General features: G+C 32.9%; 2 protein-coding genes across 2 annotated transcripts; one reads left to right on the top strand and one right to left on the bottom strand.

Moving 5' to 3' along the window:
- The first annotated feature begins 25,520 nt into the window (after positions 1-25,520).
- Positions 25,521-28,055, top strand: LOC135949062 (uncharacterized). Its single transcript, XM_065498524.1, has one exon. The coding sequence runs from the start codon at positions 25,521-25,523 to the stop codon at positions 28,053-28,055; it is 2,535 nt and encodes an 844-aa protein (XP_065354596.1).
- Positions 28,056-40,969: 12,914 nt separating this feature from the next.
- LOC135963060 (ubiquitin-conjugating enzyme E2 G1-like) lies at positions 40,970-57,911 on the bottom strand. Its single transcript, XM_065514840.1, has 3 exons — positions 57,632-57,911; positions 41,743-41,845; positions 40,970-41,679 (listed from the first exon to the last, which is right to left on the bottom strand). Exons 1-3 carry the CDS (start codon positions 57,675-57,677, stop codon positions 41,322-41,324), a joined length of 507 nt encoding a protein of 168 aa, XP_065370912.1. The 5' UTR covers positions 57,678-57,911; the 3' UTR covers positions 40,970-41,321.
- Between the last annotated feature and the right edge of the window lie 3,037 nt (positions 57,912-60,948).

Here is a 60,948-nt window from a genome sequence, read left to right on the forward strand (position 1 = left end):
GCTTGATGAATTATCCTTGATTATGGGATATACACCTTTAGATATTATTTGCGTTACAGAGACATGGTTGGATAATACTGTTCATGACTGTGCTGTATTAATTCCGGAATATACAGTTTGTAGAAGCGATCGTCCTTATGGTTGTAGAGGTGGTGGCGTGCCTATGTATATTAAGAATAATATAAAGTTCAAACCTGTTTATAGATGCGATGAGTATTTCATATGTGAGGGTTTATTTGTTGAGATTTATCTTGGAGCGGTCAATATATTGATTGGTGTTACTTACCTTCCTAGAGGGAATTTGGACTTATTTGATCAATATTGTGAAGATATTTTTGTTCGTCATGATAACATTATTTTAGTAGGTGACTTTAACAATGATCTTTTTAATTTATCTAAGTCTTAAGATATTCACATACTTTGCTCAAGATATGGTCTTAAATGTTGGCATAATTCAATTCCCACCCATTATGACTCTTATCATCAATCAACTTCTCTTATTGATTACTTTCTTGTTAGTCAAAATATGTCTGTTGGTACCTCAGCTCAATTTCAGCTACCCTTCATTTCTCATCACTCATTGATATGTGCTTCATTTCACACTCCTGTAATATATATGTTTGATACTACCTATTTTAGGGACTATAAGCACGCTGACATTGCTTCTATTGAAGAACATTTACTTCATGTGGATTTTACCGAGTTATATCATACTAATGATATTAATGAACAGCTTGATTTCTTTAATTCCCTTCTTAATGATCTATTAAGTCATGTGCCTTTAAGGAAAAATTCGCATATTATGAGATGCAAAGAGTTTAAATTTTCTAATGAAATTAATTACTTAAGATCGTTAAGGGATATGGCTGTAAAAAACTATTTTAATGACAAGAGTGATTTAAGATGGGAAACTTATAAAAGACTTCGTAATCGGACTAAGGCAGAAATTAGGAAATTTAAAGTAAATTATGGCAAACGAATTTTTAATTTGAGTAATACCAAGCAGATGTGGAATGTTTTGCGTAATGCTGGTGCGTTAAATGAACGCTCTGTGAATTCAACAGTATCAATGAACATTTTATTGGTAATCAATTGAATATGATTGATAATGAACCTGATTTTACACAGTTTACTAATAATTCTCATGACTTTAGTTTTTCCAATGCTACTGAAACTGACTTATATAATGTTTTTTTTAGAATAAAATCAGCTTCAGTTGGATCTGATGGTTTGTCCATTAAATTTTTGAAAATTATTTTCCCATACATAAGTAAGCATCTTCTATATTTTATTAACCATATTTTTACTTCATCAAAATATCCTAATGTTTGGAAAACATCAAAAATCCTTCCTATTCCCAAAAATAATGGTGAACTGACAATTGAGAACATGAGGCCAATTAGTATTTTATCTACACTATCTAAGGTTGTTGAGAATTTAATTAAGGAACAAATCACGAGATTGATTGAATCTTGGAATGAGGGAAAGGTCAGTGTTTTAGTATCTGTTGATCTGACTAAAGCATTTGATCAAGTGAGGCACTCTTTATTGGTTAATAAACTTGGTAGTAGATATAATTTTTGAAGATCGGCTTGTAGACTAATTTGGTCTTATCTATGTGACCGTAAGCAATTTGTATCTGTCAATGGCTTATCTTCTGACTTAAAATGTGTAAGGTCTGGTGTTCCACAGGGTTCTGTAATTGGCCCTATTTTATTTACATTATTTCTGAATGATTTATTTGAATCGCTAGGTTATAGTAATTGTAAACTTAGACAGACCAGTCGGGAGAGTAGCTAAGGCACCTATTGCCACCGATTCCCTCATTATTTATATAGGGAGGGGCCAAATTATGATTGGAGCCACCACTCCATGCCCAAATCCCAGTGGATTTCAAATATTTATATTTTATTTATATAGGGAGGGGCTAAATTGTAATTGGAGCCACCACTCTATGCCCAAGTCCCAGTGGATTTATTCAAATTCAATTACCTGAAAGAAAAAGAGAAAAATTGATTTATAAATATGAAAAAAACATGTAAAGGAACGATACTTACATATACCTGGAGAGTCTTCATCCAAAATTTGGGTTCCAAAAGCTCCTAAAAATAAAGAAAAAGAATAAAATAATTAATGTTATCATACTTACCAGCGACTAATAATACTACAACGTGTAGTGGAAAGCTGATGTTTGTTTATGTGAGTACCAAAGCTATGTTCAATAAGCATAAGAAAGTAGTACGAAAAAACAACAGAGTCGTATTTTCATTCAATATCTATATATATAAAAGAGTAACGTTACTGACTGACTGACTGACTGACTGACTGAATGACTGACTGACTGACTGACTGATTCATCATCGCACAGCCCAAACGGCTGAAGCTAGAATCACGAAATTTTAACTGTGGATTCCTCCCTCCCCAAAACGATCCGATAAGAAGGGATTTTTGGAAATTCGAACGTTTAGGGGGTAAAAAAGGGTAAAAACGGGTAAATTCGGTAACCTTATATCTTCAAAACTAATAAAGATACAAAAAAACTTAAAGTTGCATGTTACTCCATTTAAAAAATAAGCTGACAGGTGTTTCGTACTTTTTCGAAATTCGAAACATATAGGGGAGAAAACGGGTAAAAACTGTATTTTGGTACTTTTTTTGCACCCTATGTATCTTTTAAACCAATAAACATATAAACAAATTTTAAATCGCATTCTTTACTTATCAAAAAATAAAAAATATAAGTTTGGTACTTTTTGGAAATTCGAACCCTTAAGGGATAAAAATTGTGTTTATTTTTGGTACTTTTTCATAAAATATGTTTTTCTATAATTTGACATAGGCATACGAATATTTTATTATGAGATCCCACCACGATACAGAAATTTATTTGAATTAAATTTTACCAAAGCAATGGGGATAAAAAAGGTACCAAAAAGGGGATAAAATCGGAAAAATACATTTTATTGAAATTATTAAGCCAATTTTGATAATTTTTTTTAACACTGGTTCCTGGATTCATACAAAAATTAACTAACAGGGTGTTATTTGGAACTCGAGTGCCAAGGTGTATATTGGGCCAAATCCGGGTAAACAGTTTGGTACTTTTTTAAAACATATTTTTTCTTGGGCACATTAACACAGATTTTAATATTTTGAGACATGTCTGCAGCATAAACAATTTTGGCAAAATGGAATATTTTTAAAGGTCGAACTTGAGGGGTGTTCGAGGAAGAAAAGGGAAATTGGTACTTTTCTCCTAATGGTACTTTTTTAATATTTTAAATTATTGCACTTATCGACATTAAAGTTAGCTGATTTGTATCTGAGTGAAGTTTGTGTTAGGCATAGGGTATAATATTTAGGTACCAAAATGTGTGAACAGAACTATAGGTACTTTTTTGTTCTTCTAATGGTACTTTTTTGAAATTTCTATAACAATGGACTTAGAAACATGAAATTAAACATATATGGTCCTAAGTGAGTGAGAATTCTAGGGGGAGACTTTTTGGTACTTTTTCTTTATTGGAATGGTACTTTTTGTAATTTCTTCACCAATGAACCTAGAAACATAAAATTAAGCTTATATATAAACCGAGTGAGTAGGAAACCACAAGTGTGGGTTTTTTGGTACTTTTTCTATATTCTAATGGTACTTTTCTGAATTTTCTATAACTATGGACTTAGAAACATGAAATTAAGCATATATGGTCCTAAGTAAGTGAGAATTCTAGGGGGAGACTTTTTGGTACTTTTTCTTTATTTGATTGGTACTTTTTGTAATTTTTTCACCAATGAACCTAGAAACATGAAATAAAGCTTATATGGAACCGAGTGAGTGGGAAACCACAATTGTGGGGTTTTTGGTACTTTTTCTATATTCTAATGGTACTTTTTTGAATTTTCTATAACAATGGACTTAGAGACATGAAATTAAGCATATATGGTCCTAAGTAAGTGAGAATTCTAGGGGGAGACTTTTTGGTACTTTTTCTTTAATCGAATGGTACTTTTTGTAATTTCTTCACCAATGAACCTAGAAACATGAAATAAAGCTTACATGGGCCCGAGTGGGTGGGAATCCACACGTGGTTGCTTTTTGGTACTTTTTCTATATTATAATGGTACTTTTTGAATTTTCTACAATAAAGGACCTAGAAACATGAAATTAAGCGTATATGGTCCTATGTGAGTGAAAATTCAAGCGGATACTTCATATAAAGGTACTTTTTTTTAATTTTCTATAACAGTGGACTTAGAAACATGAAATTAAGCATACACGGTCCTAAGTCAGTGAGAATTCTAGGGAGAGATTTTTGGTACTTTTTTTTAATCGAATGGTACTTTTTGTAATTTCTTCACCAATGAAACTAGAAACATGAAATAAAGCTTACATGAGCCAGAGTGGGTGGGCATCTACAAGTGACTGCTTTTTGGTACTTTTTCTATATTATAATGGTACTTGGACCTAGAAATATGTAATTAAGCGTATATGGTCCTATGTGATTGAAAATTTAGCGGATACTTCATGGTACTTTTTCTTTATTATAATGGTACTTTTTTAATTTTGTATAACAATGGACTTAGAAACATGAAATTAAGCATACACGGTCCTAAGTCAGTGAGAATTCTAGGGGGAGACTTTTTGGTACCTTTTCCCTATTCGAATGGTACTTTTTGTAATTTCTTCACCAATGAACTTAGAAACATGAAGTAAAGCTTATATGGACCGGAGTGAGTGGGAAGTGCCTGATTTTTGGTACTTTTTGTATATTGTAGCGGTACTTTGTGAATTTTCTGTAATAATGGCCATAAAAATATGAAATTAATCGAATATGTTCTAAAGTGAGTGAGAATTCCAGGAGGAGACTTTTTGGTACTTTTTCTTTATTCTAATGGTACTTTTTTCAATTTTTTATAACAATGAACTTAGAAACATGATATTAATCGTATATGTTCTAAAGTGAGTGAAAATTCTAGGGATAGACTTTTTGGTACTTTTTCTTTATTCGAATGGTACTTTTTGTAATTTCTTCACCAATTAACCTAAAACCATGAAATTAAGCTTATATGGGAGTGAGTGGGAAACCACAAGGGGGGGCTTTTTGGTACTTTTTATATATTCTAATGGTACTTTATGAATTTTCTGTAATAATGGACATAGAAATATGAAATTAGGCGTCTATGGTCCCAAGTGAGTGGAAATTCAAGGCGCTTGGTACTTTTTCTTTGTTCTCATACGTACTTTTGTGAATTTACTATAATAATAGACCAAGCGTTTCCAAAAAACCAAAGAATTTCAAAACCGCGGTTTCGTTTTTTTTTGGGTTTTGTGATAATTTTTAAATATTAATTGTTATAGAAACAAAATTAGTTGATAATATAGGAAAGGCTATACAAATTTAAAATTCAAAATTGACGGGTTATGGTTTAGTGAATGCGAATTCAGAAGTGATAATCAATGGTACTATTTGTTTATTGCAATGGTACTTTTTGAATATTTTATAATAATTTTAGGCACACATGATTTTAAATGAATTTGAATTCACAAAAGGTGACTAATGGACCCAGAAATATGAAATTAGACATTTACAATTAGATTCACAAAGGGAGACTTAATAGTACTATTTCATTCTTCTAATTGGGGTGGCGAAGCGCACCGGGTCTGCTAGTTAGTTATATTTAAAATTTAAATTTATGCAAATTTGAATAATGAATGAAACCATATTTACTATCTAAAATTTCTGATAGCCTGTTATTAGAGAGGTTTGGATATATGAATCATAGGGAAAAGGCTGGAGGATGAAAAGTATGGTTAGGAAGGAATTAACCGCGAAAATTCGGCTGGAAAATTGGATAGCGGAGAAAATAAATTTGAAATACATATGTAGATATAATAGAAAAAAAGGTATAAAAGAAGGAAAAATTAAGTTTTGAGGTCAGAAGAAAATTGAAAAGTGTCAGTATCTATTGTGTTATTAACGATCAAAAGAAGAAAACCGCAGGAGCAAAAGAAAAGTTAAAATAAATTAATTTTATGAAATAATAAAGTTAATAAATAAAAAAAAAAAACTGAAAGCTATAAATTTAAAATAACTCTAAAATTTACACGCAAAAGAGAACAAAAATAAAACGTAAGTTAATAGAAAAGTTAATTAAATAGTTGATTCAAATCAATATTTGGAATTTATTTCTATTTTGTAAATCAAAATCTTGAAAGATAATTTGTGTTACAAAATAGATAGAATTTAAAATGTTAATTTTGAATAAAGAATATTAGTTATATCTATGTATATTAATAAGTTATGATTTTGTGTTTATTTGTGTGTTTAAAATAATAGCTGGCTATTACCTTATTAATTTGAAGAAAGGCTCAAAGCGGTGCCCAACACATTAATCCAAGGGAACAAAATTTGAGAGGAGTAGCCAGGTAATTTGTACAAGTTTAAATTTAAATTCATCGAAGAATTGAATAATTTGGTGGTGTTTAAAATAACAAAAAAAAACTGGGCATGATTATAAAGAAGCATCTATTACATATATACAGTAAGGTCTTTTAAGACGAGCGTTGATAATATAAATAAAAATAAGCCCTACAGAAAAAAAGTGGAAAAAGAAAAGATTTAAAAAAAAAAAATATTATAAGAAAATATCATAGATTAATTAATTTTTAAGAATAAGTGTGTGTTATTGTTAAAAACCTGTGTGCTTTCCGAGAGTGTTAACTATGTGTATTTAAGTGTTTAGTTATAGAATATAATTAGGTCAAGAAAAAAAAGAAATTAAAAAAAAAATTTAGTATAGGTATATCTATAACGATTGTTTAAATAAAAAGAAAGTTGAAAGATAATTTAGGGCTCAAATTAAAATAATAAAAAGTTAAAAATTTAAAACGTTTAGGCATGAACGACTTCAGGGAGCTCCTTTAAGTGTAGGTTTTATGCAAAGAAAATAATCAAGAAAATAAAGGAAATTTCTAATTTGAGTTTTAAATAGTTAAAGAAAGAAAAAAAAGTAAATAAAACAGTTCAAAATATAGTTATAGATCTACTTATATTAGAAACAACTAAATAGAAAAAAATAGATATATAAGAATTAAAACTAAGATTTGATATTGGTGTAGTTTAAGAACTTTATTTGAATTTTTTTAGTATGTTAGTTGTAAGATTATATTTAGGTAAAATTAATAAAATAAATTATAAATTAGATTAATCATATATAATCAAAAATGATTGGCTAATTATTTAAAATCTTGGCAATGATGAACAGGTGAGTGTGTGAGTTCGGTGGTGCGGGAATAGGGTCATAGAAAAGAAAAAAAGTTAGAGGAATAGATATTATGACATGGTTGGGTGGGCGATTAAAAGGACTAACATCTGTCCTAAGATTATAAGGTGGCATGTGTAAAATGTTTGTAGTTTTGTTTGTTTTCATTTTTGTATTTTTTTTTTGTGTTGCTGTCAAGAAACTGACGAGAGGGTTGGGACCTCCTGGGAACAACTGAGTTAGCTGGTAGACTCGTCAGGCACAAAACAGACCGTAACATAAATGGCGCCCAATCTAAAATGACACTCTTGATGCATCTTAAATACAATAAGAGTTAATTAATTAGAACATGTATTGACACCTAAACATGTAGCAATATACCACTAAAAACGTAAAATAGCCCAAATGGAAAACCGGTAAACATATGTGAATTTTTTTGTAGCCTCTATATTGGAAAGAAAGAAAGAGTAGTATAAAATTGAATTATATTATATATTTTTTTTTATAGCAATTATTATTTTTACCCTTTATATATTTTATTTAAGTAATATAGTGTGTTCATTTTAAAATATAATAGTTTTGAGAGTTAGAGCGTATTTAGAAAATTCATTATTATATTTTTTTTTGCATTGAATCGTTCTTTTTTTTAACTTACGTTTTGTTTTTGAGGATTAATTGTAATCGAATATAAAAAGTTATCAGTGTGAGACTATGAATATTGAGACTCGTTCACAGGCGATTAATAGAAAAAGAAACAGACAGCCTTATTTCGATTTAAATAGAACTATTCCGCACGAATTACCTAAAGTCAGGAGAACGGATATTAAGGGAAAGAAAATGTCTAACCCACCCCAACCGAATCAAAATCAATTCGTTGATTTGTCCAACTCTATAAATACAGGTACTCAAGCGCCTAATATGAATACAAGTAGACCTAGTATATCTGCAAATAATATAGTAGTAGAGAACATTACTCCGGAAGTCAGGGAGATGGTAGTAGATGAGGCATTAGTTGTACAAAAATCACTTGAAGATAAAGTAAGGAAAATGGTCCAGGATGAGATGATCGAGGTCAGAAAAAGTATAACAAATCTTACGAAATGCATAAATGAACTGGCTAAGGTTACTCCACATAATCAAAATGCTATGGTGCCTGATCGAAATGTACCAGATCCTACAGTGAGTGAGAACACTTCTCAACCAGATGGAAGATGTAATATAAGAATAGCATCTGACAGTGAGGGAACTAATACAGCATATAATGCAAGAAATATGGCATTACCTATATCCAGAGCTTTTGAACCAGGTATTACTTTTCAAAATCCGGAACAAGTTAGAGTTCGAGTTGACTAATTAGGAATCAATTTTAACGGTAACACGGCACAACTTAGTATAGATGATTTCATTTTTCGTCTTGAACACCTTCAAATGCAGTACCAGATTCCATGGTCTGAGGTGTTGAGAGATTTCCATCTTTTAGTGAGTGGAACAGCAAGAGAATGGTATTGGCTTTATGTCAGGACTCATAGGGTATTGGATTGGCCAGGACTACGTTACGCTTTATTAGCCCAGTATCAAACTTCTCGCTCCAACTTCGAAATCATGACTGAGTTAGTAGAGCGAAAACAACAAATTGGCGAAACAATCGACAGCTATTTCCAAGCAATGTGTCACTTAAGATCGAAGCTAGTACAGCCGATACCCGAATATGATGTAATCAAAATTATAAAACGGAATATAAGAGAAAGTATTGGGAGAATAGTTTATCCAATAGCCATTTCATCTGTTGAACAATTGAGGGTCGAATGTAACGAGGCTGAAAGGAATTTTCCGAGGCGTGAAGTTCGTAATATACAACCTGTTATGCGATCGACTAAACATGTTAATGAAGTTTGTTTTGAAAATAATGATCCAATAATACAAGGAGATACATGTCCGAGCGATTTTGAACAAATCGATGCTATAAACATAAATCCACAGCAAAGGAGACAGCCTGTAATATGTTGGAATTGCAAACAGGGTCATGTTTTTATGGATTGCACTGTGTTGGAAAGGTCACTGTTCTGTTATAAATGCGGTAGACCAAATGTAATCACCCCGAGATGCCCCAATTGTCAATCGGGAAACCAACCCAAGAGCCAGGGATTGAAGGGGAACCCTTGCTCAGCCGGAAATCAATCTCCTTCAAAAATATAGATAAAAACATTGATAATTATGCTAATTGTATGCCACAAATGAGACACTATCTACCAATAGGCGTGAGACAGGAAAATTATGAGATCGTGAGAGCTAATATCTTTGGACCCGAGAAAAATAGGAGACGTATTTCTAATAGAATTCTTAAGATTCGAGAAAAATTTAGGCAACGACGTAGAACAAGGGGAATGATAGTAGATTCAATCAATAGGATAAGTCAGGTTAGTTTAGATAATAGGTGTTTTGCAGATGTGACCATAGAGGGAAAGGAAATTAAGGGACTGTTAGATACCGGGGCCTCTGTTACAGTATTAGGAAAAGGATGTAGGGAATTAGTACAAGATTTAGATCTTATTATTCAACCTATATTGACTAATGTGAAAACTGCCAGTGGTCAATATCATCGAGTAATAGGCAAAGTAAACGTATCCATAAGGTATAAGAATCAGGAAAGCAAAATGCTACTGTTTCTTTGTCCCGACTTGGAACAATCATTATACCTAGGAATAGATTTTTGGAAAATGTTTAGGCTAGCTCCCGATGTTATAGGAGTAAATGAAATCGATATAGAGAAAGTTAGGAAAGATTTTGAAGTAGCCGAGGATGAATATAAGATGCGACCGCATGATTTAAATAAGGAACAAAGAGAAATATTAGATAATGTTATTAAGGAATTTGCCACATTTGAGGAAAGAGGATTAGGTATAACGAAATTGGAAAAACACACTATTAAATTAGTAGATGGTGCAGAACCTATAAAGGATAGATACTATCCAATTTCTCCTGCAGTCCAGGAAATTACGTATAAGGAGATAGATACGATGTTAGAATTAAATGTTATAGAGTTAAGTGAGAGTCCCTGGTCAAATCGAACGACAGTTGTAAGGAAACCGTTTTTGTTTAGATGCGCGAAAATTAAACAAGTTGACTATCAAAGACGCCTATCCACTTCAGAATATTGATGGAATTTTGAGTCGGATAGATGAAACAGTTTTTATAAGCAGTGTAGATTTAAAATATGCCTTCTGGCAAATCGAGCTTGATAGTGAAAGTAAAGCGTATACAGCATTTACAGTGGCGGGAAGACCCTTGTACCAATTTCGTGTAATGCCCTTCGGGCTCTGTAATGCCGCTCAGAGACTTTGTCGTCTGATGGACAAGGTCATACCAAACCACTTAAGAGAGAATGTATTCATCTATTTGGATGATTTGCTGATAATATCAAGTACGTTTGAAGAGCATATGAAGTTGTTAAGCGAAGTTGCGAAATGTTTGAGAGATGCCAATTTAACAATCGGCCTTAAAAAGTCTCAATTCTGTTTCCAAGAGCTAAAATATCTCGGTTTTATTATAGGAGGGGGTTCACTTAAAACGGACCCAGATAAGGTACGAGCCATACGAAATATAAAACTGCCTAAATCTGTGAGGGAAGTCAGGAGCTTTCTAGGAACTGGTATAGGCGATTTATTAAAGATTTTGCTACTATATCAGCTCCTTTGACCGATACTTTAAAAAAGTCTGCCAAATTTAATATTACACCTGAGGCGATAGAATCTTTTGAAAGGCTTAAAAGGGCTTTAACATCAGCCCCAGTTTTGCGTCATGCTGATTTTTCAAAGCGTTTTTACATCCAATGTGATGCTTCTGATTATGGGATAGGTGCTGTATTGTATCAATTAAGCGATGGAAATGAAGAGCATCCAATAGCATTCTATTCACAGAAATTGAATCCGTGTCAGAAGAATTATACTGTGACAGAAAAAGAATGTTTAGCGGCAGTAATGGCGGTCAAAAAGTTTAGACCTTATATAGAAATGATGCCGTTTACAATAATAACTGACCACGCTAGCCTTAAGTGGCTGATGACTCTCAAAGATTTAAACGGACGTCTCGCTAGATGGTCATTGCAATTGCAAGTTTTTGACTTTCAGATAGAGCATCGAAAAGGATCCGAAAATATAGTTGCAGACATGTTATCTCGAATACCACAACAATACATAGAAGAAATACAAGCCGAAGATTTGCTGGACTTTGAAACTACGGAATTCGAATCGGAAGAATATCAAGATTTAATTAAACATATTACAGAAAATAGTTCACAGCTTCCAGACTTAAAAATAGTGGATAACCGAATTTTTAAACGTACCAATTGTGGCCGAAATATGGAAGATCCATTCCAATGGAAATTGTGGATACCTCCGAACTTAACATATGCGGTAATAGAAAAAGCACATAACTCAAATACATCGGCTCATGGCGGAACAGCTAAAACAATCGAGCGTATTAAAAGATTTTTCTATTGGCCTCGAATGATTGTACAGATTAAAGAGTATGTAAAAAAGTGCATAATATGCAAAGAAACCAAACCCTCAAATAGAAACCTAATGCCTGAAATAGGACAAGAAGTGGTTACCGAAAGACCCTTCCAGAAACTGTACATCGATTTTTTGGGGAAATACCCCAGATCCAAAAGTGGTAATTGTTATATTTTTGTAGTGATGGATCACTTTACAAAGTTTATTTTTTTGAAGGCCATGAAAGAGGCAACAACAGCAAATGTAGTGAAATTTTTAACACAAGAAGTCTTTTACAAATTCGGAGTACCTGAAATTATCCATAGTGATAATGGTTCCCAATTCATTGCTAAAGGATTTCAAACTCTAGTAGAGACATTTGGTATCAAGCATATGAAAACAGCAGTTTACTCTCCGCAATCAAATGCCTCTGAAAGAGTTAACCAATCAGTTTTGTCAGCAATTAGAGCATTTTTAAGTAAAGACCATAGAGACTGGGACCTATACTTATCAGAAATAGAATGTGCCCTTAGAAACTCTGTTCATTCAGCCACAGGATTTACACCTTTTTTTGCTTTATTTGGCTCTCACATGTTCTTAAATGGTAGTGATTACAGACTTGCTAGAAAACTGATGTCCCTAACAGATCATGAAATAGAAACCAATAACAATTATGAGAAATTAGAAATAGTTAGGAATAGAATTAGGGAAAACATGCATGAGGCATATGAAAAGAGCGCATTAAGGTACAACAAAAGAGCTCGAAATGTGAAATTACTACCAGGACAAGAAGTTTTTCGCAGAAATACCATTTTAAGTAATTTTGGAAAAAATATTAATGCCAAATTTTGTCGAAAATTTCTAAAATGTAGGATCGTGAAACCGGTGGGGAATAATATGTACGAATTAAAAGATCTGCAAGGCAAATCAATAGGTATATATCACTTAAAAGATATTAAAGTGTAATAATATAATACATCTAATTACAAACGGATACGTTTTTAAACCTGTGATAATATCATGAACTAGTGCAATATTAGGATAATGACACAAATTATTATTAAATTTTTATTATAGTAATTATTAAACATATATGTTAGTGTTGTCCTATACTGCCCTCGTACCTGATTTTATTTTTAGATTTAAAAACTGTCTGTGATAAAATGATAATAAGTGCAATATTAGGATTAAGAACAACAATTATAACTAAAAATATAGTATGTATTGAATGTTTGTATAGTCCTAATAAGTCACTTGTACTTATTTGTTGTAGACTTTAAAATCGATCTGTGATATATATTCAAACCTATGAACCATGATGCCTGACGTGAATTCTAATTATATATAGTTTGTCTCTAAAAAGTTTTTCTTTAAAGAGAAATAATGTTTAATGAACTTACGGTGCAATGTCATCTGTAACGTTGTTTTTCACTCCAGTATATTATTGTAGATATATCCGTATAAAACATCTTCAGGTACTTTTCAATAGATCCTCGTTGCAGTCTTCATAATGTTCAATTTGTTCTGGAAAATAGAGAAGTAACAAAGTAATAATTTTTATAAATAATAGTTACATTAATACTTCCCGTGATTATTCAAGGTGATGACAAATGCAAATATCGCTAATGTATTTCATCAGTAATATTATTGCCCGGCTATAATCACTGAGACTCGTTTCAGGGTGTGGGAGTTCCCCACGTTGAATATTTTTGTATATACCCGCACACCGTCCCCTCAGCCTTCATCTGCGAGACCGGAGTTTTGTTGCGGGGGGTAGGGAAACGAACCACAAACCCCTACATTTGTCTGGCAACAGGAAAAAAATTTTTCGTGGGGGGACCTTAGACAGACCAGTCGGGAGAGTAGCTAAGGCACCTATTGCCACCGATTCCCTCATTATTTATATAGGGAGGGGCCAAATTATTTTTGTATATACCCGCACACCGTCCCCTCAGCCTTCATCTGCGAGACCGGAGTTTTGTTGCGGGGGGTAGGGAAACGAACCACAAACCCCTACATTTGTCTGGCAACAGGAAAAAAATTTTTCGTGGGGGGACCTTAGACAGACCAGTCGGGAGAGTAGCTAAGGCACCTATTGCCACCGATTCCCTCATTATTTATATAGGGAGGGGCCAAATTATGATTGGAGCCACCACTCCATGCCCAAATCCCAGTGGATTTCAAATATTTATATTTTATTTATATAGGGAGGGGCTAAATTGTAATTGGAGCCACCACTTTATGCCCAAGTCCCAGTGGATTTATTCAAATTCAATTACCTGAAAGAAAAAGAGAAAAATTGATTTATAAATATGAAAAAAACATGTAAAGGAACGATACTTACATATACCTGGAGAGTCTTCATCCAAAATTTGGGTTCCAAAAGCTCCTAAAAATAAAGAAAAAGAATAAAATAATTAATGTTATCATACTTACCAGCGACTAATAATACTACAACGTGTAGTGGACAGCTGATGTTTGTTTATGTGAGTACCAAAGCTATGTTCAATAAGCATAAGAAAGTAGTACGAAAAAACAACAGAGTCGTATTTTCATTCAATATTAGTTATATTTATTAAAATTTAAATTTATGCAAATTTGAATAATGAATGAAACCATATTTACTATCTAAAATTTCTGATAGCCTGTTATTAGAGAGGTTTGGATATATGAATCATAGGGAAAAGCCTGGAGGATGAAAAGTATGGTTAGGAAGGAATTAACCGCGAAAATTATTCCTTAAATAAGTGAAGAATATAAATCTATAAGTGCGGGAAGATATTTAATTTTATATTATTTATAATTTTTGAGAAACAGAGCGGGAAAATTTTATATGAATATATATACGATAGGAGAAAAAAATGTACATAATATGGTTTTAATATTACCTAAGGATCGGCGGGAAAATTGGATAGCGGAGAAAATAAATTTGAAATACATATGTAGATATAATAGAAAAAAAGGTATAAAAGAAGGAAAAATTAAGTTTTGAGGTCAGAAGAAAATTGAAAAGTGTCAGTATCTATTGTGTTATTAACGATCAAAAGAAGAAAACCGCAGGAGCAAAAGAAAAGTTAAAATAAATTAATTTTATGAAATAATAAAGTTAATAAATAAAAAAAAAAACTGAAAGCTATAAATTTAAAATAACTCTAAAATTTACACGCAAAAGAGAACAAAAATAAAACGTAAGTTAATAGAAAAGTTAATTAAATAGTTGATTCAAATCAATATTTGGAATTTATTTCTATTTTGTAAATCAAAATCTTGAAAGATAATTTGTGTTACAAAATAGATAGAATTTAAAATGTTAATTTTGAATAAAGAATATTAGTTATATCTATGTATATTAATAAGTTATGATTTTGTGTTTATTTGTGTGTTTAAAATAATAGCTGGCTATTACCTTATTAATTTGAAGAAAGGCTCAAAGCGGTGCCCAACACATTAATCCAAGGGAACAAAATTTGAGAGGAGTAGCCAGGTAATTTGTACAAGTTTAAATTTAAATTCATCGAAGAATTGAATAATTTGGTGGTGTTTAAAATAACAAAAAAAAACAGGGCATGATTATAAAGAAGCATCTATTACATATATACAGTAAGGTCTTTTAAGACGAGCGTTGATAATATAAATAAAAATAAGCCCTACAGAAAAAAAGTGGAAAAAGAAAAGATTTAAAAAAAAAAAAATATTATAAGAAAATATCATAGATTAATTAATTTTTAAGAATAAGTGTGTGTTATTGTTAAAAACCTGTGTGCTTTCCGAGAGTGTTAACTATGTGTATTTAAGTGTTTAGTTATAGAATATAATTAGGTCAAGAAAAAAAAGAAATTAAAAAAAAAATTTAGTATAGGTATATCTATAACGATTGTTTAAATAAAAAGAAAGTTGAAAGATAATTTAGGGCTCAAATTAAAATAATAAAAAGTTAAAAATTTAAAACGTTTAGGCATGAACGACTTCAGGGAGCTCCTTTAAGTGTAGGTTTTATGCAAAGAAAATAATCAAGAAAATAAAGGAAATTTCTAATTTGAGTTTTAAATAGTTAAAGAAAGAAAAAAAAGTAAATAAAACAGTTCAAAATATAGTTATAGATCTACTTATATTAGAAACAACTAAATAGAAAAAAATAGATATATAAGAATTAAAACTAAGATTTGATATTGGTGTAGTTTAAGAACTTTATTTGAATTTTTTTAGTATGTTAGTTGTAAGATTATATTTAGGTAAAATTAATAAAATAAATTATAAATTAGATTAATCATATATAATCAAAAATGATTGGCTAATTATTTAAAATCTTGGCAATGATGAACAGGTGAGTGTGTGAGTTCGGTGGTGCGGGAATAGGGTCATAGAAAAGAAAAAAAGTTAGAGGAATAGATATTATGACATGGTTGGGTGGGCGATTAAAAGGACTAACATCTGTCCTAAGATTATAAGGTGGCATGTGTAAAATGTTTGTAGTTTTGTTTGTTTTCATTTTTGTATTTTTTTTTTGTGTTGCTGTCAAGAAACTGACGAGAGGGTTGGGACCTCCTGGGAACAACTGAGTTAGCTGGTAGACTCGTCAGGCACAAAACAGACCGTAACAATATATAACTCAATATATGAACAATCATTTGTTGTACAAGCTGCGCGTATTTGGAATTTATTGCCTAGAAATATGCGCTCTTTTACAATGGCAGTTGTTACTTTTAAGCGTAAACTTATTCTTTTTTTAATTTGAATGATATTTGACTTTATACTGATAATTAGGGTTATTAAAATCTTATCCCTTTTTTTTAATTGAACATATATTTGTAGGAGTCGTCAGGATGTATGGAAGTTCTCATAGATAATAAGAATACTTGTAATATAATTTGTTATTGGCCAAATGGCTACATATATTACAATTGAATAAAAAAAAAAATTTGAATATATAAAATGGAATGAAATAATGTTATTTAATGATTTCAGTGCTACCATATTTTTAAAATTATCAGATAAAGAAAAAATGAATAAGGATAAGTAAAAAAGTAATATCAATAAAGCGATTAATTAATTTTTAAATTCCAACAAACACAAGTCACTGGTTCTGACTCAGTCACATTAAGAAAATTTATACCCTTTTTTTAGTATGAAAAAGTGCAATATTTTTGAAGGACGGAGTTTAAAGTGGCATATTTTTGAATCTAATTGAGATATTGACTTGAAATTTTTTTTGTAAGACCAAAAATGAACTTATATAAACAAAAAAATATAGCTCGGAATGAATGTGGATCAAATTGTTCCTAATATTTGCAATCCTATTAAAACTCAAATACTCCTTGGCTACGCCCAATTCATTTTATACCGATCGGTCCAGCCGTTGAGAAATGCCAGATTTATTTCCAAAAAATTTCTATTCTGTGCAGTAGCTAGACGTGAAACACTTATTGGCATCCTGCTAGTGATTCTCTAACACGACACAGGCTGTTAATGAGAATGTCAACAAAGACAGCGGGACCAGAACGAGTGTAAAGAAAGGGCTAAGGAGTTATTGCAGGTTACAGATCAGAGAGGAACGAGTGTTACAATGACTGCCGAGTCGAAGGAGCTATAACGTGGAAAAAAGTTGCTGACAGAGGCGAACTCGAGAACAAATACATTTATGTGGGTGCTGGGCTTAATTGGTTAGCGCGTTCGATCATTAAGCATGATATGGTATTTGTGACCTGGGTTCCATTCCCAGCCACTGCCAATCAACAAACATCAGTTTATAATAATTATTAGTTTACTAATAACTAATATTTATAACAGCGCCCTGCTTCGGTGGTATAACACTAAAACGCCACCGAAGTATATAATTAAATAAAGGTTGTTGGCTTGACTAATGCGCCAACTCACCACCAGAGGCGCTTCAACCGGAGCTGCACCTTCCGGCATTGCTGCTCCGTATTTTACTGGTCCGCGCCGGAGTTGAAGAAAATCCCGGACCATGATTTTCCACGGTTTGCCAGAACCGACTGCACCACATGTCAACTCAATTAAGGTGCAACTCTTGTTGGGGCTGGTGTCACCTCAGGAATTGTTCCGGACTTACCCATGAAAGGGAGTGGTCGGATAATAAAGTTGCCCCATGCTGCCATCGACGTAGTTAATCAACGTCTTCGGCATTATCGTCATCATCCTTCGCCACAACTCCACCCTCCCCACCGCAATCACAAAAACAGCAGCAACAACCATCGCCCCTCATACCATCGATTGCAGTCCGTAGACCTGGGGTGATATCCATACTGCTGTTCAACTGCAATGGCCTCCAAGGGAAGATTTCCGAAATACCCGATTTATGCGCCAACACAACATCGTGGTCACTGCGGTCCAGGAGACTAAACTTACGAGTAATACAAGGGATACAACGTTCCGTCAGATCGGGAGATACGGAGTTGGAGCTCTATAATGTCTACATTCCGCCAGCTGTCCAACAGGCTACCATCCCGACATTAGGACCTTACTAGATGGTGATACACGTTTGGTTCTAGGGGACTTCAACGCTCATCACCAGCTCTGGCACTCAAATCTTGGGGAAGACCAGAAGGAGCGTTGCTGGCGGAACAAATTGACGAATCCACCTTCTGCACACTAAATGATGATCTGGTCTGATTAACTGCACAACGTGGCGTGCAGTTATTTCTCTAGGTTCAGACCATTTTCCCATAATCGGTTGTCTGGACAGACCCAACGATTTCATCGTCTCTGAAAGCCGAACTTACATCAACCAAAAGAAAGCAGACTGACACGGCTTCATAGAATTTACCGATCGCATCTTCAATGGTCTACCGATTCCCTCCAACGTACACAAAGCAGAGAGGAAGTTTCGCGAAACAGTAACCGCAGCAGCCGCTCGCTTCATTCCCGCTGGTAGAATATCCATAGTGCGACCGCACTTCCCAGCAGAAGCAGCGGGACTCTGAGATGAGTGTGATGACATCCGAAGTACCAAACCTGACAACCCAGGTTGGTAAATGAGGACAAGCGAAACAAATGGTTGGATCATTTGAAGAACTGCAACTTAAGTTCTGGAGTTGACAAGTTGTGGTCTACAGATCGGTGTCTCTCCAACCAGACAAAGAAGGATGATAGGGTCGCGATTAAATTTGCAGACAACACCATATCCGACCCTAAACGGTGTGCGCGTGCTTTTTGCCAAAATTTTATTGAGCACCCCGAGAGAGACAAGGCGAAAAGAAGTATTGTCCGCAAACTACACGATCTTCCAGTCTCGAACACACCAACTGAAGTTGCAGAATACATCAACACAGCTAAGCCTTCAAAAGCAATAGGACCTGACGGAATTTCCATGCTGATGCTAAAACACCTAGGCGAGCGGGGAGCGAGTACCTGACAACGGTTTTTAACCTGTTAGTAAGGAGCTTTACAATACACGATGTCTGGAAAATGGGTCGAGTGATTCCATTGTTAAAACCTGGGAAAATCGCGAGTGAGGGACAATGGTACAGGCCGATTTCCCTCCTGTCACCTTTAGCGAAGACACTCGAAGCTCTTCTCCTCCCCCAGCTGACCCGTCAACTACCAGCATGGATTCCGTAAGATGCACAGCACCACCACAGCATTCTCCGCCATAATCACCTGCAGTTCACAATGCCCAACAACAGAAGACCTTTTTTTTTTAATTTTCATCTATTTATTGTATCTCCATTATTTAATGAACTAACAATAAGTGGTTCAAATCTTATAACTAATAATTATTATTTAATTAGTCCAGCCAGTGCCGGACGAAAAAATTTTTGTTAAGAATTAGTGTGCTGAATTCCCAATAATTGATAAATTCACTGAAATTTATTGTTGGGGGATAAGCTAGTTCCTATGCGCATTTCACTGGTTGCTTAGGCCAGATCATCAGCAAACCTTTTCCCAATAGGCTTTAGAAAAACTAAAGATATTATACAAATAAAACACTAGAGTGAATGAGAATTACAGACACTCAAGCTTTATTTGTAAAAATATCAAAGCTTAAACAAAACACCAACAATAAACAGTAAGTTTTATCTTTTCTTACATTCCCTACTACAATTGGTTGGTTTCTTTTCAACTCAATTTTTATTTAAAATTTTTTATTCATGGTTGTTTTGGTTAAATTGGCATTCTTCCTTCTATATTAGGTCTGCTGTGTCCCTCCTTCTTAACCTTCGCTTTACCAAAGGTTTTTTATGTACATGGTTTACCAATACCCACCCGGGTGACACTACACTTCTATAAATATATGCGACGAACGAAATTTTAAAAAATTGAAAAAAACTTATAAAAAGTTTAAAATGGTTCTATTAAATTCTATAGAATTCTAGAATTTGTTCAGTGAGTATAAATTTCATTTAAATCGAAACAAAATTAAAAAAAATATTAAACCAATAAAATCGATGTGGTCAACCGGGTGGGTATTGGTTTGGGTGAACTTCAAGTTTTTTTAAATAGTTTTGTGCATTTTTCGAGATTTCAGTTTTTACAATGGGCACGTTTAGATCTTTGTGTATATTCGCGTTTTTGATATACCAGGGGGCAACTGTGATCATTCTTAGAAACTGTTTTTGGCGTCTTTGGATCTTTTCTACATTTGACGCTGAGGCCGTGCCCCATAGCTTTATGCCATACAGTGCTGTCAATTGTTGGTGAACAAAAAGGCCTAAATACTTAGAAAAAAGGCTAAAAAAGGGCTTACATTTTTATATTAAAAACACACACACACATTTTACACCAACTTAAAATGTTACATTTGGCTATGCCGAATAGACACACAAAAATGTATGAATATAACACACGTTCAAATGGAAGAAAATAAGAACGTTTATTCCTGTATGTTGATTCTTAACTTTAAAATAAACTGGCCTGCAAAATGCTCCTATGCAAATTTTTTATATGAAAGCCAAGTTCTAAAGTAATCCTTTGTGATAACTCCGAAATCGATGGAGAATATTTTGATAATTGAATATATGACTAATATGCCACTTGAAAAGTGCAGAAAAAATTTCATTGGAAAAAAATTTAAATGTTTCCATTAGTCCCCATCCATGCTGTGAAACATTTGCTGCAAAACATTTGTGATTGTTGATGAAAGGGGAAAGAGGAATGGAAAAGGGTACTCTGTTTCATGTACATGACGTTTTTGTTGAGTATGGCATCCATATTTATTCGTTCTGTACAGAAATGTCATGTGGACACGAATGCAGTTTCAAAGGAGAATTTAAAAATGTTTTGCAGCAAATGTTTCACAGTGTGGACCGGGACATAGTGCCATTAGTTAGTAAACATATGAAAATAAAGGTAGCAAAAATATTTGGTGCTGGTAACAAACAGATTTTAGATTTTATGACCATTTAACTATGAGAGGGTTCCAACTTAAAACTGCTTAAATTGTTTACTGGTTCAACAATTTAGTTAATTTGTGTCATAATATTAGAAATGATTTTACTCATTTTCAACAGCAAAAATTTCAGACCGTTAGAGTAAATATATAAGTTTTAATTTAGCCATTAAATAGGGCTAAATGAAAATAAAAAAGGCTAAATTATTTCTTTAGTGGCTAAACAAAATTGAAAAGGGCTAAATTGGCAACACTGATGCCATAACACAATGTCCGTTTTATGATCATGTTATAAAGTAGTAGTTTACAATCTAAACTAAGCGTAGAGTCTCTGCCAATAAGCCAATTAATTTGAATTGATTTCAATTTCATTTGAGTCAACTTTGCATCTATATGACTTTTCCATGTAAGGCGACGATCGAGATGTATTCCGAGGTATTTCACTTCCAATTGTTGAATTATTGTTTGGTTATTGATATTGTTACGAAATTGTACTTGAATTCAAATATAACGATTTTAACGGCTGATTTAAAAGTAGCATAATGCTTTCAAATAACAGTGCTGCAAAACTGTAACATATCTGTGGGCATTATTAAATAAAAGCTTTCAGTTGATTTGATCGTAAGTTAGCAACGCTGTATTCGATTTCGAATATTCAGTTAAAGAACATTGTAGAAAGTACACCACAGATGGCGTATGTATTAGAAACCTCTAGACAGTTAAAGAGAAATCTAGAGTGCAGATGGCAGTGTTATAAATAGTAGCAGAGTTTGCAGTCGTTAGCAGTTTATCAGAGACGCTTTTCGAATAAACATCAACTAACGGCCATTTTCACAATGTACGATTATTTCATTTTAACCGGGAAATTAACTAACTGTCGGTTTGTTTAACGGGGACCATTTAACCAACGGTTACCGATTTACGTTTCACCATCATTTGATTACTTAACTAAAGCATTCAGTAGAAAGTATGGCAATAATGCATACATTTGTTTACGAAAAATAGTGTAATGAGAGATTGAAATATAAAAAATTGTCTAAAAGACGGTGTTAAGGAGTTAAAAAGGTAACAAATGCAAACCCTGCCAAAAATGCAACAGTGCACACTTATTGTTCAACTGTCAGTAAATTATTGCGAATCTGCTTTGTTTTATATTCTACCTTTTTTAATTTGGTCGCCGGCCGTGTAACATCAAAATTTAATAAAATATAGGTTTAATAATTAAATTTGAGGAAACACAAGTGTGAGTAAATGGTATATATATTATAATAAAATCATTAACAAAATTTTACTTATGTAGATTTTAGCTTTAAGTAAAATACCAATAACTGGATTAAATAAATTGGACTTTTTTGCTGAAAATAAGTGTTTTACTTCCACGTGCCTGGCCGGCCAACATTCTAAAATACTTTGTGAAATAATTGCAAGTTTGAAACATAATGGAGGATTCTGGTAATCTTGGGAAACCACAATCATCACCTTCTAGTGAACAATCAACCTGTGCTGTCGTCACAACAAGTGCAACCGCACCAATAAATGCAGATGTAAACGCAACTGCCACCAGCGCTGCTACCGCACATACAGTGACAAATACGAATATTAATGCTCCATTACCTCATGGGACAGGTCTAGAAGGCACCGGTATATACTCGAGTGGCATTCCCTTTACTCACGCATGGTCCAGTCCATTGCAATTTTCTCAAACTTTGCCCATGTATGTAAATCCATCGACAGTCGCATATGGGCATCCATATATGCCATTAAATACAGGACCCGTATTGTCAAGTACAAGAGTTACTGAAATGAATTCTCGATATGGTCACTTGACTTCGCACGGTGTTAATAATTACACAACCGCTTTCTCGGTCCCAAACATAAACGCATCCCGGTGGTACCCTCAAGTACGACCAACTTTAGGTACAACGCATTATCCGTCCATTTACGATCAAAATCAAAATTGTCAACAAAACGGTCTGTATAACAATCAACCTACAACTATACCACAACCATCAATTCCTACAATAACCAACGATGGCTTACAATCGACTAATCCAATGACAAATAATTTATTTTCTCAATCAATACTTTCGCCCTCACAGGTGGCTTCTCGTCAGGTAATATCAAAGGACTTGCCATACTTTTCCGGCAATCCTGAAGAATGGCCGCTGTTTATTACAAATTATGAGCAGTCAACTGAACGTTGTGGATTTTCAAATCAAGAAAATTTGATAAGGTTGCAAAAATGCCTCAAGGGAGCAGCTTTGGAAGCAGTGCGCGGAAAACTGATGATGCCATGTACAGTGCAATTTGCTATAGAAACTCTCAGAATGTTATTCGGACGTCCGGATGTTATACATGAATCACTTCAAAGAAAACTAAGACAATTAGCTCCTGTGCGAACAGATCAATTGGAAACGTTAATACACTTCGCGCTAGCAGTACAAAATTATAGAGCAACGATGCAGGCAATTGGGCTTAATGACTACCTTAATGATCCAATGCTTCTAAATGATTTGTTGAGTAAGTTGCCAGGTGAAATGAAACTTGATTGGGGCCGTCGTCGTACAGAAGTTCTCCGTGTCGACATCACTATTTTCGACGAATGGCTTTATAATTTGGCAACATGTGCAAGCCAGGTAACATCTCTAAGTTCAATGTTAGTCACTAACACAGAAGAAAAAACTGGCCGCAAGAATTATAAAGAAAGAGTTCTTTTGAATGAAGCAGGGACTACAACAAGCACATTGTCTTGTGCAAAATGCAGTGGCCATCATCGTTTGCAAGAATGTTCTGAATTTATAAATCTTAGTCGTCAAGACCGTTGGAAATTTATTAAGGAAAATAAACTTTGTATACGCTGTTTTAAAAATCATTTGATTCGTCGATGTAACTCTAAGAAAGCTTGTGGTGTAGACGATTGCAAAATGGCTCATAATCCACTTCTTCATTCGCAGAAATCGTACACAGCCGAAGTCAATACTAATGATAGCTCACCGAGTACACAAAGTTCAAATGTTAGTACAGAGAATTCTAATGTTCTATTTCACTCAAAAGAACGAAGAAATGTACTGTTTAGATACATACCAGTGACTTTATATGGAATTGGCGAATCTATAAAAACTTTAGCCTTAGTCGATGAAGGATCGTCTATTTCACTAATCGATACCACACTTGCTGATAAGTTACACTTAGATGGCCCTGCTGAAGAACTTTGTATGAAGTGGACTGGTGACGTAACTAAGAACGAAAAAAATTCTAAACGCATAAGTTTGAATATATCATCACAACAACAAAACTCAACCATGTACAGACTTCATAAAGTTCGCACTATAACAAATTTAGATTTGCCCAAACAGTCACTTGATATTAATACTATAATGGATCACCCACATTTAAAGTCTCTTCCTATACAGCAATATGGCCCCTCGAAGGCTCTTATTTTGATCGGCTTAGATAATGCTAAACTAGTTACACCTTTAGAGGTTATAGAAGAAGATAGCGACGGCTTAATAGCATCTAGATGTCGCCTAGGCTGGTCCGTTCATGGTAAGGATACTTCTGGCTTGGTTTCCCCGGAAAGGGTTATGCATCTATGCGACTGCAATAAAGACACACGATTAGAGGAGATGATGCGTCATTATTTCTCCATAGAGTCGGTGGGTATTAGTCCGACTGTTAAACCCTTAATATCCAAAGAAGATGAACGATCGCTACAGATAATGAAATCTACAACGAAGTACTTAGAGTCAGAGAAGAGATGGGAGACAGGTTTATTATGGAGGTACGACAAAATTATATTACCAAATTCTTTTGCAATGGCTCGAAAACGTTTGGAATGTCTAGAAAGAAAATTGATGACCAACCCCGACCTTATGGAATTTATGATCAGTAAAATAAGCGATTATCTAAATAAAGGCTATATAAAAAAGTTACAACCTGGTGAAGTTCAGCCTAATGACAAATCTTGGTATATTCCTATGTTTGTGGTAAAAAATCTAAACAAAAAAAAAATGAGGATAGTATGGGACGCAGCGGCAAAGGTTCAAAATGTTTCTTTGAACAATGTTCTACTAAAAGGTCCCGATTTTTTGAGATCACTGATTGGAGTGTTAATACGGTTTCGTGAAAGACCAGTGGCTTTGTGTGGCGATATACGAGAAATGTTCCACCAAGTGCGTATAATTAAGGATGACATAGTATCACAGAAATTTTTATGGCGTAATTGTGAAGTATCTCGTGAACCTGATGTTTATGCTATGACGGTTATGACATTTGGTGCATGTTGTTCGCCATCCTTAGCTAACTATATTAAAAACAAAAACGCTGAAAGTTTTGAAGTGGACTACCCGCAAGCAGTAAGTGCTATAAAATAAAATACTTTCGTTGACGATTGGCTACAAAGTGTGGATACAGAGCTAGAGATGATTCAATTGTCACAAAATGTTAAACATATACACGCCGAAGGTGGTTTCGAAATGAGAAACTGGATTTCTAATTCAAAGGGTGTATTGAATGCGCTAAATAGCAATCTATCACAATCGAACAAATGCATCAGTGATCCAGATTCTCAGTATGAAAAGGTACTAGGCTTATGGTGGCTCCCCGAAAGCGATGAATTTACATTTATTCACAAATTCAAAGACGAAATATTTGAAAAATCCACATATCCGACTAAACGTCAACTATTGCGAATTTTGATGACGATTTTTGATCCGCTAGGTTTACTTGGTTTCCTTATTGTAGAAGCCAAAATTATTCTCCAAGATGTATGGCGTTCAGGCACATCGTGGGATGAACCTATACACGACAATGAACGAAAGGCATGGTGGCAGTGGATTCAAAAATTAAAAAATATTAACAAGATTAAGATACCGAGATGTTTTGCATTGGTAAGTCAAAGCGATAGAAATGAGTTGCATATATTCGTAGATGCCAGTACTCAAGCCTACGCTGCACTGGCATATATTAAAGCCAGTGTTGGAGATGATACTTGTTGTAGCCTTATTGCCTCAAAAACCCGAGTGGCACCTTTGAAACCCATCTCTGTTCCAAGAATGGAACTTATGTCAGCAATCTTAGGGTTAAGATTAGCAAAGTTCATACAAACCGAAATTTCTGTCGTTATAAAGCGTCGATATTTTTGGACTGATTCGAAAGACGTACTCTATTGGATTCGGTCCGACGCCAGAAAATTTCAGCAATTTGTTGCGGTACGAATCGGAGAAATCTTGGAAAATTCGGCGGTTGATGAATGGCGTTGGGTATCGACATCTGACAATGTTGCAGACGATGGTACGAAATTTGATAACAACCCTCACATACATGAAAATTTAAGGTGGTTCGCTGGTCCAAAATTTTTGTACTTACCTGAAGATAGTTGGCCAAAATCTCATTTCTCAAATCACATTAAAGAAATATTTAACCATATGGAGGTCTCATTGGAAATTCAAAATTGGCAAATATCTCCAGGTATTTTAACATTTAGTACATGGGAACGGTTACGCAGATCTCAAATGTATATTTTACAGTTTTTACGCGTATTAACAAAACAATCAGTACAAAACCTTCAGTTATATAAAGTGCTGAATACGTCTGCAATTAAAAGTGCTGAAATGGTTCTTATTCGACATTGCCAACACGAAGCATTTCATGAAGAAATATCCCAACTAAACTCACCTAACGGATTTGTAAATCGTAAGAGTTTAATTTATAAATTTTCTCCATATATAGACGAATATGGCATTTTGAGAGTAAAAGGCAGAATTGATGAAGCGGTTAACATACCATTTGATGCTAAACGTCCAATAATTTTACCTCGTAATAATACCATAACACATCTGATTGCAGATTTCTACCACAGGAGATTTCACCATCACCATAACGAAATAGTAGTAAACGAGATGAGGCAGAGATTTTGTATAAGAGGAATGAGAGCTTTAGTTCGCGAAATTGCACGAAATTGTCAGCATTGTCGTAATCGTCGAGCAACTCCAGCACCACCTGAAATGGGCAATCTACCTCAAGATCGGTTAGCCGCATTTACGAGGCCATTTACCTTTACTGGCGTGGACTACTTTGGTCCCCTAGAAGTAGTTGTCGGTAGGCGCCGAGAAAAACGCTGGGGTGTGCTATTCACGTGTATGACGATAAGGGCAATACATATTGAAATATGTTCTTCATTATCAACAGATTCATTTCTCTTAGTGCTAAAGCAGTTTATCTCACGTCGAGGAGTACCACATCGAATCTATTCAGATAACGCTACGAATTTCCGAGGCGCGAGCCGAATTTTAATTGAGGAAACGCAAAAAATATCATATGATGACGTAGAACGGAAACATCCTGAAATTGAGTGGCTTTTCATTCCCCCTGCCTCACCTCATATGGGCGGGGCATGGGAAAGAATGATACGTTCCGTAAAGTCGATTCTATTCGATATTTTGCCACAAGAAAGAATAAATGAAGAGATATTAAGGGCCACGTTAGCAGACATTGAAAATATCATTAATATGAGACCATTAACCTATATTCCGTTGGAGTCAAATGAAAGCGAGGCGCTAACACCAAACCACTTTCTTCTCGGCAGTTCTAGTGGTATACGAGAAAAGGCGGATAGAGAATGCTCGGGCACGACTCTTGCAAAAAACTTTAGAGTGGCTGGTAAATTAGCGGATACCTTTTGGAAACGATGGGTTCGAGAATGTTTGCCATGCCTAACAAGACGCGCCAAGTGGTTCCAAAATTCTACAAGGCCAATATCTGTCAATGACATTGTCATTATAGTCGATGACAACTCTAAAAGAAATACGTGGGCGAAGGGGAGAGTCATTGATGTCATACGAGCTAAAGACGGTGAAGTACGAAGCGCGGTCATTAAAACACTCACTGGAATTTCCACTCGTCCTGTAGTAAAATTGGCCCGACTTGAATTAAAAGATGTAAACACCACCACCTAAATGCATGGAGTTTACGGAGGGGAGAATGTTAAGGAGCTAAAAAGATAACAAATGCAAACCCTGCCAAAAATGCAACAGTGCACACTTATTGTTCAACTGTCAGTAAATTATTGCGAATCTGCTTTGTTTTATATTCTACCTTTTTTAATTTGGTCGCCGGCCGTGTAACATCAAAATTTAATAAAATATAGGTTTAATAATTAAATTTGAGGAAACACAAGTGTGAGTAAATGGTATATATATTATAATAAAATCATTAACAAAATTTTACTTATGTAGATTTTAGCTTTAAGTAAAATACCAATAACTGGATTAAATAAATTGGACTTTTTTGCTGAAAATAAGTGTTTTACTTCCACGTGCCTGGCCGGCCAACAGACGGCATAAAAAATAATAGTTTGTGTTTTCTTAGTTTTATAATAAAAAAAACGTATAAAACTCAAAAATATTAAGGTACCTAACTGTAAAATTTACAGAACAAACTGAACAACAATTACTGAAAACCAACAAGCAAAAGTGCACATTTGTTGTTTGGTTTGTAAGTGCAATATCCGGGTGGTATATGGATCATCCCGTGCAAAATTTACTTTTCTTCGCTTTACACTTTTAAAAATTATAAATATTACAAAAATATAAATGTTTTTCCATGTTCTTTTATTATATTTCTTACAATTAAGATGCTAACCGGCGAAATTTGTTCGGTTATATTTAACAGCAACTTTGTTGTTAAATAGTGTCAATTAAGAATTAATCGTTCATTGTGAAATTCAAATTAGCCTAACTTGCGGTTAAAGTTCACGTTAACTTTTAATCGTACATTGTGAGAATGGCCGTTAAAGTGTATTGTGTTTTTCAAGTAAATTCGTGTACATTATAAATTGTGTCTGGATTTCTGAGAATTTATAAACGTGTATAAAAATCATTGAGTGGCTATTTAATTCTGTGGTTGTTGTACATTTTGAATAAATAAAGAGTTGTTACAATTTTTAAACTACTAAACGGCTTTTATTTGCAATCAAAGTATCCGGTTTATTTAAAGGAAATAAACCAAACGTTTTGAAAAGGTTAAAACGTAACAATATGAATAGGGGGCATGATTCTCTACGCAATGTAAATGTTATATGTGTACATTTTTGCTCGTTAACTTTAATTTTTCATTGTTTTAACCATTTTTTTAATTCAAATATGTGATTTTGTAAGTAACGAATGAAGAGATGGATAGTGAATTATCTGAGTGACAGGTAGTCGTTCGTGGAGTTTAGAGACAAATGCTCAAAACCCCGTAGAGTTAAACAAGGAGTCCCTCAGGGCGGGGTCCTGTCCGCTCCTGTTTAACTTCTACCTCTGTGTGGAGGTTATCATCTATGCGGACGACTGCACCATCTTGGCGACAGGTCACAACGTTAATGAGCTTTGCTGTTTGGTAAATGGTTATCTCAACGAAATCCACAATTTCTTCACTGCACATAACCTGCAGCTATCACCAACGAAGTCATCGGCAACACTCTTCACCACCTGGACGAAGGAAGTAAAACTCAACTTAGGCATCATAAAATAATTTTTTATTAAAAAATCTGTGTTCATTCAAAAACGCAGACTTTTTGACCCATACGAGCTAAATAAAAAAATTCTTGACATTCGGATAAATGAATTTTGTGATTTTTTTTTAATTTTGTAGGTCCGAGGTGAGCAGCTTTGGGAAGCCCACTACACCTTTTTCAATAGAAAGTGTGAACTTTTCAATTCAATTCAGAAAAGATCAATTGGAACTGAGATTTTTCATTTGATATTCAGAAAATCCGTATTGGAAATGAGATTTTTAATTCCAAATTCGGAAATTTTTAAATTCAAAGAAGCTCAATTGAAAATAAAATTTTCTTTTGAAATTCAGAAAATTTTAATTGAATATGAGATTTTTCTTTGATTTCAGAAAAAAACAATTGATGAGAATTTTCATTTGAAATTCAGAAAAGAAAAATTTAAATTGAGATTTTTCATTTGAAATTCTGAAGTTCCTAATAAATAAAAAAAATTTCGTTCGGTACCGAACACCGAACTTCGGCCAATTTTAAAGTTCGGCCGAACTCGTACTTAGTTCGGGTTTCAAAGTTCGGCGAACCCGAACGTTTTGTTAGTATTTTTTAGTAGTATTAAAAAATAAAGAAAAAATTTGTACTTTTTAGTTATTTAGAAAAGAAATGCTTTGTGCTTCTTTTTTTTGAGAAAAATATAAAGATCGGGATTTATAGTTCACTTAGGAAGAACTCTAAACCCCAGATTAAGTATATGTAGTTTGTACTCTAGTACTCAAAATGCTTTGTTTTTATATTATAATGGCAAAATAGTAACTTTTCTGCATTATTTAAGGTTACTTCGTCTATCTGAATAAAGTTTCTATCTCGAAAATATTTTCGTCTTGAGTTTGATGTGAAGCAGAATCATGCTTTTCCCATAAAGATGAACTGAACCTCTTTTCTGCTTTTTTTGGCGCCTTTTTGATTCCGCCTCTGATACTTTTTCCATCACAGTAGATGTTTCAAAATGAATTGAATTATCATTTAAAAAATTAATTATATCCTGTGTGCATTTTTCCAGCTGTTGTGTAGAAAGGTATTTAGACTTAAAACGTGGATCGAGTAATGTTGCAACACTCAAAAAACTCATGGTGTGGATTTTTCCAGCTGTTGTGTAGAAAGGTATTTAGACTTAAAACGTGGATCGAGTAATGTTGCAACACTCAAAAAACTCATGGTTTCTAAAAATTTAAATCTCCACTTTAATGTATCTTTTAAAGATTGTCTTAATTCAATTTCCATCTCATTTTCATCAAGTCTTCAAAAATCAAAAATTTCGATAATAGCATTTGGTATATGGAAATTACTAAGGAAATCGGTGACGAATTATATCAACATCCTGTACAAGTTGATGCAATGGCAAGGAGCATTTATCTTGTATTTTTTTTAATTTTTGGTATGCTTGTTCTGACCTTTTAAAATGTCCAACTATTGATTTGCATTTAGTTTTTGTTTCTTGATAAGGCGTTAAGCTTTCTTGTACAATAAGACGAATTGTATGTGTCATACAACCAAACGACAGAAAATCTCATGTCACATTTTTCGCATATATATGACCCTGTGAAAAGAACAATTATTATAAAAAGTTTTGAAAAAAGGTCAGGTATGATTTCAATTTCACTTCAATCTAGACTTGCCACCTTTTGAAATTTCCAAAACGGGACACCACTAAATGATCTGGGAAAAATTCAAATAAATTCGTTTATAATTATTGTCCTATTTTATTTATTAAAATCAACAATCTAGACTTTAAAAAAACATAAACGTAAATAAAATAAGAATAGTTAATATTATAGGAATATGTTTATTTGTTTGTGACTTATAGCAGAATAAACCACTGGACCGATGGTCTTGAAATTTGTTATGTATGTTCCCCTATATCTGGATGGACCAATGGGCTATTTGAAAAATTCAAGTGTTCGTCGTACTTCTCATACAAAGTAAATAGTTATTATGGAATATCTGATGAACTATAACTGTGAAAGCCGCAAAACTTTGCAGAATTTACTTCGGTATAATTGTGCGCATCTTGGCTAAAAATGGGCGTGACACATACAAAGTAAATAGTTATTTTCGAATATCTGGAGAACTATAACTGTGAAAGTCTTACAACTTTATACGAGCCAATTTCTTATCTGTGTATGAAGTCTTACCATAAATGGGACTGATCGGAATAGGGGGTGTGGCACCTTTCATAGAGTGTAAATAGTAATTATCGAATAGTGGAAGTCTTAAATTTTTTCCCTAATATCACCCTTACTATTCTACATAGTTTGGGTGAATATGGTATTGTGTTAGTGGGTGTGGCACCTCTGATACACAGTAAATACATAATTTCGAATATCTGGAGTACTATAATTGTAATGTATTTAAACTAAATATGAATCAAATTCTAATTACTGTACGGAGTTTAGCTAAAAATGGTCTGGATCGGAACAGTGGGTGTGGCACTTTCCATACAAAGTACATAGTCAATTTTAAATATCTGGATAATTAAGACTGCGAGATTTTCAAACTTTGTCTGAAAATTTATTTTTTATAATTTTATCTAATTTTTTTATTTTACTACGATAAACTTTAATAAAGTTTAATTATTTCAGTCCATAATTTTGAATTTATATTTTTAATCAATTTTATCAGCTTTTATTAAATCTTTATTTGAAGTAATAAATTCAACAAATTTAGCATATCTTAGCTCTGAAATTGGAATGGACCAACAACTCAGCTTTAACTAAAGGTACAAGCATCCTTGAACGATTATCGTGCCATTTATGTTTCATGAATGTATACTGTAAACATTATCTTCTTCTTTATTTATATAATTCTTCTGTACGTCTGTTAGTTACTGAACTCCTCCTTAACGGCTGGGCCGATTTCGATGAAATTTGTTGTGTGTGATTGAGTGGGTCCCTGGATGGTTTAGATTCACAATTGACCTATATAGGTACAATGGGCATGGCACCTCCGATACAAAGTAAAAATTTATTAATGCATATCTGGAGTACTATTATAGTGGGAGTCTTCAAACTTTGTGGGAGCTATGGCAGAACAACGTTTGCCGGGACAGCTAGTTTAACCTTCGCTTTACCAATACCCACACGGGTGACCACATCGATTTTATTGGTTTAATATTTTTTTAATTTTGTTTCGATTTAAATGAAATTTGTACTCACTGAACAAATTCTAGAGTTCTATAGAATTTAATAGAACCATTTTAAACTTTTTATAAGGTTTTTTAAATTTTTTAAAATTTCGTTCGTCGTATATATTTATAGAAGTGTAGTGTCACCCGGGTGGGTATTGGTAAACCATGTACATAAAAAACCTTTGGTAAAGCGAAGGTTAATATATAATTGAATGAGTTTTTTTGGAACTCATAGAAGTTAATGCACTAAAGGTTTATAAAACAGATTTTGTATGAAAATTTTATTTTATAAAGCTTTTATAAATTTAAAATATGAATATGGAGTAAGAATATGTTGTTAAATAGTGATTTTTTGAGAAAATACTATATTTCAGAAATTAAAGCATCCTTGTCTATTGGTATTTTAAATTTTTGATTTCTGTATATTTTTTGTGGTAATTAATGAAAAAGTTATGTTTTTTTTTCAAAACGGGACAAATGGCGTCCCGTTCAGAGTATCGCCGGCACACGGGACATTCGACTCTAAAACTGGTCTGTCCCGTCGAAAACGGGACGGTTGGTAAGTCTACTTCAATCGGAATGAAATTCGTTGACAAGAGGATAAGTAACCTGTATAATCCTCTTCTAAAACTGATGCACCTAAAATTTATTTTAATATTTTTGAGCCAAAAATAAAATGAGCAGTAAAGCTAAGTAAAGAGCAGATTTTTGATTGGTTTGTCCAAATGTCTGTTGTAAAAGTAACCCATTCCGCCTTTTGCATTTCATCGTGCACCTTATGTTTAATTTTTTGTAAGTTTCAGGCATTAAATAAGTCCGAAAAAAATGTTCAGACTTCTTTTTATATTTACAAATTGCTTCTGGATTACCAAAATTTAATCGTTTAAAAGCAATACCTTCCAAAATATTGTATGGCAAAATGTCCACCAATATTAAATCCATTATAGATTTGTCTATATTTTTTGACACCATGGAATCATCTGGCCACATTTCTGTATGTGTTCTCTCGATGAAGTTTTTTAATGTTGGTTGATACGCCACCGCTTTTAGTATTATTAAATATTTACTAGCCATGTAATAGAAATGTTTTTTAATAAATTCACAATTTTCATAAACTTTTTTATACACCTATTGCCGCTTTCAAGAAAATGTTAAACACGTATTTTTTTGACATACATAGTTGTATTTTTTCGTATTTATAATCACACTAGCAGACCCGGTGCGCTTCGCCACCCCAATTAGAAGAATGAAATAGTACTATTAAGTCTCCCTTTGTGAATCTAATTGTAAATGTCTAATTTCATATTTCTGGGTCCATTAGTCACCTTTTGTGAATTCAAATTCATTTAAAATCATGTGTGCCTAAAATTATTATAAAATATTCAAAAAGTACCATTGCAATAAACAAATAGTACCATTGATTATCACTTCTGAATTCGCATTCACTAAACCATAACCCGTCAATTTTGAATTTTAAATTTGTATAGCCTTTCCTATATTATCAACTAATTTTGTTTCTATAACAATTAATATTTAAAAATTATCACAAAACCCAAAAAAAAACGAAACCGCGGTTTTGAAATTCTTTGGTTTTTTGGAAACGCTTGGTCTATTATTATAGTAAATTCACAAAAGTACGTATGAGAACAAAGAAAAAGTACCAAGCGCCTTGAATTTCCACTCACTTGGGACCATAGACGCCTAATTTCATATTTCTATGTCCATTATTACAGAAAATTCATAAAGTACCATTAGAATATATAAAAAGTACCAAAAAGCCCCCCCTTGTGGTTTCCCACTCACTCCCATATAAGCTTAATTTCATGGTTTTAGGTTAATTGGTGAAGAAATTACAAAAAGTACCATTCGAATAAAGAAAAAGTACCAAAAAGTCTATCCCTAGAATTTTCACTCACTTTAGAACATATACGATTAATATCATGTTTCTAAGTTCATTGTTATAAAAAATTGAAAAAAGTACCATTAGAATAAAGAAAAAGTACCAAAAAGTCTCCTCCTGGAATTCTCACTCACTTTAGAACATATTCGATTAATTTCATATTTTTATGGCCATTATTACAGAAAATTCACAAAGTACCGCTACAATATACAAAAAGTACCAAAAATCAGGCACTTCCCACTCACTCCGGTCCATATAAGCTTTACTTCATGTTTCTAAGTTCATTGGTGAAGAAATTACAAAAAGTACCATTCGAATAGGGAAAAGGTACCAAAAAGTCTCCCCCTAGAATTCTCACTGACTTAGGACCGTGTATGCTTAATTTCATGTTTCTAAGTCCATTGTTATACAAAATTAAAAAAGTACCATTATAATAAAGAAAAAGTACCATGAAGTATCCGCTAAATTTTCAATCACATAGGACCATATACGCTTAATTACATATTTCTAGGTCCAAGTACCATTATAATATAGAAAAAGTACCAAAAAGCAGTCACTTGTAGATGCCCACCCACTCTGGCTCATGTAAGCTTTATTTCATGTTTCTAGTTTCATTGGTGAAGAAATTACAAAAAGTACCATTCGATTAAAAAAAAGTACCAAAAATCTCTCCCTAGAATTCTCACTGACTTAGGACCGTGTATGCTTAATTTCATGTTTCTAAGTCCACTGTTATAGAAAATTAAAAAAAAGTACCTTTATATGAAGTATCCGCTTGAATTTTCACTCACATAGGACCATATACGCTTAATTTCATGTTTCTAGGTCCTTTATTGTAGAAAATTCAAAAAGTACCATTATAATATAGAAAAAGTACCAAAAAGCAACCACGTGTGGATTCCCACCCACTCGGGCCCATGTAAGCTTTATTTCATGTTTCTAGGTTCATTGGTGAAGAAATTACAAAAAGTACCATTCGATTAAAGAAAAAGTACCAAAAAGTCTCCCCCTAGAATTCTCACTTACTTAGGACCATATATGCTTAATTTCATGTCTCTAAGTCCATTGTTATAGAAAATTCAAAAAAGTACCATTAGAATATAGAAAAAGTACCAAAAACCCCACAATTGTGGTTTCCCACTCACTCGGTTCCATATAAGCTTTATTTCATGTTTCTAGGTTCATTGGTGAAAAAATTACAAAAAGTACCAATCAAATAAAGAAAAAGTACCAAAAAGTCTCCCCCTAGAATTCTCACTTACTTAGGACCATATATGCTTAATTTCATGTTTCTAAGTCCATAGTTATAGAAAATTCAGAAAAGTACCATTAGAATATAGAAAAAGTACCAAAAAACCCACACTTGTGGTTTCCTACTCACTCGGTTTATATATAAGCTTAATTTTATGTTTCTAGGTTCATTGGTGAAGAAATTACAAAAAGTACCATTCCAATAAAGAAAAAGTACCAAAAAGTCTCCCCCTAGAATTCTCACTCACTTAGGACCATATATGTTTAATTTCATGTTTCTAAGTCCATTGTTATAGAAATTTCAAAAAAGTACCATTAGAAGAACAAAAAAGTACCTATAGTTCTGTTCACACATTTTGGTACCTAAATATTATACCCTATGCCTAACACAAACTTCACTCAGATACAAATCAGCTAACTTTAATGTCGATAAGTGCAATAATTTAAAATATTAAAAAAGTACCATTAGGAGAAAAGTACCAATTTCCCTTTTCTTCCTCGAACACCCCTCAAGTTCGACCTTTAAAAATATTCCATTTTGCCAAAATTGTTTATGCTGCAGACATGTCTCAAAATATTAAAATCTGTGTTAATGTGCCCAAGAAAAAATATGTTTTAAAAAAGTACCAAACTGTTTACCCGGATTTGGCCCAATATACACCTTGGCACTCGAGTTCCAAATAACACCCTGTTAGTTAATTTTTGTATGAATCCAGGAACCAGTGTTAAAAAAAATTATCAAAATTGGCTTAATAATTTCAATAAAATGTATTTTTCCGATTTTATCCCCTTTTTGGTACCTTTTTTATCCCCATTGCTTTGGTAAAATTTAATTCAAATAAATTTCTGTATCGTGGTGGGATCTCATAATAAAATATTCGTATGCCTATGTCAAATTATAGAAAAACATATTTTATGAAAAAGTACCAAAAATAAACACAATTTTTATCCCTTAAGGGTTCGAATTTCCAAAAAGTACCAAACTTATATTTTTTATTTTTTGATAAGTAAAGAATGCGATTTAAAATTTGTTTATATGTTTATTGGTTTAAAAGATACATAGGGTGCAAAAAAAGTACCAAAATACAGTTTTTACCCGTTTTCTCCCCTATATGTTTCGAATTTCGAAAAAGTACGAAACACCTGTCAGCTTATTTTTTAAATGGAGTAACATGCAACTTTAAGTTTTTTTGTATCTTTATTAGTTTTGAAGATATAAGGTTACCGAATTTACCCGTTTTTACCCTTTTTTACCCCCTAAACGTTCGAATTTCCAAAAATCCCTTCTTATCGGATCGTTTTGGGGAGGGAGGAATCCACAGTTAAAATTTCGTGATTCTAGCTTCAGCCGTTTGGGCTGTGCGATGATGAATCAGTCAGTCAGTCAGTCAGTCATTCAGTCAGTCAGTCAGTCAGTCAGTCAGTAACGTTACTCTTTTATATATATAGATTAATCATAGTTCTATTTGTTGGTGATTTAAAATAAATTAAATAAAAAGTTCGGTGTTCGGCAAAATTTTGACCGAACGCCGAACTTTGGCCGAATGTCACCTTTTACCGTACACCGAACCCGTACCCGAACGTTCGGTCGGACTCTACTAATAATTGAGCTTCTCTAAATTTAAAGTAAAAATTCTCAATTTCAATTGTTTTTTCGGAATTATAAATGACAATTCTCATTATCAATTGTTCTTTTCCGAATTTCAAATGAAAAATCTTATTGTTTTTTTCTGAATATCAAAAGAAAAATTTAATTTAAAATTGAGCTTTTCTGAATATCAAATGAAAAATCTCATTTACAATTGTTTTTATTTTCCGAATTACTGTTGAAAATGGTGTAGTCCCCATTCCAACGTATTTTTTTGACATACATAGTTGTATTTTTTCGTATTTATAATCACATTAATCATAGTTCTATTTGTTGGTGATTTAAAATAAATTAAATAAAAAGTTCGGTGTTCGGCAAAATTTTGACCGAACGCCGAACTTTGGCCGAATGTCACCTTTTACCGTACACCGAACCCGTACCCGAACGTTCGGTCGGACTCTACTAATAATTGAGCTTCTCTAAATTTAAAGTAAAAATTCTCAATTTCAATTGTTTTTTCGGAATTATAAATGACAATTCTCATTATCAATTGTTCTTTTCCGAATTTCAAATGAAAAATCTTATTGTTTTTTTCTGAATATCAAAAGAAAAATTTAATTTAAAATTGAGCTTTTCTGAATATCAAATGAAAAATCTCATTTACAATTGTTTTTATTTTCCGAATTACTGTTGAAAATGGTGTAGTCCCCATTCCAACTGCAAGCCTATGTAAATACAGATCAATACAAAAACTCCTCAGCACTGACTGTGAAATTTCATAAAGAAATCTGCAATAGTTCACGACCTCCTGAAAACCACTGTGCAATGGGCTAATTTCGGGAAAAATTTTATAACCATTTAGTTTTAATCTTCGAAGAGCATAAAATATTCCGCACAGCAAAATATAGCACACTTGTTGTTTAGTCATTATGAAATAAGATTAAACACAGTACTTTTACTATGTTATGATCAAAGTATACCAAGTAGTCCGACTCTCAATTTTTTAAAATTACTCTCTCACATATACGGGTACCGTGTGAGTTCAGAGAAATGTTAACCAATGAAATGTCTTGAAATTTTAACTTTTAAATTTTGATAAAAATAACGTTTTTACAGATTATTACACTAACACATGTTATTCTTTATTGTTTTAAAACACTTTTTGCACATTTTCATTGTTAAAACGTTTCTATTTTGCACAAATCAAGAAAAAATATTTTTGGAATTTCTGACATGTAATTTTTTGTTATTGTAGAATTTAAATTATAGGACAGAGTTCCAATTTTTGGTATTGAAAATTCATACAAATTAAAATTTAAAACATTTTTATAGAACTCTGTTGCCTGGAGAAAATTTAAAAGGTACCAACACATGTGTAATTTTGATACTAACACATCCCAGCGGGAAAAAGACGCTGTAAAGAGGCCTTCCTAAATGCCTTCTTTTGCAGACACAAGGACTTCTAGCCGCATTGCAAAATCATTTCAATTTTACACGGCGTGTCATTGCGAGCCAAGGCCTTGCACACTCGCTGCTGTTAGAGGGCTGAGAGAAGGCCTACTTAGGAAGGGCTACTAGAAGGCCTACTTTGCAAGGGCTTCTAGAAGGCCTAATTTGGAAGAGCTATTAGAAGGTCTACTTTGGAAGGGCTATTCGAAGGGCTGCTATATGGTCTTATGCCTGTACAAAAACCTGTTATTACTGATATAATGAAAGGCCTGTAGAGGAATGTCATATGGAATGCCTAGAAAGGTAGGACTACTGCAAAGTCTTATGGAAGGGCTACATGAGAGGCCTAATAAAGTGCCTAAAAGAGAAAAACAGCATTAGAATAAGGCATCAAAGGACGGCCTATGAAAAGTTGTGCATTTTCAAGTTTTATAGAACGTCTTCAATGGAAGACCTATTTATAAAGTCTTATTAGAAGATCTAAAATAAAAATAAGAATTAATATGAAGTTGTTTGTTTAATTTTTTGAAACATGATAATTTCTGATTACATACTTAAAAGCAACAAAAATAAATAAGAAGTCACATCAAGCAATTTATTGTTGTAAATTTTGTAAAGAGAGTTAATCAAAGAGATGCAGAGTATTTTATTTTTTGATGTAGACTATTTTTATTTAACCACTTGTTATTAGAAGGGGATTCATAGGCCTTCATGAACACCTTCTAAGAGCAGGCAGTGTGGAATGAGTATCGGATCTTTTAGAATGTGTAAGTATGCCTTTTAGAAGGCCTACAAACTGAAGTCCTATCATTTTTTCCCGCTGGGATGTATAGAGTTAGGTACTTTTTCACTAATACATGCTTATAGTTAGGTACTGCTGTCAAAGAGTTGGACTACTTGTTATACTTTGGTTATGATGTTAAAATCAAACCTTTTGATACAAAGACTAACAACACCACCAAGTTAGTTAAATTTGGATAGAGCTTATGCGTAGAAGACCATAAGAATTATTTTCATTAAGTTTTTTAAATTCCATAAAATACTAAAACTGTTAATATGTTTCAGATCAAGGTGTATTAAATAAGGTGAAGTTACGGGCCCAGCTGATTATTGTTTATTTATTTATGATGTGTTTGAAAGTGTCAAAAAGTTGTTTACTGTTTGTTGTTGACATTCACAATATTTGAATTGAAAATAATAAAAAAAATGAAAATTGTTTTAAAAAGTAAACAAAATAAGCAATATTGAAATTTTTTGGTGAAAATTCATCAAATTTTTTACAGATTGACTACCATTTTAGTCCATGAGATTTGTTTTGCTGCTGATTTTCAATACCAAATTCCTTGGAAGAATTTGGTTGTGTATTTTGGACGTGCGAGGGTTTTACACAGACAGACGGACATAGCTAAATGGATAGCTCGATAGTTCCACTGGAATCACCAAACTTTTTATTCCCGTTCGACGTTTTTAATATTGAATCTTCCAAAAAATACCGTGTTAGAGCTAACTACCAATAAATGATACTTTATTTGTTGGTTTTTTATATTTTTCATATAAAAAACTACCAGTAATTCATTTATTTTTTTATTTGTTTGATTTTTATATTTTTCATATGCCATATTACTTTTGACATTCTCAGTCTCTTGACAACTAAGAAATATTGTCTTTGTTGTATTTGTTGCCGAGACGCTCTCACCTGATTAATACGCCTTGTTTCAGATTATTGTAACCCTCCTGACCTCGTTTGTTCTTTTAATTGTTTGATTGAAGTCTTTTACTTTTGCTGTAGTATATAATATAATTTATTTATTTGATTTCTTCCTTCTGAAGTTTGGTATTTATTAAATGCTTAATTTCATATTATATTTATTAAATCGTAATCGTAGCAGTAACATACATGTTTTTGTTTTAGTTTCTATTCCAAGAGTGCTTTTAAGTATGACATAATTAAGAGAAAAATAAAAGCTATAAAAGATATATGTATTACAATAAACAAAAAAAAAATGGTTCAGTTTAAAGAATTTAAAAACGGATTTATTGAAATTGGTGTTATTGAATATTTCCTAAATTGGTAATGTAGTTTTCATAATTTCGGAATCTTGGTTTAGGCAAAGATAATATTAATAAACTCTTTGACAATTTAGAGAAATAAATATGCATTTGAAGAGTTTAATTTTTATATTTTTTCCTTTTGCAAATGCAGCTTTTTGACGACGCGTAAGTTGAACAAACTATAAAGTTTTGCTTGCTTTTTAAGTTTCAGTGTTTTGTTTTTCATTATGATTTTTCTTTTTTTTTTGTTTTTGATGTTGGTATCAAATTTTTAATATAAATATACAAATACAGGCGACGGCGAGTTCTACGAGCATTCTTCCTGACTCTTTCTGACACAACGTGCAACTTTTCTCTTAAAATCTGGATACGCTTCTCTCCATTCCTTGGCAGCATCTACATTAGCTGGTGACTCATCATTTGGATCGGCGAGCATCGATATCACTGATATCAAAATGGTCTCAACTGTATGAACAGGTAACCAACGTTCTGAAGCCTTTTCATATCCCCATTTATCATCACCAGGTTCATGTAGAATCGAAATGCATACATCACCATTTTTTTCAATATTAGGATGCCAAATTTCTGTTACGAACTTCATACGTGGTGGACGCAATGGATACTCTTTTGGGAAGTATAAATGAGCTTTAAAGAATCCACCTTCACTGTAAGAGAAAATAAATTCATAAAATTTGCATTACACACTATAAAATCCAATTTGTGCTTACTATAATGTATCTGGAGGACCAATTATAAGTACTTCCCATCGAAATATGTCATTTTCATCAATCAAACCGGCTGAGAAGCCTTCAACTGGGTTCTTGTTTAATTCTGAAATGCACAGATATTAAATAACAATAAATAAATTGTTAATAATCAAATTTCTTGCTATTTAGCAAGTAGTTATAATTAAATATATAATATAATTGCCCAATTCACAATTGATGTCGTAGTGTTGTAGCATTGTATGTCATAAATATTTTTCAAACAAATTTTTGGAAACAAAAACAACATTAATAAAAAAAATTACGACATACAACGATACAACGCTACGAAACCAATTGTGAATTGGGCAAATAATTTAATTTTTAATTGGGCAAATAATATCATTTTTTCTAATTAATATTTTCAAATACAAAAAAAATGTAAACAAACATAGAAATGAAAACAAAAAAGTAAAAAAAATTGAAAATTATTTACAAAGGAACTAAAAATGAACAGCTCTGATCACTTGCATATAATATACTTGAATTATATATATTGAATTAGGCCCTAATTTTGTAAATCACGTCACCAAAGCAAAAACAACAATTCACACATTTCAAAAATTTGTTTTTGTTTTATGTACAAATTGTGAACCAAACAAACGCACAAAAATTCAAGCGTTGATTTGCCTTTCAAAATTTGAAAATTGTGTACACAAAACAAAAACAAATTTTTAAAATGTGTGAAATGTTGTTTTTGCTTTGCACATAAACATCACTTTGGTGACGTGATTTACAAAATTAGGGTCTTAATCTTTATATCCTAATTTAAAAAAATGGCCTAGTTTTTAAACTTAATACCTTCAATTATCCAACGAATTATTTTATTTGTCCTTACCTTATTAACTTAAATAAATTTTAACACAGCGAATAGAAATTTAATTCGTTTAAAAATCGGGAAACTTCGTGCACTCCACACATTTAGATAATTATATTAACTACCAAAATCATCCACAACAGACGGACAAAATGAAATTGATTGAATTAGGTGCATAGGGCAACACAAGCTACTCATTTCAAAATAACATTAGTGCTCGTCTTAACTTCTCAAAAATGCAGAGGAATAAATAAGCCAATTACGTTCTGTAAAAAATTATTTTGGAGCGACCAATTGTTCTACATTTGATTTCATTCGCAAAAATAACAAAACAAATTTTTTCATTCCATTCACAGGGAAAAAATCACAAACTATTTAAAAACAATTATATTACAAAAGTCTACAGTGGTGGTCAGGTAATTAAGACAAAAATTGTTTGCTAAATTCCATGTGATTCTCAATTATTTTTTCAAATATTTCCACAAATATGTGTGCATGAGGACTGTTTTAACACACAAGTGTGTTTTATTCAACTTTGTCAATTCATACATATTCACCACGAACACACGAATTTTCTACAACTTGACCAACATTTTTTTTTAAATAAACATATTTTCTAACATTTATACCATTATATTTTTATTATTATAAAATATTCGGATCAATTTCGTATTTTTATGTTCCATTAGTTTCGGTCATATCATGTTATTAACAGCGGATGTTCGCAGTGAAAACTAGCTGTAAAATACCGTTACTTAAAATGTTTAGTATAACTATCATATATGATGGGGAGCTATAGTAGCATCTGACATAGGAAAGTCGATTTTTGTTGAAGGCATTATGGACCGATACCAATACAAAAGTGTATTGGAACAAAGTTTAAAACCATCTGTGGAATGCTTGCCTCTTGGGGAAGGTTGGATTTTCCAACAAGATCATTAAGGAATGGCTTCTATATTAAACGCCTAATATCCCTCCACAATATCCGGATTTAAATCCTATAGAGCACGTTTGAGATCTTTTGGAACTAGGGTTGCCAATTTTATTTTTGCAAAAATCGGTGAAAAATTGCGGATTTTCAAAACTTACGCGTGACAAAATATAATAAATTATACCTCAACTATCTTAACACTGTATTTTTCCCAAATTGTAAATTTATGCAATTAATGTGTAAATCTTATAATGGAGTTAAATTAAAAAAAAATCGGCATGCATAAAAAATACGTAACAAGTTTTGTTTATTTGTTTGCTACTTTAATTATGTTTAGAAATGTTCCATACAAAAAATAAAAAAAATATTGGGTGTTTAACTAAAAACTGCGGATTTTTTTTTAAATATTTAGCTTTTATTTTGAAACATTTGTACAATATAAATTTATTCAAAGTGTATACCAGAGAGAGCGTTCTGTATCGATCGAAACAAATAGTATTCGGACGGGGAAATGTCTGGACTATAAAGCAACATATAACATTTTCCGTGATCTTAATAGAACAACAAAAGAACGTATACTTTTCCTGATTTACATTGGGTGTATGACTGAAAAATGCGGGATTTTTAAACAAAGTATTGGCCATTGTTAGCTATAACTTTTTCCCCATCTTTCTGGCAACATATGGGTTCCGAGCCAAAAGAAATGCTCTTCTTTTGCACAAAATTCGACATTGTATACGGGAAGTTTAAATTTACGACCTGTATTTTATTCATGGACAACCAGCCAGAAGATGGACGAAATGAAGGAGGTACATTTTTTTAATTTTCTGAGTTGACGGATCATTAAGATCCATTCTTGTGAGCTATACAAACATATGTAGAAATGCTGTTTAGGAATTTAACATATACTGAAAAATAACTGGTTAAGTATACGAATTCTTTTCTGAATAAATATTTACACACGGGAAATACATACATGTGGCACCCTGTCATCATTTATAACATTTTCGTTAACTCCTTTTATAACATTCTTATTCTCTTTAATTACTACTTTTTACTTTTGTCTTTTACTTCTTTCCTTCGCTGATACTCCGTGTACACGATCTCCCTCATCTTTTATATTTCTTTAAATCATAAGTTACTTTATTGTATTAATTAATAAAATCGTTTAAAATTAACACCACAATATTCTTTTAATGGTAAATAATAAATTTACCAAATTGGTGACCCCGACGTGATCTTGTGGTGTCGCGATAAAGATTTTTTAAATAATTAAATTCATTAGTTTTTCTGTACGCCATTCTGCCATAACGGTACATATCGACATTTTTCGAATTTTTTAAGTTACAAAATGACTGATCTAAACGACAGTGGCAATCCATCAACTGTTGCGTTATCCGAGTCGACCAACGATACATCTCAACCACGTGCAGAATCACGAGCCTCCGCTAATGTTGCTGTGGTTTACGAACGGCTTCCATTACCACAGATGGCCAGTTCAAACGTTGAATCATGGTTTACAACCATGGACTTCTGGTTCACTGCATCAGGAATTTCGAGCGACAAACAAAAAACAGCAACAGTCTTGGCAGCTTTAGATCCGAGCGTAATTTCGCAATTATCCGAGGTCATTGCAGAGATGCCTCAAAACGAGCGATACGATTACATCCGTAAGAAAATAATTTATCATTTCGCAGACAGCGAGCAGCGCAGACTTAATCGTCTGCTTTCCGAGTTGCCTCTTGGAGACAAAAAGCCATCGGAACTCTACTACGAAATGAAACGCGTTGCTGGTTCTACTCTTGGAGATACCGCTCTCAAAAGTTTATGGATAAAACGACTTCCAGACGTTGTGCAACCTGTGGTTGCTGCATCGAGCGGACCGGCAACTGAATTTACAAGAATCGCAGATTCTATTGTGGATGCCGTGTCAGCTAGGCAAATTAACGTAATCTCAAAACACGAAACTAGCGAAATAGATGAGTTGCGTGCTGCCGTACATAACCTCACAAAAAAATTTTAAAAATTTACAACTCGCTCACGATCACGCAGTCGTCATCAGACTCGTAATCCATCACGTATTCGTGCCCGTTATCAATCCCCTAATAACGCAGCTGGTGAGGGCAGTTCTAACTCTACCACCAACGAATGCTGGTATCACCAAAAACATGGCCGTAATGCACAGAGATGTAGATCTCCATGCCGCCACAAACGTGGTTCTGTCAGCACTGTAACATCCAGTGCCGTTCAACAGTCAGCCTGAAGCCAGAAGATCGTGGTAGAAAGCAGCGGAGATTCTACTACGAAAACACTTTTCCGCCTACAGCTAAAAGACCTACAAACTAAACAAACGTTTTTAGTTGATACAGGTGCGGACGTGTCCGTCCTACCACTTGCTTTAAAATCAGACGATATTAAACCTACCGCCACGAAACTCTACACAGCAAACGGCTTACCTATCAAAGTTCTCGGGCTGAAGCGAATTGTTTTAAATCTTGGACTGCAGCGAACTTTCGAGTGGCCTTTTTTAATCGCAGACGTCACGACTCCAATCATAGGTTCAGATTTTTTGCGATTTTACGATCTGTTAATTGATTTGCGCCGCAATCGTCTAATCGAAACAATGACGGAGAACAATCCGACTCCAGTAGCTTTCTCCGATTTGAGGACTGTAGAGATTCATACATCTGATACGTTTCATAACATTTTACGTGATTTTGCCGACATTACGAAGATCGCACCGTATGGAACTACTACCAAATCCATAATCTTTCATCGAATCGACACGACAGGCCAGCCGGTACATTCCCGAGCACCACGTTTATCTCCCGAAAAATTGTCTGCAGCACGAGCTGAATTCGACGTACTTACAAAAGCTGGAATTTGCCAACCGTCTAGCAGTAACTGGTCTAGTCCGTTGCACATGGTGCAAAAAGCCAATGGCACATGGAGACCATGTGGCGATTACAGGGCATTAAATGCACAAACCATCCGTGACCGATACCCGCTCCCGTACTTGTCGGATTTTACTAGTAACCTCTACGGTAAGACAATTTTTTCAAAAATAGACCTCCAAAAGGCCTTCCATCAGGTCCCGGTCCACCCTGAAGACGTTGGCAAAACCGCCATAACAACACCTTTCGGCCTCTACGAGTTCAAATTCATGACATTTGGACTCTGCAACGCGGCGCAGACCTTTCAAAGACTCATTAACGAGGTGCTGCGGGGTTTGGATTTTGCTTTCGCATACATTGACGACATCTGTGTAGCGTCAACATCAGTCGAACAACACCGAAACGACCTAATAGAAGTTTTTAAAAGATTACGAGCTAACAATTTAGCCATAAACGTTGATAAGTGCGAGTTTGGTAGAACCGAGCTAAAATTCCTAGGTCATTATGTTACCGGAGATGGTATACGACCACTTCCAGAGCGAGTTGAAGCGATCCACAGCTTTCCAAAACCTACGCTGGCTAAGGAATTAAAACGTTTTATCGCTACACTTAATTTTTACAAGCGGTTCTTGCCAAACGCAACTATAAATCAAGCGAAACTTCAAGCACTGATAAAAGGCAATGTTAAAAATGATTGCACAGTACTTGAATGGACACCTGAAACGGAGGCTGCCTTCATAAAATGCAAAGATGAATTAGGCAACGCTGCACTCTTGGCACACCCAGCGAAAAATGCAGACTTAGCACTGTATGTGGATGCATCTAACACAGCAGTTGGCGCTGCTCTCCATCAGAGTTTAAATGGTGCACTTCAGCCCCTTGTATTTTATTCAAAAAAATTTACGAACTCCCAACAAAAATATAGCACTTACGACCGTGAGCTAACTGCGATGTATCAAGGTATTAGCCATTTTCGATACATGCTGGAAGGAAGAAAATGTTACATCGTAACTGATCACCGACTAGACCATAGACTACATCGGGCAATTCACCACGGATATTCGCTACATTCCGGGTGAACAAAATGCAACAGCGGATTTTCTATCTCGTATCCAGTTATTAAATCAAAGCTTCGACTACTCCAGAATTGCCGCAGCGCAGATAGATGACGAAGAGTTAAAGAATTTACAATCAGGTAGAACCACTAACTCTCTCAAATTATCATATTTTGCATTTTCAGATTCACAGCAATATTTGGTTTGCGATACTTCAACAAAAAACATCCGTCCTTTCATTCCAAAATCGTTTCGTAAGTAGATTTTATCAATCGTTCATGGTCTGTCTCACCCTGGAATTCGAGCAACGACAAAATTATTAACTGCCCGTTTTGTCTGGCCATCGATGCGTAAAGATACGGCAAAATTTGTTCGCAGCTGCATCGCATGTCAACGCTCAAAGGTCCAGCGCCATACGAGATCTCATACATCAAAGTACGACCCGCCAAAGGAACGGTTCTCACACATCAATGTGGACATTGTAGGACCATTTCCGCTGTGCGATGGCCAACGATATTGTTTGACAATTATCGACCGGTTTACGAGATGGCCTGAGGCTGTGCCAATGCCTGACATGGCAGCCGAAACTGTCGCGAAAGCAATTTTGCATAGATGGATTGCCAGGTTTGGCGTCCCCGCAAAAATCACATCCGATCGAGGAAGACAATTTGAATCGCATATTTTCGCTGAGTTAACAACTTTAATTGGTGGTTCTCATCTCCGTACGACGCCGTATCATCCTGAGTCGAATGGTATAGTAGAGAGGTGGCACCGCGTATTAAAGGCCGCAATCCTTTGCAGCGATCCAGCAAAATGGGTTCATAGCCTTCCATCGATATTACTTGGTCTACGCGTAGTTTTTAAGCCCGACATTAACGCCTCTCCAGCCGAACTCGTATATGGGACGAATTTAAGAATTTCAGGTGAATTTTTCTGCAACACCAAACCGTCGGTAGCAACAAGTGAAGTCGTCGCTCAGTTTCGAGCAGCAATGCAAAAGCTTCGTCCAACAGACACATCACACCATGCGGAACCGAAAACATTCGTGAGTCCTTCACTAAGTTCGTCGTCTCATGTTTTTGTACGGAACGATTCAATACGCCCTTCGTTAACGCATCCCTATGATGGCCCATTCAGTATTGTGCGAAAAACATCAAAGTATTTCACTATCAATATGGGTACTCGTCACGTCAACATTAACATCGACAGACTCAAGCCAGCTTTTATCGAGTGTTCCGATAAAAACATTTTAAACCAAACAAATCAACATCAAACGACACAGCCGGATGTTAACGAAAACCAACGACCACAAACTCCTCAACATTCAACACCGGCACAAAGCAATCCCTTGCAAGCGAATCAACCGTCATCAAGTCAACACAACTCTCCAATATTATCGACAAAAACTACCCGCCACGGCCGCCGTGTTACATTCCCAATAAGGTTCCGGTAGCTTTCATCTTGCCGGGGAGTACTGTGGCACCCTGTCATCATTTATAACATTTTCGTTAACTCCTTTTATAACATTCTTATTCTCTTTAATTACTACTTTTTACTTTTGTCTATTACTTCTTTCCTTCGCTGATACTTTATTGTATTAACCCGGCAATTCCCAGTGTCACCTACAGGTGACAAAGATTAACGGTAGTTTTAAACATAGAAACAGATATCACTGATAAATATTGATATTATTTACATACAGACAAGATCCTGTTTTATATCTGATTTTATTTTGGCAACGCTAGAATTTTATTAACTAGGGGATTTTTAAAAATCTTTAATCAGTGTTTTTGATTTTAACATACTGGTGTGTGTCTTATGATAAATAAGTTGTTATAAAAATGCCAAACGGTTAAGTATCACAATAATTTTTTTTAATAAATACTGCTAGATATTCAGGCTTACAATATCAGCAAGTATTTTTAGAAAATTTTTTTTTTCTCTGCCCAGTGTCACCTATTGGTGACCCCGCTATAAAATCGCAACTAGCAATATTTTTTTTTATTTTAAACTTATATATAGTGTAAACTAGACGTATTTTTACTATTTTTAATAAAAACAAATTATTTCTCCCTTTGGCGAGGGTATGGGAATTGCCGGGTTAATTAATAAAATCGTTTAAAATTAACACCACAATATTCTTTTAATGGTAAATAATAAATTTACCAAATACATATAAATTCCACTAATTGTTTTGTTTAATGTTTTTATACATTTTCAACATAAATGATTTTTTTTTTTCAATTCAATAAATATTTAATTCAAAATCAACTGTTCTTTAAAACTAGACATGAAGTAAGTAGTTATTAGATGTGGAAAATCAAAAATAGCGGGAATAACGAATCCTGAGCGGTATTTCATGACTAAAAGCGGGATAATCCCGCGAAAATCGGGACATTTGGCAACCCTATTTGGAGCGCAAAATTCGACAATCCCAAACTGCAGACTCCGGATTCCACGACGCCTGCAACTGTAATAGATACTTGTTGGACCAACTAAATACTAAAACTAATCAAAACACGATGTATTTATTTAAATATTATTAGTAACTTTTTGTGAAGACTGAACTGTATATACACTTTTGTTATACCACATTTTTGTTATTTTGTAGATTTTGTTGTTAAAGTACAATTAAGTTAGTGTATTAGTCTCTGTTCACCTATGAAGGCATTCATCTGGTTTCTCTACATCTGGTTGTCGTTTAATTTGGGCTTATTTGAGTTGTTGTGAGCAATTTGTAATTTTAAACGGTCTGAATTCATATGTCTTCTTTTTATTTTCCCATGCAGATTTGGACTCTTTTTATTCTTCACATTCTTTCATTACTATATATCATTATTGAAGGGAATCACAATGGACCTTACGGTCTCCGAGTGGAAGTGCATATAATGCACAACCCTTCCAAAGTAAACTAAATATCAGATCTGGTGTTCCTCAAGGCTCCGTGATTTTATTATTCACTTTGTTTCTTAACGATTTGCGTTTACTGACGGCATACTGTTATTGTGGTCAGGAGAATTCCAATTTTCTAGTGCTGTGAAAGCCTCCATAAATCATGACTTATCTACCTTAAATTATTGGATCCAACTGAATAAACTTAGGGTCAATCCTGATAAAACTAAAGGCATTATCTTTAGAACAAATAGTTCTAGTTGCTGTGACCTAGATTGGAGAATATCTGGCACTGTTATTGAAGTTACAAACAACAAACGATGTCTTGGTGTAATTATTTATGACAAATTATCTTCTGAACCCCATTTTCATAAAATTTGCTCCCGGATGTCAAACCTTACGTAGATTGTTTCATCTAAACCAGTTTGGCTCATACGTATTGTATTGTATTGTATTGAGGTATTGAGATTTGTTTATGGACTTAAGCTAAGGGCCCTCCCTCGTTTCTAATCACTTGAAAGGTTTTTTGTACCTTACATTTGAGAATTTGTAATGAATTTATCACTTTAATATTATTAAATATCAAAGGCCTTTAAATATTATGCAGATAATATCCTTTACTAGATCACTCAGAAATCCTCAGATAATAATATCTCGTATTCATAATATACCATATGAACTTTCACTTGTTGTACGTGCTGCACGATTGTGGAATTGTTGGCAATAAGTATACGTTCTTTTGCTATGCTAATTTGACATACCCCCATTAACATGAAGTCTGGTTAGGTGATAACTAATAGTTAAACAGTCGATTAAAATTATTTTTGTATGAAAACTGTCAGTATAACAGACTTCGTGTTAATGGGGGTTATTTGGATTATATTTTCATATGTGTATTGGAGTCGTTAAAATGTTTTGCATCTCTGTTTGTTATGTTAACAAATTTTTTAAGTTTTTCATTTGCTTTATATCTATCTTCTATATACATAAAAACAAGTATGAAAGTATGATCGGTCAAGCCCGACCATATAATACCCTACACCATGTAAATGAGCAAAAACTTTTTTCTTCAAAATTTCAATAATTTGTTTTCGTGAGTGTACCTTATATGGGATCTATGATCAATTATGGACCGACCACCATGAAATTAGGTCATATGATTTATGTCTATATGAAAGTTATTTATGGTGAATTTTGCGTGTATACCAACATTTTTAAGAGATTTATGCATGTTAAAGTTATTTTTGGAAGCGTCTATGGGAGCTATGACCAATTATTAGGGTATTCAATTAATCGGGTTTCTGGTTTAATCGGTAATTCGATCAAATAATTAATCGGGGTTTAGATTTATTCGGTTAATAATCGGTTAATTTAAAATTAACAATTTAAAATTAAAATTTCTATTTTAATTTTAAATTGAAAATACAAAAACGAATTTTCTGTACAAATACATTAAAAACAAACAAAACATAACAATTCAACCAAAAAATAATAGCAAATATGGTATTTGCGATCCATTTTGTATACCCATGTGAGATTTTTTAGGTTTTTATTGAAATCTTCTGAAATAATCTTTTAAAAAAACAATATAATTTAAATGTTTTCCTTTTAAAATATTTTTTCTTTAGATTTAATAAAACTTGACTTGGAAAAAACTCTCTCGCTGATGCATTGTTGGAGAAATCGAAATCATGATAAAAACTCTTTTCCAAAAAAATTTCGTCTATACATGTAAATACAAACAAAGTTTCAAATAGATGTAAATTAAATATGTAAGTTTCTATACTCACTAAACATGTTTCTTGAATGTTCTTTCAAAAAAAAAAAAAAAAAGAGAAAGTGAAAGTGAAAGTGAAACTCAGCAATTAATATGCCTATATATAATTGTGTTACTTTCTTTGGAAAGGGAAAGAGTGTAGAAGAAAAGGTGGTGAAAGGAGGAGAAAAGCTTTTAATTGACAACTCTGCAATTGCGCGTTATGTTTGTTAGTAGTGCATGTTGCCGCGCCTATGGTGGTGAGATGGCGCATTAGTCAAGCCAACAACCTTTATTTAATTATTTTACTTCGGTGGCGTTGTGATAAATATTAGTTATTAGTAAACTAATAATTCTTATAAACTGATGTTTGTTGATTGGCAGTGGCTGGGAATCGAACCCAGGGAATCGAACAAATATCATATCATGCTTAATGACCAATTAAGCCACAGCACCCTCATTCAGCACTAAGTTCTATCAAATAATCCACTATAATAAACCATTACTCTTGAATGTTCGAAAAAATATGTAATTTTAATTTGAAATTTGTTTTTTAATTGAAACGGAAAAATAAATACAAAAAATATATATGTTAAAGTGCATAAAAAAGGAATTTCGGATAATCGGTTAATCGACACAAATTAATCGGTAATTTTAAATTATTCGAACATTAACCGTCCAAAATTAATCGATTGAATACCCTACTAATTATGGACCGATCGTAACAAAATTTAGTGATATGAATTTCGTATATATAAAACTTATTTGGAGCGAAATTTGTGGAGATACTGATAAAGTCCAATTTCAGGAGGACATTTGTGTGGGGGCTAGAGGAAATAATTTTAGCCAGTTTCAATAGGGTTGGTCATTGGGAAAAAAATGTATCAAAAAATTATAATTTACCAAATTTGATCGAAATATCTTCAAAATTTGCTCACAAGGTTTACATGTACAGCCAGACGGACGGACATCGTTTAATCGACTCATAGTGATCCCCTCCCCACTATGGTGGCGTAGAGTATAATGAAATGGTCCATGTATGTAATAGCATCACATGAGAACGGCTGGAGCGAGTTGGTTTGTAATTCAAAAATTCCGATGTTTTAAGTTTTTAATATATTGCCTCCTTTCACTTCTCATTTTTCTTTTTGAGAGACATTTTTTGGAGAAACTTGAAGAACTAACATTAGTAAAAAGCTACTGAGTGAAGCCGGGCGGTCAGCAAGTTATATATAAATACTTTTGCTAAATAAATTAAATTAATATAACTTTTGTTATGAATAAAGATGATTTTCAAAAAAAAAATATATATATATATGAGACTGCTTCATTGTACATAAATCACTCGTTCAACAATAATGTATTACCTCAAAATTTTCAGTAGAGGGTAAAAACTGTTTGTGATTACATTTTAAGAGAATTTGAAAATCCGAATACATCATAGTAAGCAAATTCCATTGTTTTTCTTTAAAATGTTTGCAATTATTGCAAAATAAATCAATTTTTTTAGTTAATACCATTTTTCTGAAACTTGTCGATATTTGTTTGTATTATTTTATCAACAAAACCGTATTAACTCAAAATACAACCAAATTTAAATTAAACAATTGATTATTTTTAACTTGAATAAAGACATAGAGAAAACACATAGAACTCTCCTGTCAAAGACCTAATTCAGTTGTCAAAAACCTAAGTGGTGAGAATGTATTAGTAAAAAAAACTATGTGAAAACAAAAACAACACTCGTATGTGTAACTTTTTTGAGTAATTTTATTGTTTGAGTTTTTTTCGAATTTCCGCTCTATGTTCTCTATGAATGAAGACTCAATTCAAAATATTTTTTATGAAAATATACGATGTACAGTGACTCACAGCTTATTTGATGCAGGTAAAATTATTTTAGAAAACCAAAAATTATTCAATGTTCATTCAATTTATCAAACAAATTTTACATAAAATGTAATGATACAGTGACGGACATTACAATAGAATCACTACCAATATTTCATTTAAAACCAGGAGCAATCATAAGGATTGGTGTGGGCCAGAAAATATAAAAAAATTGGTAGTGATGATAAGACATGAAATATGAAATATTATTATATGGGGATGCTTTTCTTGGTATTGCGTTGGTCCAATTTATTGGATTAAAGAAAATATGGATAAGCACTTGTATGTAAATATTTTGGAAATGGCTCTTCCAGCAAGATAATGACCCAAAGCACACGTCAGGTCTTGCCAAAAAATGGTTTTTATATAACAAAATTCATGTTATGGAATGGCCGTCTCAATAACCAGACTTAAATCCTATGGAAAAAGACAAACTCGGACCTGAAAAATTGAAAAACAAGGAAGAACTTTGGCAGAAAATTCAGGAAATATGGTATGCAATTTCCCGATCTACATGCGAAAATTTGTTAAATTCAATCCCCAAAAGATTTGATGCTGTTATTAGAAATAATTGATATGCAACAAAATATTAAGAAAACAACGAATTCTTATGATGATTTTTTATTTTTAATCATTTTAAGACTGATTGATTCTATTTGAATGTCGCATATTTTATTTAGTCTTTTATATTTGACATCGTTTTTAACATAAGAATGTGTTATTTTTTTATTTTATTTTTTTCAATTTATTGTTTACGTTATGAGCATTAATATATAATGAACAAATTTTAAATTTTGAAATGAAATTTTGTAGTTTTACCGCTTTAATCGAATTCATATGTAGTGATTCTATTGTATTGTCCGTCACTGTATATGTCCTGTTGTAAAGATGAGGAAGAAAAATAACAAATACCAATCTAATTGAAGAAATATTAATGAAAAAAAAGAATTTTCTCGTTAAAATAAGCTCACAGCTTAAATGATGCAGTGTATTTTATAATTTCTCTGATAATGAAATAACGGCGCAGTGCATCTTTTCTTGTTTAGACGCTAAGCTAAGGTAATTTTTAAAGAATTTTTATAAAAATAAGTTAAAAAGATATTGGCCCATAATCATAGTCAGAAATAAAGTATATTTTAAGAGAAATAAAGTCGTCTTTACTTAAGAGTGGACTTTAGGTCTACCATAGACAAGATAAAATATACTTTTGACGTTAAAGTCGACTGTAAATATAAAACCAGCTGAAGCTGTTTTTAACTCATTTAACAACAGCATCAGCTGTTCTTCACCAAGTAAAAGAGTTCGACAAAAAGTCAAAAATGTTTATGTTGCAAGATATTGGCAAAGATTTTGCAATTATTGAACAGTTATCAATAAAGTTAGAACCAAAATATCCTAATTATGATATTAATCTTATTTTTTTCCATTTTTCCACCACAATTTGCTTTCTTTCTTTAGATTTCGCTGTTACCTTTTTGTTTTTTTTTTTAATTTTCTATGTCAGCTGTTCAGCGGTGCCACTTGCTTATATTTTTTTGTATATTGTATGAAAACATTTTCTACATTTGAGGTGGCACCCAGTTAAAGTCGGTTCAATTTAAACACACTTTAATTTTGACTATAGTTGCAAAATAATTAAAAGCAGGTTTTTATTTTAAAGTTGTTTCTATAAAGAACCGACTTTAGTGTCTGACTATGATTATGGGCCATTCAATTTTAAAATGGGAAAACAAACTTCAGTTAAGAAAAGAAAAGACGATATTCGTCATTTTAAACAGTGCAAAATCCAACGATACATTTTTGAAATTGATGCAATTAGTTCCTCAACTGTCCAGCACATTACAGAAAGGTTTCGCCACGAAAATAGAACAGAGGATAAGGTTAGATCTGCCACAAATAAAATATTTAATAATACAGATAAGAGATGGATTGTCCGTAAAGTTAAAGAAAAACCCAATTTTAGTGCTCCAAAGTTGAAGAATGAAGTTGAAAAATATTTAGGTTTGACGGGTTCTGCGCGAGGCAAATTTTGATGGAAGGACTGCCAGAAACAAGCCTTTGATAAATACTGTTAATAGAAGACGAAGAATTGAGTTTTGTCGACAATATTTGAACAAAGACTTTTCATTCAGGAAGTCCGTTATTTTTGGATTTATCCAAACACAAGACTTCCTATCAGATATGAAAAGGTTACAAAGGTTTGTTTTTCTATTTTAAAATTTAATATCTTTTCAACTTATTTTTATATATGTCATCATTATATTTTATATAAAATTTGTTTGATAAATAATAATTTTCGGTTTTCTAAAATAATTTTACCTGCATCAAATAAGCTGTGAGTCACTGTATTTCTATTTAATTTTTTATATTAACTCAAAATTATACCTTTCTGTTGATACAAAGGTAGTCACTAATTATCACGAAAATGGTTTCAAATGTGGTTTTCGAGTTCGGAATACGTTGAAATTTTAACAGTAGATATATATTGATGTTGTTAAATGAGCTCATGCAAAAAGTGAAATTTTAAAAAATGTGAGTTAATACATTTTTTGTTGAACGAGTGCGGTATGTACATATTTTAAAAAATTTTATAAATGTTGAAAAAATATATATGCTGGTTTGAGTTCAGTGAATAGAGTTTTTTCGAGTTGCAGTTATGCATACCTCCATACTCAGCATTTAACCAATAATACTAATGTTTTATAAGTATAAATAAGATGATTTCCTTTTTATTGTCTATCAGTTGATAATTCCGAACATAAAATATTTAACACTTATCAAAAATGAATTATCTTTTATAAAAAAAAAATATATTTTATTGGGAGACAATAAATGTTCTTTGTTTACGAAAAATGCATATTTTGCAGCATCATTGTTCTTTTTTGATACAATTTGTTTAGTTACAGTAGTGTGGAGTTCTTGTATCCTGTTTTGTTTTCGCATGTGTGTTTTTGATTGCTGAAACGCACATGAAAAACAAGGTCATTACCCTTGAAAATTTTAAAACTTCGCAATGACTCACTTGCAGAAATTTTTGACAAAATAAAATTATCCAAAATAGCAATTAAAACTACATACAAAATTTTAGAATTGGAAATTGTAAAAAACAACTACACCGGTGTCTGAACAAACATGCTTATCCACTCATTGGTCAGTCTGACCTTTAATAACAAATGACAGCAACATCAACACCAGAAAACAAAGACGAACATAAGCAAAACAACACACAATGAAGAATAAAAAAATGCGAAAAACGAAAACAGAGGTAGGCGGAGGTCGTAATGTCTATAAGACTGATTTGGAAGAAAAACTTTGCGTTATGCATATGAAAATTTCGTCCGGCGGACGGACAATTCGCAGACACAAGAACGAACATGCGGTAAAAATTTCTATCAAACGTTTACAACTTAGTATCGTTCAGGCTCATCGATTTGTGACTTTTTTAGACTTTTATTCTACCGGTGACATTCTTTAGCAAATGAAAAAATTATTTAAGAAAAAATTAACCGTTTTGATAAAAAAAAAATTATTTGTAATATTATTAGAGATTCCTATTGTCATCAGAAATGCAAATAAGAATTAATGGTCTTTTATTTTGGACAATTGCACAAAACTTACCTGCCAATTGTTTTTTCAACAACAGCGACGACTGAGGTTCCGACATCTTTACTGACAATTGAATTCTATGTTTCTATATGAACAAAAGACTTTGTTGTTGTTAATTGATTTTTCCTAAAATAATTTGTTCTTGATTTTTATTATTTGTGGGTTATGAATATATGGACCCCAGGTTCAGTTATTAATTTCACACCAAATATAATTTCCCAAACGCCGCAGAGGATCAAATATATCGTCTAGGTGAATTTCTTTACAGCAAAATTGGCAAATCGTTTCTGCAAATATATAACAGCGAGTAAATACCAATTACTCGTTATTTGAGTGTCATCAAGCACATAGTTGTATTTTCCAAAAATGTGTTTCTTCAGTCTTCGGAATTGCCATTATATTACTCTATCGTACATTGTTCAGACCGTCATGTTTGTCGAAATAAAAAAATTACTCAATCATGAAGAAAAACTTGCAAATGAACTTAGAAATTTATATGTTTGCAATAGTCTAATTAATACTATACTAACATAGAAATTATATATAGAGACAGAATTTTTAACGCCGAATTAGTTTGTACGTTCCTTAACGAATCAAACGTTAAGGGGTCTAACGTTACGTTAGACCCCTTTTACAATGCAGAAATTGAAAGGCAGACATTTTTCTCATTCTCTTTTGAACTTGCCTAAACCTTTTACAACCGCGAAATTAATAGTACGTTGTTGATGCGTATGAATATTTGCTTTGTCAAATACATTTAAACATTGATGTGAGAAAAATTATATGAAGCAACAACATGAAAATTGCGAAAAGTGGAAAATAGATACAAAAAATGTCTAGTACAGATGGTCGTGTACTACACACTCTGCCTCTTCAACCCCTCGCCAACAAACTTCGTCTGTCTGCCTTTCAATTTCTGCATTGTAAAAGGGGACTTAGCACTTAAGCATGGTTAAAGTTGTAACCATGGTGTAACACCCCGTATACAACAAGCATGAAATGCTGTTAAAACATGATGTTAGGACATCATGTTAAATTATTAATATGTTAATGGTGGAGTATCGTACTCATGTCAATGTTAAGATATTTCATTATTTTTTGATTGTCAGCGAAGCAAATTCTATAAAATCGTATGTGTATTACAAAGCCAATCAATTTTTACATAATTTTCCACATTATTTTACAGCTTTTAGTTGTTTGTTTGTCGAATGAAAATTGTAAATGAAAAAAAGCAACAAAATGGCTGCTGTCAAGCTTAAACGTCATTTCATGTTATAATAGAGTTGTTAAAACACATGGGCCCATAATCATAGTTAACACTAAAGTCGGTTCTTTTTAGAAACAACTTTAAAATAAATACCTGCTTTTAATTATTTTGCAACTATAGTCAAAATTAAAGTGTGTTTTAAATTGAACCGACTTTAACTGGGTGCCACCTCAAATGTAGAAAAGGTTTTCATACAATATACAAAAAAATATAGACAAGTGGCAACGTTGAACAGCTGACATACAAAATTAAAAAAAAAACAAAAAAGGTAAAGAATAAAAGTAACAGCGAAATCTAAAGAAAAACAGCAAATTGTGGTGGAAAAGTGGAAAAAATAAGATTAATATCATAATTAGGATATTTTGGTTCTAACTTTATTGATAACTGTTCAATAATTGCAAAATCATTGCTAATATCTTGCAACATAAACATTTTTGACTTTTTATCGAACTTTTTTACTTGGTGAAGAACAGCTGATGCTGTTGTTAAATGAGTTAAAAACAGCTTCAGCTAGTTTTATATTTACAGTCGACTTTAACGTCAAAAGTATATTTTATCTTGTCTATGGTAGACCTAAAGTCCACTCTTAAGTAAAGACGACTTTATTTCTCTTAAAATATACTTTATTGCTGACTATGATTATGGGCCATGGTTTATTAACAACCATGTTAAAACATGAGAAAAACGCTAACATGATGGCTCTATACCTAACACTAACATCATGTTAGTGTTAATGTTTAGCATTTCATGCCTGTTGTAGACGGTATGTAATGATATACAAGGTGACATTAATCAAACAGCTGATTATTTTTTGCTCGAGTTTATTTACAACTTTCATCTTGTCAAACAATTTTTTTGCTGTAATTTGTATACATTAAGCAGCTGTTTTTGACACTATAAAAGTTATTTGTTTTTGTATTGTCATATATGTTGCCGTAACGCATACACCTTATAATCATTACGCCAAGGTTGTAACTAACTAGCGTTTACACATCAAGTAATCATTACGCCTAAATTTCTAAATAGTAGAGGTCGATGAGTTTACTTAAAAACTTTTTCGGAATAAATTTCTCATAATGTACCTATTAAAAATTAAATTCCGTAAGTTTAGGGATAATCTTACTAATGATTCATTAAAAACTTAGTGATAATCTTATCAAACGTTAAATTGAATTCGATGTACATACCTTCCTTCAATAAATTTGACTTCATTAGTGTGTTTTGTTCTTAAAATTTTAATTTATTAATCATTTCGTTTGCTTTTCAGAAATATTACAGGAGAGACAAAAGAGACAAAAAAATCCATTATTTGAAATATTTATGAAATCTGATAATGGAGTTTTTTTTTATAATGACAAATAATCGCAGCTAAGAGGAAGTGCGTTTACATCTTATAGGTCCTTTTTTAAGACTTGTAACATTTTCTGTTTCATATCAGAAAGTAGAGAGTAAATTTCAAAATTATCAAATATTTAATTAAAAAAATGATTTACATTTTTTGGTTGAAATTGAATGAATAAACCAATAATTAAAACAAGTATTATATATTTAGTAATATATTTATACTCAATTCCATTTGACTGATATAATAATTTTTAAATTTTTACAAAATAAATGGACTTAGCACTTGTGTATATTTGTAGTTATTTAATATTAACCATTCCTGACTCCCCATCTACAACAGACACGAAATGCTGTTAAAACATGATGCTATAAAAGAGTTGTTAAAACACATGGTTTAACAACCGTGTTAAAACATTGATAAAACGCTAAATATGGGTCTATACCTAACACTAACATCATGTTAGTGTCAATGTTAAGCATTTCATGCCAGTTGTAGACCCAAAAAATTTAAAGCTGTACACATATATGACTGTTAACCGGTTTTTTCGATGTCAGTTAACCGAAACTCCGGTTTTTTTAAAAGGCCAATTTTCGGTTAACCGACAAACAAAAGTCGGTTTTTCTATAAACACTACTCTTATAGCTTAGGAGATATATGCATTTTAAAATTAAATTTTCAGAGTTTTTACCCATCCTACTGCAGTTTTTTGATAATATC

This window comes from Calliphora vicina, chromosome 1, assembly GCF_958450345.1.
Source record: "Calliphora vicina chromosome 1, idCalVici1.1, whole genome shotgun sequence".
Taxonomy (NCBI): Eukaryota; Metazoa; Arthropoda; class Insecta; order Diptera; family Calliphoridae; genus Calliphora; species Calliphora vicina.

Coding starts and splice junctions, on each gene's coding strand:
- LOC135949062 (XM_065498524.1), top strand. CDS start 25,521: ATGATTCAATTGTCACAAAATGTTAAACATATACACGCCGAAGGTGGT.
- LOC135963060 (XM_065514840.1), bottom strand. CDS start 57,677: ATGTCGGAACCTCAGTCGTCGCTGTTGTTGAAAAAACAATTGGCAG. Junction 41,846..57,631: donor GTTGAAAAAACAATTGGCAG/GTAAGTTTTGTG, acceptor TGTGCATTTCAG/AATTAAACAAGAACCCAGTT. Junction 41,680..41,742: donor GGTCCTCCAGATACATTATA/GTAAGCACAAAT, acceptor TTTCTCTTACAG/TGAAGGTGGATTCTTTAAAG.